The 72089-nt window shown below is 41.9% G+C and overlaps 1 protein-coding gene across 1 annotated transcript; it reads right to left on the bottom strand.

Moving 5' to 3' along the window:
• Positions 1–28171: 28171 nt before the first annotated feature.
• On the bottom strand, positions 28172–69432 carry LOC126282278 (odorant receptor Or2-like). The gene is made up of 5 exons (XM_049981930.1): positions 68588–69432; positions 52241–52340; positions 47746–47850; positions 36127–36282; positions 28172–28228 (listed from the first exon to the last, which is right to left on the bottom strand). Exons 1-5 carry the CDS (start codon positions 69430–69432, stop codon positions 28172–28174), a joined length of 1263 nt encoding a protein of 420 aa, XP_049837887.1.
• Between the last annotated feature and the right edge of the window lie 2657 nt (positions 69433–72089).

Below are 72089 nucleotides of genomic sequence, written 5' to 3'. Positions count from 1 at the left end.
TGATTATCTTTTTTTTCAGTTTACATTAGAGCATAGTTCCCAATGGCATTTCCGCAAGCTCTTCAATGTTTCATAGCCTTCTTGGATTGCCGTCTACAGTTTTCGGGCTATTTGCACACTTCTGCTAATTCTTTTTCAAAATGCACACCTTTTGATATCGTAAATATAAGACTTGAAATATTGAACTATTTCCATAGTGCATTATTTCAACAGTTTATAAATACATTCCATATTTAAACAACTGACACCTTATTAATGTTCTGGAAATTAGTACAGTACTTATCATCGATTGGATGTGTACTAAATGTGCTTACATGTGATAAAGAACGCAGCTAACACACTTTACGTCATGTAGGTGACAAACGGGGTTTGCCATGCTTTCTCATATCTACTTTTGGCTACTTTTCAGGGTCATCCAACTACTCACTTTTTAGCGGTGAAGAGGGAACTTTCTAAAATGCGTGAAAAGCTCCACCCTACATCAGACGACAATATCAGCAAGCCAGCAACAGCGTAGTATGAGGTGGGAGGGGGGTGGGGAGAAGCAGAAGACTTACAAATCTTATTCTAGCGAATTTCCCAGACACTGCCCGCGGATGTGGCCGAGCGGTTCTAGGCGCTTCAGTCTGGAACCGCGCGACCGCTACTGTCGCAGGTTCGAATCCTGCCTCGGACATGGATATGTGTGATGTCGTTAGGTTAGTTAAGTTTAAGTAGTTCTACGTTCTAGGGGACTGATGGCGTCAGATGTTAAGTCCCATAGTGCTCAGATCCATTTGAGCCTCCCAGACACTTCGCGATGTGAAATCTGGAGAAACTCTCTGATCAAAACTATCTGGACATTTACAAATAATATTGCCACTATCTTATTGATCTTAGATGCAGTACATCCCCCTTAATAATCGTCAGGTGCATTGTCTGAGGGTTGGGTTGTTTGGGGGGAAGAGACCAAACAGCGAGGTCATCGGTCTCATCGGATTAGGGGCGGATGGGGAAGGAAGTCGGCCGTGCCCTTTCGAAGGAACCATCCCGGCATATTCCTGGAGCGATTTAGGGAAATCACGGAAAACCTAAATCAGCATGGCCGGACGCGGGATTGAACCGTCGTCCTCCCGAATGCGAGTCCATTGTGCTAACCACTGCGCCACCTCGCTCGGTTCATTGTCTGAGGTGTGTACGATATCCAGCTGCAGTTACTAGAAACAAGTGCTGTTCAGAATGTGTTTAATGCGGGGGGAAGGGTCGTTGGGTCTCCCACTAAAAATGAAATGATCTGAAAGTGGAATTTTTCGTGGATATTCGATAGTTTCTCCCGCTGGATGTCCTATTAATCACACCTGTTAAGGGTTTCTGGCTATAGAGTAACGTCTGACAACCACTTACTTTGTGGATATGATTGCACTCAGCACGAAAACTGTTTTTTCTACAGTTGGGGATACGTAGTCACAGCACTTTCGATTGATTTGGATGCTTATTTTCAGATATTTAACAAGTGCTGCTTTTCTAGTGATATGTAGTCAAAGGTGTAGTAGAACAACAGTGGATCTCTTAGTTTCTTTAGGTGCAACAACTACATTTTTTCCATTCAGTTTTAATGATCAGTCTTCTGAAAATCAGTGGCAGTGATATAATGCCCAACAGCAACCACCTGCAGTGAACTAGAGTGTTAATGGCAAAAAATAAGAAAAGCAGATGCCAGAATGATAGGTATCTTATCCGTGAAAGAAAGGAGAGCGTAATAAGTTGTAATTTATAGCTAGGGTGTTTGACATTGGTCACAAAGAAACATTAATAAAGTTCAAGGAAGTGACAGATGCGATTCCTGCAGCTGACTGACATGGGTTTGGAAACAGTACATACCGTAGCACAGTTGTCTGAGCTGCTGTGGGTGGGGGCTACTAATTACAACGTATCAGAAGGATGTGTGTGCCGATGCCACTGTAGTAACGTAGACCTGTCCTATAGCTTTTGATGAACCACAGTCACCGTATTCTAAGATGGATACGGTGTGCGTATCTTCTGGCATGCGGTGGGGAGGTGGCAAATGACTCTGTAGGCTTGAAGCTGCGTTGAAAATCACTTACAATCGCTGCTACAAGAAACGTTCCTACCGATAGCAGGGCAGTACATTCAGGCTGCTTATCATAACAGATTTGTAAGATGAGGGTTAAACGATGGAAGTTCTCACTGTTTACCAGATAACGTATGATGGCATCTGACTTGTAGCATATACAGTAACATCGTCTCTGACAATAGCGCTGTATCCTCTAATATGCTAAACAGCACATGGCTTGTATGGAGGAAGATGAGACCAACAGATGAACGCTTTGGTGTGTGTAGAAAATGGACAATTTTTACTGATATTGGTGTGATAAATTACACCAAACATGTGTTCCATAGTAAGAAGAATTTAAAGGTACCTACGGCTATTACAGAGCTATTCTGTAACAGTATATAGTTGTTAGAATCTGTGATCATGAAGACAGCGAAATACCTAGGAATCACCGACCTAAAGTGGATTTAAAAGACCTATCACATACACATGCGCACTGCCCATGAAAGAGAAGATACACCAAGATCTTCGAAATCCAACTTCAAATCCATTCCACTTTGAAAAGATACTCTACTATGCTAAGGAATGCATCTATAACTAAAGGTGTAACAACAAAACTTAATTGATGATTACTCTGGAGAACTATTAACCTGCTTTTCCCTTACGAACTCCCAAATAAAAACCTATATGTGGTGTACTGATCATAAATGAGATTGTCATACCTTCAGAGGTATATAGGAGTACATAATCATTTTTTCCTCGGTCAGTCAGTGTCTGGAATCGGATACTAAATCCATAATGTTGTTACATTGTGCTGCTCACCATGACTGTACGGTGGTTTGTGGACTATGAGTTTAAATGTAGGCTGTTGTCTATAGAATGGATTTAACAGGAGTACGGTGTAGGACTACAATTGCAGTTGACTGTAAATAAATGTAAAGATTGCACGTAAATATGTGATGATTCCAATTGCCGTTCTATTACGCTATTGATTATATGTCACTAGAAATAATATCAGTCGTAAAATATCTGAAAGTAATCATCTAGAGCGATGTAAAGTGCAATGACTACGTACGGTAAATACTACGAATAGCCGATTCCTTCCTGAGGGGCACCTCACCCACGAAAAAAGCGACTTAAAAAAACTTACACAACTGGTTTTTAAATAAGTATTGCTCACCTTCCTGGCGCGCTTAAAAAGTCAGAATAAAAGAACATCCAACGGGACCGCTCTAACGAATAACCACGTAATATTCCTCTTTAAATTCGTTTTATCTGTAATGGGAGACACACTGGCACTTTTACCACTTTAGAGACATAGTGTTAAGTTTTTGTTTGTGATGACTGGAGCTATAAACTGCAAACACGTCAGAAAATTCGCTAATATCTATTCCGAGTGTCATTTTGTATTTCAAATCACTAAGATAGTGGTAGCGTTATTGGCGGATGTCCAGATACTTCTGAAAGATAGTTTTCACAGAGTGCACATAGCAAACACATGGGAAATTTGCTAGACTAAGATTTGTAATTCTGCTGCTGCTCCCCCACTACAGCCAGCTTGTTGACACTTGTCTTACAGATACTGGGCATTAGTGGAAAGTGTGACCTCTCGTGATTGTAGGTGTTGCACGAGCGGTGAGGTGATAGCGTGCCTGCAGCTATGTACGCGACACTGCTCGGTGCGTTTCCAGCTTCCACTTCGACGTCACGTGGTCCGTTGCCCCACCCTTCCCTCTTAATTTTTCAGTACAACTCATCGTAACCGATGCATTCCTTCCATATCCTACTACTACTACTCCTGGTGGTACAATGGGACTGAATGAAAGAACGTCATGTAGTGCAGTTATTGTGTATGGTTTTAAGTGTGTGATAATACGCTTCCACTCAACTATAACACAACGTTCAAAGTCACTTAAATCTTGACAACCTGCCACTGTAGCAGCAGTAACCGATCTAACAACTGCCCCAGACACTCATTGTCTTATAAAGGCGTTGCCAACCGCAGCGCCATATTGTGCCTGTTTACTTACCATTTGAATACGTTTGCCTCTAGCAGTTTGTCTGGGGCTTCATTGTATATAATACCATAGAGAGTGAGTTATTGTTGTAACACATCTAACCATCAGGCTGGTACATATCTAACCGACGATGAATTTTAATTTCCAAGATCATAAATAGTTGTCAGCTGTTTAAACTTAGAATATCGGCGTTATTTGTATAAATAACGCAGTATTGTAACTGTTAAAAATTTGCAGTCTTATATTTACCATCTTGAAATGTGTGTATTTTGGGAAATCAGAAAAAGTATAACAAATAGTCCTTGTAGATGGCAATGGAAGATTGCAGTCATTTGCTGACGTGCTTACAGACATGTCACTGGACACAATACTATGGTGAAAAGTTTGTAATAAAACGTAATTGCGTTAAATGTAGAGGGACATGTCTGGTGTGCAGATAGGTTGTACATGAGAGAGGAGTCTTTCTGATGGTTGATCGTAAACCTACCACTTTGATGGACAAAACAAAAGTGACAGGACGCACAGAACAGGTCGTGCGTTTTTGGAAAATTGAGCATTGTATGTGAGTAACAAACCGTGGTGATAAAAGTAAACTATTGTTAAGTGCAGTTTCTGGGTATTAAATTCTGTAAATTAGACAACTGAACAATAAATCATGGCTAGTGATCAATAAAAGTGATACGGAAGCTAGGCAAAGTCTCGGCGTGTAGAAAACTATGGACCCTTTATCCCAGGATGTGCTGGGTTGGGGTAGTGGAGGGGGGAGGGAATAGTGGGTTTTGGAGGGTGAGAGTCGGAGGACATTGACCCCTGAAGTTAAAAGATAAGGAGGTAACATCTGTCTTAAATTATCTTGGTTGTTCCAGAGCCAATTTTGGTTCACAATTAAGGACACTGCGCAACTTGTAGGAGACAAGGGAAACTATGTTAATCGGACACATCCTGGGCTGAATAACCGCAGGAAAAATATTAAGAGGCAGGTACAGAACATCCTTATTACAACGTATTAGCAGTGTAATTAAATGCAAGAACTGTAACTAAGTGGTACACATGGCGTGGGACAAACAAGGATGGCTGTTTCAGTAAGACACACATTGCCTGTTTGATATACTTACCACTATTATTTTAATCTTGTTTATGTACTTTTCGATTATCCATGGCGTCAGACAAAGTTTTTATCATCTACTTCATATACTTTTCAGAGTATGTTAAGTCTACTTTCTGATCAGCAAATCGAATACGAATAGAACGTGTTGGTTTACAGTCAGCTCTTATCCCTTTGGTGCTGCTTTTGTATATTTGTACTACGCTTTCTACAAGTAAATAAAGACAGAGATGACAGCATATTCTTACCCTTATATCTATCTTAGGGCTGTTGATGTCTGTTATTGTCCTCTGTATTTTCTGCAGATTGAGAATAAAACTTTTCTCTCTCCAGCGCATTCCAATTTCATCCAGATTTCTGAACAATGTCTTCTAGCATGCTCTATGAAAAAGCTACTCTAGGTCACTGAATGCAGCGTAACTTTGCCAGACGGTCGTAGAATTTCCTTCCAAGATCACTCGTGGTACTATCAAACCTTCCTTGATTTCTTTCTCTGTTCTCAATCAAAATCTTGGTCTTTTCCTAAACGTTAGTTGATTTTAGCTTTGAGTCTTCTCTTCACAATATTGAGTACAATTTAAAATGCAGTGATCAAATGTTTGAGCAGGCCTACATCTTGCCTGTGTTTGCTTTTGCTAGGTTTTCTTCTTCTGCCTACTTATCTGTCTCGGACGGTAGTAAATTTCTGTGTGACACAAAATTGTTGTGTCGCTTTTGAATTCCTGTGTCGTTCGAAGTCTGTTTAACTCAAATGATTTATTTATTTTATAGTTTCGAGCATTTCTTGCGTCATTTTTGGTATCGGTTTCTTCTTCCTTAGTAAATTCTTCCCGCCTTCAGTGATCATGAAATGGAAAGTAGTAGCTTCCAAGACTGTAAGTGTGACCACATATTATGAGTGAATCATTTCAGGGCAGAACTTTCAGTGCTTTTGGCAGACGAGCCGCTGCAGGAGTATATGATCTCCTGGAACCACCCAGCATACTTTTTTTCAGGAGTGTAGACTCCATTCTCAGCGGAATTATTGCACTAGAACTCAGTTATAATATCAACGGAAATCAGGACCTCTCTAAGGGGCAAACCTAAAATCAGCGATAGGTGTAAAAATTGAGGAGTAAATTCAATGCAGTGAGACTGCGCAAGAGAGGTGATAAAGACATGACAAGTAGCACTCCTGGAAATGGAAAAAAGAACACATTGACACCGGTGTGTCAGACCCACCATACTTGCTCCGGACACTGCGAGAGGGCTGTACAAGCAATGATCACACGCACGGCACAGCGGACACACCAGGAACCGCGGTGTTGGCCGTCGAATGGCGCTAGCTGCACAGCATTTGGGCACCGCCGCCGTCAGTGTCAGCCAGTTTTCATACGGAGCTACATCGCAGTCTTTAACACTGGTAGCATGCCGCGACAGCGTGGACGTGAACCGTATGTGCAGTTGACGGACTTTGAGCAAGGGTGTATAGTGGGCATGCGGGAGGCCGGGTGGACGTACCGCCGAATTGCTCAACACGTGGGGCGTGAGGTCTCCACAGTACATCGATGTTGTCGCCAGTGGTCGGCGGAAGGTGCACGTGCCCGTCGACCTGGGACCGGACCGCAGCGACGCACGGTGCACGCCAAGACCGTAGGATCCTACGCAGTGCCGTAGGGGACCGCACCGCCACTTGCCAGCAAATTAGGGACACTGTTGCTCCTGGGGCATCGGCGAGGACCATTCGCAACCGTCTCCATGAAGCTGGGCTACGGTCCCGCACACCGTTAGGCTGTCTTCCGCTCACGCCCCAACATCGTGCAGCCCGACTCCAGTGGTGTCGCGACAGGCGTGAATGGAGGGACGAATGGAGACGTGTCGTCTTCAGCGATGAGAGTCGCTTCTGCCTTGGTGCCAATGATGGTCGTATGCGTGTTTGGCGCCGTGCAGGTGAGCTCCACAATCAGGACTGCATACGACCGAGGCACACAGGGCCAACACCCGGCATCATGGTGTGGGGAGCAATCTCCTACACTGGCCGTACACCTCTGGTGATCGTCGAGGGGATACTGAATAGTACATCCAAACCGCCATCGAACCCATCGTTCTACCATTCCTAGACCGGCAAGGGAACTTGGTGTTCCAACAGGACAATGCACGTCCGCATGTATCTCGTGCCACCCAACGTGCTGTAGAAGGTGTAAGTCAACTACCTTGGCCAGCAAGATCTCCGGATCTGTCCTCCATTGAGCATGTTTGGGACTGGATGAAGCGTCGTCTCACGTGGTCTGCACGTCCAGCTCGAACGCTGGTCCAACTGAGGCGCCAGGTGGAAATGGCATGGCAAGCCGTTCCACAGGACTACATCTAGCATCTCTACGATCGTGTCCATGGGAGAATAGCAGCCTGCATTGCTGCGAAAGGTGGATATACGCTGTACTAGTGCCGACATTTTGCATGCTCTGTTGCCTGTGTCTATGTGCCTGTGGTTCTGTCAGTGTGATCATGTGATGTATCTGACCCCAAGAATGTGCCAAAAAAGATTCCCCTTCCTGGGACAATGAATTCACGGTGTTCTTATTTCAATTTCCAGGAATATATATATATATATATATATATATATATATATATATTTCGTCAGTACAAAGTATATATATATATATATATATATATATATATATATATATATATATATATATAAAATTCTTTCATAAAGTTTACTGCTTTGGACTGACGAAATATATATATATATATATATATATATATATATATATATTTCGTCAGTCCAAAGCAGTAAACTTTATGAAAGAATTAGAAAGCAAAAGATCAAAACTCTCACAGAAGGAAATCTCTCGGAAGAACAGCAGGATTCTGCGAAGGAATATCAATAACTGATATAGTTGTTGGTCTCTGCCATTTAATGGAAAAATATTTGTACAGAACAGAGTCCTGGAACAGCATAGAAGGTAGATATGAAGAAAGCGTCCGATGCTATTAAGACGGACATGAAAGAAGCGTTTGATGCTGTGAACAAGGAAAAGGCGTAAGAAACACTGAAGAAATTTGTAATACAGGATGGCTTGTACACAGAATCAAGAATGTGTACGATGATAGTCACAGTAATATCAAATCACTCGTAGGAATACCAGCAATGACTACAATCACTGGCATGAACCCTCAGTTAAGGCAAGGTGGAGCTCTGTTTTCTCTTCTTTTCACTACTGTAATGAACAAGGTCCAGGGTAAAATACACCAAGCCAAATCATCAGAGATGAAAAAGTTAAATCCAGTTGTTTTCTGATGATATATGTCAGTGGGGCGACTCTAAAGAAGTCCTTCAAGATCAAGTAAACTTCTGGGCACAAACTGCGAAAGGATATTATCCAGTTTCACCTAGGAGAAAGGGGAGGTGATGGTCACCGAATGGACAACCAATGGAACATGTTGAAATGGAGGGGAGTCAGCTACAGATGGCCCAGAATTTCCGATATCTCTGCAGTTTTGTTTCCCCTGCTGGTTCTATAGATAAGGTAGCCATCCTCAGAATCAAAATCAAATCAGATTGTAATTTCTATCAAATTGTTAAACACCTAATATGGAATAAAAAGTTACCGTCAAAATGTAAGAGGAAAACCTACGCAACCCATTTTGACGTACGGTTGTGAAACATGGAGTATGAGACGTAAAGACAGTATCGTAATTCAGGAATCTGAGACGAGGTTCTCCATAGCATGGTCGGAACGACGCGGTAAAGTAGAATCTGAAATGTAGAAATCCGAAAACAGTCTCAACCTGTAGGACTTCAAGACAAAACAACGTACCAGAGGCTGAGATGGTATAGATCTATGAAACAGATGGATGCTAACAGGTAAAAATAGCTCTAAGCACTATGGGACTTAACATCAGTCCCCTAGACGTAGAACTACGTAATCTCTACTAACCTAAGGACATTACACACAGCCATGCCCTAGGCAGGATTCGAACCTGCGATCGTAGCAGCAGCCCGATTCCGGACTGAAGTGCCTAGAACCGATCGGCTATAGCGGCGGGCATACTAACGGGCTACTAACATTACTGTATGATGTAAATCTCTGAGATTAAAGACCGTGAGGAAGACAAAAGACTCAGGTACAAGAATGTGGTGAAATCTGACACTGAGCAGAGAGAATATACCTGGAACAGCATCTTGGTGAAGAAGCCTCGTTTGCCGACCAATCGAATCAACAGAATGGCCTAGGATGATGATGATGATGATGATGATGATGATGATGATGATAACGATGATGAAGATGATGACTGTCAGTTTTACTGTTCCTATACTTGTAGATTATCGTTGTTGAGTTGGTGTTGGTAAATTAGTCGGCAGAAAACAGTATGAATAGGGAATATGGAACGTGAAAGGAATAAAATGCAAGTCAAACTTTCAGTTACGTTTAACTATTAAAGATACGTCATCTCTTGTGAAGTTCGAAGGCAGAGATCAATTATCATTGCAAACGTAGTAAAAAATTTACAGAATGCGCTTGTGATATCCATCTCCTTCCTACGTAACTTCCCTGTAGGGACTCAGTAAGTGTTTATCAACTTCAGTTATCGAGAAAGCATGTAAGCAGTAATTCCTTTGCATCGCTAATGGATCGGTAGGTACACTCAGTACAGTCCCGTTCGTCCTGAATTCTTTCCCAGAGCAGCTGCAGTTACACAACTGTTGGTGCGCCACTATAGTCTTAAACCGCTGCCAGAATTTTATGATAACAATCGACATGAAGAGACTGCAAAGTGAACTGCTCAGCTATTAAACAAAGTTACCAAGTACGAAAGTAATGCTTCTTCAGCAGTACATACCTGTCAACATATGGCCAATCCACAATCGGGATCCAACTTGTAAAGAAGTACGCTAGTATGGGTACTGAAAACGAAAGTCAAACCGCAATTGCTCTGACGTACTCCGTTCCCGGCCGTTCCACAAAATTGACTGTGCTCCCAAATGTCCGAATCTTGTGCTGGCATTAATTGTGTAGCCGGATGTACGTTTCGAATTAAGCTTCGCAGCAGATAAACTGGTTGTATGGAACTAAATTATTGAATAACGCATTTCATTTAGGAGGTACGTCGTTCAGATAATTAAAAACGCCACCGAAGCGTGAAAAAACAATTTGGAAAATGTAAGTCAAATATATACATTATGTTTCAAGCCCCCAACTCTCTCTCCCCGTCCACCCCACCATCACTCTCTCACCCTCTCTCCCTCTCCCTCTCTCCCTCTCTCTCTGTCTCTCTCTCTCTCTCTCTCTCTCTCTCTCTCTCTCTCTCTCTCTCTCTCTATCTCAATGTGTGATTGTGTCTGTGTGTATGTGTGTGTGTGTGTGTGTGTGCAAACTCGTGTGCAAGCACTCCGCACGGTACACCACGAGAGACTAGAAGAGAAAAAGGAATCGTGCACACACGGTATGCTTCAACATTGATAAGAGAAACACAGGAAGCACGCCGAAACCAATTTAGTACGTCAGTAGCGGATCTGATAGAATATTAATAACAAATCAATGTTCAAACGCTATTTCTGCAATGGAGAACTGCATTATATAGTACATGTACTTGTGTGTAAACCGTGAAACGATGCGTATAGAGTTTTGTGCTTCGTTGAGCGGTCCATTTTGTCTCCTAAGTAAACTAGATTCTTTACCGGTCGTGGCAGAACGGTAATACTCCAGGTATATTGCCGCCACGTGAGAAAATTCTTCTTTAAAGCTCTACCCAATTACTGTTACACCTGAAATGGATAATATTTTAATGCTACACACGAGTTTGCAGCAGAATTAAAAAAATAACATCTGAAAATTTTGAATGGACTAACCATTTTTTGGAACAATTTCACGATTGCAAAAACTGTAACTGTAATTTTTAGTAGTAAAGCGACAATTAGGGCAGCTGTCAAATTGAGTTATTTGTTCTGGAGGGCTTCTCTTGATTAATGTTGTCTTAATAACAGCATCTGCTTCGTCGGGCAATTTCGTGAGACCTGCATCAACAGCATAATTTCCAATTCGAGTGTGAGGTGTGTTCCAGATGGCCTCTTTTGGTTAAAACCACCCTAATAATATCTTCTATTTTGTCGGGCCATTTTTCGGGATCTGTATCAACAACACAACCTGCAGTTTGAGTGTGAGATGTGTTCTAGCTAGATTGAGCTGAAACAGTTTCGCATTCATTAGAGAGCTCTTACACCACGTAATGTTCGAGGCACATCTTCATCTACCGAAGGCTTGCCCTGATTTATGTCTGCATAAATTTAAATTCATGCATGGATTATGTAGATCAAACCTTTTTAACTACTCTTCCAGGTCATTTGCTTCTCTGACAGAATTTCAATGTCGTCGGCGAACCTCAAAGTTTTTATTTCTTCTCCCTGGATTTTCATTCCGACGCAAAGTTTTCTTTTGTGTCCTTTACTGCCTGTCAATATATATGGAGAGAATAACATCGAGGACAGACTACAACCTGGCCTCACTCCCTTCTCTACCACTGCTTACCTTCCGAGACCCTCGACTCTTATAACTGCCATATAGTTTCTGTACAAATTCTAAATAGCCTTTCGCTCACTGTATTTGACGCCAGCCACCTTCAGAATTTGGAAGAGAGTATTTCAGTCAACATTGTCAAAAGATTTCTCAAAGTCTACAAATGCTAGAAAAGTATATTTGCCTTTCATTAATATATCTACTAAGATTAAGTCGTAGGGCCAGTATTGCCTCACGTGTTCCGACATTTCCAGGGAATCCAGACTGATCTTCCCCGAGGTCGGCTTCTACCAGTTTTTCCATTCGTCTGTAAAGATATCGTGTTAGTATTTTGCAGCTGTGACTTATTAAACTGATAGTTCGCTAATTTCCACACTTGTCAATACTCGCTTGCTTTGGGATTCGAATTATTATAGTCTTCTTGAAGTCTGAGTATATTTCGTGCGTCTCATACATCTTGTTCACCAGATGGTAGTGTTTTTCTCAGGCTTGGCTCTCCCAAGGCTATCAGTAGCTCTAATGGAATATTGTCTACTATGGGGCTTTGTTTCGACTTAGGTCTTTCAATGCTCTGTCAAACTCTTCACACAGTATCATGTCTCCCATTTCATCTTCATCTACGTCCTCTGCCATTTGCATAATATTGACCTCAAGTACATGGCCCTTTATAGACCCTCTATATACTACTTACACGTTTCTGCCTTCTCTTCTTTGCTTAAAACTGGTTTTCCATCTGAGCTCTTGATATTCATACAAGTGGTTATCTTTTCTCCAAAGGTCTCTTTAATTTTCATGTAGGCAATATCTATGTATCCCCTATCCCTGAAATGCCTCTACATCCTTACATTTGTCCTCTAGCCACTCCTCCTTTGCCATTTTGCAGTCCATCTCATTTTTGAGACTTTCATATTCCTTTTTGTCTGCTTCATTTACTGCATTTTTATATTTTCTCTTTTGACAATTTAAATTCAATATCTCTTCTGTTACCAAGAATTTCTATTGGTTCTCTTCTATTTACCTACTTGATCCCTTGCTGCCTTTCATCTCTCAAAGCTACCCATTCTTCTTCTACTGTACATCTTTCACCTGTTCTTGTCAGTTGTTCCCTAATGCTCCCTCTGTAACGCTCTACAACCTCTGATTCTTTCAGTGTATCCACCTTTTTGCAGTTTCTTCAGTTTTAATCTACAATTCATAACCAATAGATTGCGGTCAGAGTCAACATCTACCCCTGGAATGTCTTAAAATTTAAAACCTTGTTCCCAAATCTCTGTGTTTCCATTATATAATCTATCTGTAACCTTCCAGTGTCTCCAGGCCTCTTCCACGTACACAGCCATTTTTCACGTTTCCGAAACCAATTGTTAACTATGATTACGTTAAGCTCTGTGCGAAATTCTACCAGGCGGCTACCTCTTTCATTCCTTACCCCATTCCATATTCACCTACTACTTTTCCTTCTCTTCCGTTTCCTACTATCGAATTCCAGTCGCCTATGACCATTAAATATTCGTCTCCCTTCAGTATCTGAATAATTTCTTTTATCCCATCACACATTTCTTCAATCTGTGCGTCATCTGCGGAGCTAGTTAGCATATAACTTGTTCTACTGTCGTAGTCGTGGACTTCGTGTCTAACTTGGCTACAATAATGCGTTCACTATGTTGTTCGTAGTAGCTGACCCCGAGCTCCTATTTTTCATTATTAAACCTATTCCTGCATTACGCCTATTTGAGTTTGTATTTCTAACTTGTATTCGCCTTGCTTTCAGCCGTTCGCAATACCAGCACAGCAAGGCGTTGCGGTTCATTTTACAAGACGAGATCAGTCAATCATCCAGACTGTTGCCCCTGCTGCAACTGCAAAGGCTGCTACCCCGCTTCAGGAACCACACGTTTGTCTGACCTCTCAACTGATTCCCCTCCGTTGTGGTTGCACCTACGGTACGGCTATCTGTATCGCTGAGGCACGCAAGCCTCCCCATCACCAGCAAGGTACATCGTTCATAGGAGGAGGGGCAAATAAAATAAGTCTGTAATAAGTACCGTACGTACAGAGCTATATTAGCTAGACAGATCACAGTTTGGGCAATTTATCACACGTCACTTGCTACTGAACGATTAGGTTTAGTCCATTAACAAATGAAGCAAGCGAACACTCTTTCTCCGCAATAAAAATGCCACCTTCGGGTGCCGGAAACAGGGAAAGGAGAGTTCACATCACCGGCGTGGATGCGGAGTAGCAGAACCATAGACAACTACTGCTCTGCGAGACCAGTAGCAACCTGCACAGATGAAAACCTGCTTTGTCGGCAGCATCGTCGGCAGTTCTGCTGTACAAAGAAAAAGGTCACGGACAGCGAGTAACTTAGAACTAAATGCTTTATTTGTTGTACAGATCGCCTGTGCCCATTTAGCGTTTTCATAATACAGCCTACAAAGAAAAAATGGCTACGGTCGGACACCGACAAAGAGTGCGTTCCGATATGGTACGAATACGATTTGTGGCTAAAAACAAGCGATGGAGAAAGGACCTCCACTTATTGTAGAAAAGAGTAACAGTTAAATCCTAAGTAACGTTGTTGGGACACAAAAAGACAGAAATGTGTCGCAACTGGATAAGAAGTTGGCTCTGGGCTGTTTAGTTACTTCAGCTCCAAATTAAGGTTTGGCAAGTTTTTTCCGTATGATCTCAATATTAAGATTCACTGTTTAAGTCTTTAACAACGAGTAAGAAAAAGAAATGATGAAAAACTTGAAATAGGTTACAGACAAAGCAGAAAACATTCATTTAGGCGACCATGGCAAGAGGAAGATAAAAGGTGTTAATGCAGACCCACAAGAGCGGGAGTCGTGGGAGAAGCATGCCATGTACCTCTTCACATGTAAATGCAGCAAAATCTCGATGTCTGTGTAGAGAAGACTGTGGCACGTGACAGGCATTTCACTTTTGACTTACTCTTTATCTGTTTGTTACAAAGCGTATTCTTAGCAATATAAGTGTTTGAAGTTGCTATATAAGTATTGTTACGACATCATATGCTGATATTTATCTTTATTGCATTATTATTACGTTTTTCGCTTCTGCAGAGGCTTTCAAGCGCATGTAGGAACATTTCAAGTATTGTGTAAGCGCATGGTATAAATTGGGCTTCCAACACTGTGAGTAGTAAGCTTTGCTTCATTGAAAGACGCGCCCATGGTGACCGACTCTAGTCTTTCATCTGTCCTCTTTTTCACAATACCGTAGATAATTTCGAAAAAGGCACTAGATTTTATGAACGATTTGTGTTTCCAACTTACTCTCACACTTTTACATTTATGCAAAACTTCTATTACATTGTTTAACACATCCATCTGGACCCATATTAAAATTTATTTTGCCTCTCCCAAAAACCTGCCGTCTTAGGCGGTGCCACGTTTGATCCTCCCTAACTTACCCAATCCCCTCCAGAGCTGGCACTTGTACAACTACCCCAAGATTTCTATTGTTCGTGATTACCAATTCGTGCACCATAGAAGCATGTAGCCATAATCTATGGACAGTTACAAACGCCTGAAACCTTGTAATAAGCACGAATTGACATCATGATGTAGCAATGGGCGGATGATATTGTACTATTTTTCAGATTGGACCGACTACTAATTTTGATTGTCTTTTGTGCTTGAACATGTCATTATATTCCGACAAACTTCTGTATGTGTGAAATATATTAGTTTTCAGATCTGTGTTATACACGATATTTTAGGCCCTCCCACAACTATTATTTGCTGTCAAATCAGATTTCTCGGGCAAGACATGTGCTATTATACAGCATTATTGGCAACTCAAAATGCCTTTCATGGCTAATGTTACATCATATTACGAAATGCGCCAGTTAATTCGATAAAATCTGACACCGTACTGTGAGACGTAGGAAGGTACACACCGCTCATTGTATTCAGTTAATAGTAAAACAGTTTATCGGTTTCATGAAAGAACTCCTTTCCACTGTGACCACTGGATGTGCCACAAGTCTTCTTTCGTTAATGATCCTTCCCTGATAAGGGACCACAGTCATACTGATGTTTCGGCACTTTGACTCTTAAATGTTCGTTTCTTTACTCAGTCATGATTCCGGCTTTGTAGCCGTTCTCAAGTGCATGCTTAAATGTTGAAATATATCTGACCTGTCTGTGACACGTCATCGTTGAAAAAACATATTTGTGGTCTTACAGACCAGCTGTCGTATTACAGGATGCGAGTCCATATCGAAGATACATAATATGGCGGACACTGTGCACAACGAGAAACCGTTAATGGCGTATTTAACAGCTAATGTATTCCTGTAACCTGAATTCATCATTTCTGTTCCTTAGCTGACGTGGGATACGTCAATGTCAGTAATCCCCCGTGCAAAGATACGCATGTGTTAGTAATTTCATGTTGTAAACCACTTAGTACTTAACGACTACAAACGGTATGTGCCTTAAACAGTGCATTAGTCAGTCGAATCATATGGACTGTCTTGTCCCTCAAACCATTCTCCTTTTTTATGTGAACATGATTAAGACTTCGTGTAGAAATTATACCACTGATTTATGGGAACCAATGGAACACACCGCGCACAACGATCGCTGTCTTGCGAAGGACCTGGTATGCACATAGGACACATTCCTCCCATGGGCCTACATTTGAATCATCGTATGCTATTTCTCACTGTCGTAAACCAAAGAAAACATTGTGGCTGTCGGAAAATTTGTTCCTATTACGTAACACTCCGGTAGGAAACCACACTGAATCACTCATAAAAAGAAAAATGGGGTAATTGAAGACATAATGTCACACCATGAACAATTATCTGAGCTAAAGGATGATGATCTCAGTGACGTATGAGTCCTCAGTTGCTGTGTACTATATTGTTGATACAATTATTCACTTGTCATTCCGATTCAGGAAGTTGATTTACGCATACGTCGTCTTATCATAGGTTTCCGATGTGTAAGAGGCCTGTAATACTTGTTCCCAATACATATGCGTTCGAGAACTCCAAAAAAAAAATTGTGTTCTAGTCTTTCTCTGAATTTTCGCCATTCTGATACTACAGTTATACGTTTAACTGGTGCGTTTTAACACAGCTATTTGAGGTTCTGTGGCCTGCATTCCTTCAACTTAAAATTCACTTAAATACTTAGGTAACTTACCGAAACACTCACACAACAGCAGATGATTCAAACTATCCCTGAACTGACAAACTGTGTGCTGTCAGCACTAGCGTTGTTCACTTTAAGACTGCCGCTACTGTGGTCTACTTTCCCCTGTACGAGTACTATTAGTTCTGCTCGATGATGCGTAGCTAATAATTTTTTTACATATCTTTAGAATTCCACTTTAGCTCTATTATACACTGAATAACCAAAGGAAGCGGTATACCTGCCTAACATTGTGTAGGGCCCCCGCAAGCATGCAGAAGCGCCACAACACGACGTGGCATGGACTCGACTAATGTCTGGAGTAGTGCTGGAAGGAACTGGCACCATAAATTCTACAGGGCTTTCCATAAATCCGTAAGCGTTCGAAGGATTGGATATCTCTTCTGAATAGCACGCTGCAAGGCATCCCAGATATGCTCAATGATGTTCACATCTGCGGAGCTTGGGGCCAATGGAAGTGTTTAAACCCAGAAGAGTGTTCTTAGAATCACTCTGCAGCAATTCTGGACGCGTGCAACGTCGCATTGTCCTGCTGGAATTGCCCAAGTCCGTCAGAATGCACAATGGACATGCATAGATGCAGGTTGTCAGACAGGATACTTACCTACGTATCACATGCCAGAGTCGTATCAAGAGGTATCAGGGGTCCCATATCACTCCAACTGCAGACGCCCTACACTATTACAGAGCCTGCACCATCTTGAACAGTCCCCTGCTGACATGCAGGGTCCATGTATTCATGAGGTTGTCTCCATACCCGTACACGTCCATCCATTCGATACAATTTGAAACGAGACTCGTACGACCAGGCAACATGTATCCAGTCATCAACAGTCCAACGTCGGTGTTGACGGGCCCAGCTGAGGCCTAAAGCTTTGTGTCGTGCAGTCATCAAGGGTACACGGGTGGGCCTTCGTCTCAGACTATAACACCACGTTCAAACTCGCAAAAACTCGATAACCTGTCATTGCAGCAGCAGTAACCGATCTAGCAACTGCGCCAGACAAATCTCTTTATCTGAATACACATGCCTGTACCAGTTTCTTTGGCGCTTCAAAGTAATAGTATAATGTAAGACTTCGTATGTTTTAAAAGGATCTGAAGACCGTCGCTGTGGACCGAAACTGACAGTCTAACGAGAATTTTTGCGATAATCGATTGCCATGAAAGAAAGAAATTCGAGAAATGGTATTTTACAAGTTGCATCTGGCGTATAAGTATAAAGTGGTTTGTGAACATGTTGGTATGAAAGTGGTTTGTGACCATGTTGTTGAATAGATGCTATGAGGCGAAACGAAATCTCACCACCGTATTACTTAAATTATGTTCATTATCTTCATAGAAACAGACATACTTGGTCGCAGTAGAAGTGTTACAAAATGCAGTCCATTATTCAATCGATATCAGATCGCATATTTTGTTGATAGGATTGAACATTTGTCTTTTTAGGACATGTTCGTCGTGAGAGAATACTTAAGTGATATAACTGACTGGCGATCGTGAAAGGACTGTAAGCGACGGTATATAAGGGCAGTCAAAAGAGAACCGAACGCATGGAAAAAAGTAAATAAACATATTAATATTTCAGAAGTTGTCTCCATGTACGTTTTCCCACTGTGAGGCCATATGGTCAACACCTTCGTGGAAAAAGGTTTGCGGTTGCCTACGAACCCATGATTCTAAATAGATGTGCACCTCTTCTTCCGAATCAAATCGATGGTAATTAACGTTTTTCTTCGGGGCTCCAAAAATATGGAAATCGCACGGGGAGAGCTTGGAACTGTATCGCGGATGTGTAAGGTCTTCCCAGAGTAACGTCTGCAGCGGTAGCCGAAATAACCATGGGAACATGTTGCCCAGATTGTTTCTCCTCCTTTCTGCAGTAATTTCGCTGGGAAGCCCTAACACATCGTCCATGCAGTCCCCATCTCTCCCCAAGCGATTTCCTTATTTATGGATGCCTGAAGGAAGACATTCGTGGGTGTCGATTTGCTTCGAACGAAAGGTGTACACCTGGGTTGAATTGTGTTTCCGTAGGCAGCCGGAAACGTTTTTCCATAAAGACGCTGACCACCTTGTCTCACAGTGGTGTATAGGTATCAACAATAAGGCGATTGATTTTGAAATAGTAGTTTACTTACTTTTTTACCGTATATCTTCTTTTCATTTCACAGTCCCTTATACAATCGTGGCAACAGTTTCCAAACTTACCTCGATGTTCTCTTCTGGTTCTTCGTTATTTATTTATTTATTTTAAGGACTGCTATCTCCCACTACAAGTCACTGCATTGTGATACACAATTCCTTCGCGTTTTACACAATCTTAGGCATTACGGACAATCGTTTCGTTATCCAAACAGTAATTACGCTTGTTCTAAACTGGTAATTCGAAGAGCAATTTGAAGTAATACGTGCAGGCAATGTTGGTAGAAACTGTACCAATACTGAAATCCTTCACTTCCATCCCTTCCAAAGTTACTGTTTTCTGCTTTTACTCGTATATTGGGCTGGCATCTAAGTCATCACTGGGGCCGAACGACTGCGAGTATTGCAGTCGTTACTCGGGAGCCCTGCCGGCGAGTAGAGTAGTTGTCACTAATACCATTATGAAAGCTAGAATTACGGACATGCGAAATTCTTCCTCTTGTTTTTCTGTCTTCCATACTAGCAACTGCTTGTAACCAGAAGTAGTAACATAATCGATTAATGACACTGTTGCCAAATATGTGCACGATCACTGTGATAACCATAGGCCAGAGTTGAACACTAACTACTTCTTAATTTTTAGGTACATTTTGATACAGTGAAGATGTATTACAAAAATAATCCATGCAGTTATTGATTCATGCCTTGTAATAGGAATGTGTTGTGACTAATCAACTGAGAAACAGTGCGTTTGAAAGTTCTATGTTGAGCTAGAAAATATTATGAATGCTTTTAGGAATGAATTGCAAATTGACTCTGCATGGACACAAAACATCCCTTGGAAATTTGATACATACTTCCTTAATCTCAACTTCAGGCTGATACATTAGTTTCAGCAATATTTTAATATGAAGATCAGTGAAAACTGTATTCAAGTGTGATGAGAAGGTTATGTTGTGCTCTTCATAATAAGGAAAAACGTCAGGCGGTAACTGAAGCCGTACCCAGCATGTTTAATATTAATCCGAAATGACTGCCTTTTTTCAACAATTATACGTATATCTTAACGAATCATCTAGTAACGTCTAATATCTTATACGTTGGACGTCCATCTTCCCACCACTTATAGTCTATGCGTTCATGAATGCAAATGGCCCCACGCCATCCTCTGGGGCATTCCTCTTACTCTCGCAAAATCTTCAACTGTAGCCAAACAAACCCAGTTCCTATTCAACGGCCTAACCATCCGCTTTTAAGTATTCTAATTAGACAAGCTTACCGGTGCAAGGATCTGAACCTTAATTACTTTCTTCCAACAGCTGTTTCCGCCATGCATTTTGTTGTGTCCTGTTGGAACGGTGCTGGGTTCAGTGTCAGAAAGCAAAGATTGAAAAACACATACACTGGGAGAAGCTTTAATATAACTGTATACTTAATCTGATACAATAATTCCACTGAATATCTTCCAAAGAAAGTAGGTGTTGATAGATATGAAAATTATCGAACTATCAGTTTAATAAGTCACAGCTGCAAAATACTAACACGAATTCTTTACAGACGAATGGAAAAACTGGTAGAAGCCGACTTCGGGGAAGATCAGTTTGGATTCCGTAGAAATGTTGGAACACGTGAGGCAATACTAACCTTACGACTTATCTTAGAAGAAAGATTAAGGAAAGGCAAAACTACGTTTCTAGCATTTGTAGACTTAGAGAAAGCTTTTGAAAATGTTGACTGGAATACTCTCTTTCACATTCTGAAGGTGGTAGGGGTAAAATACAGGTAGCGAAAGGCTATTTACAGTTTGTACAGAAAGCAGATGTCAGTTATAAGAGTCGAGGGACATGAAAGGGAAGCAGTGGTTGGGAAGGGAGTGAGAAGGGTTGTAGCCTATCCCCGAAGTTATTCAATCTGTATATTGAGCAAGCAGTGAAGGAAACAACAGAAAAATTCGAAGTAGGTATTAAAATCCATGGAGAAGAAATAAAAACTTTGAGGTTCGCCGATGACATTGTAATTCAGTCAAAAACAGCAAAGGACCTGGAAGAGCAGCTCAACGAAATGGACAGTGTCTTGAAAGGAGGATATAAGATGAACATCAACAAAAGCAAAACGAGGATAATGGAATGTAGTCGAATTAAGTCGGGCCATGCTGAGGGAATTAGACTAGAAAATGAGACACAAAATAGTAAAGGAGTTTTGCTATTTGGGAAGCAAAATAACTGATGATGGTCGAAGTAGAGAGGACATAAAATGTAGACTGGCAATGGCAAGGAAAGCGTTTCTGAAGAAGAGAAATTTGTTAACATCGATTATAGATTTAAGTGTCAGGAAGCCATTTCGGAAAGCATTTGTATGGAGTGTAGCCATGTATGAAAGTGAAACATTGACGATAAATAGTTTGGACAAGAAGAGAATAGAAACTTTCGAAATGTGGTGCTACAGAATAATGCTGAAGATTAGATAGATCACATGACTAATGAGGAGGTATTGAATAGTATTGAGTAGAAGAGAAATTTGTGGCACAATTTGACCAGAAGAAGGGATCGGTTGGTAGGACATGTTCTGAGGCATCAAGGGATCACCAATTTGGTATTGGAGGGCAGCATGGAGGGTAAAAATAGTATAGGAAGACCAAGAGATGAATACACTAACCAGATTCAGAAGTATGTAGGCTGCAGTAGATACTGGGAGATGAAGAAGCTTGCACAGGATAGAGTAGCATGGAGAGCTGCATCAAACCAGTCTCAGGTCTGAAGACTACAACAACAACAACAACAAGAACTTGACTAATATCCAGATATTAGCCGGAAGTATGTATGGATATTGTTACTGATAACCCTCATCACCATCTGACAACAAGCACAGATATGCCTGTCACACTTCTGCAGAGATATGTCTGTTACACTTCTGCTCTGAACACTAAATCAATTAAGCTGACTTTAGATGTAGCCCAAAAACTTTCTGGATACTCGAACACCGTCACCAGAATGCTGGAGCCCGAACCATGGAGACTGGTGGTGCATTCTTCTCGGCGTGTCCCTCAGGCAGCAAGCGGTGGTAGGGAGCGGTAGCCAGTGGCTGCCTCTCACGGTAACGTGCGTAACCGCTGTTGCCAACTTTATGTAGCGGAATGATGTCTCTCGCGCAGTGTCGATTGCTGATGACACCACTACTCATTTGACACACCATAGTGATTTCGTATACAGCTATGTCTGACGGTCGCTCCTTCCTGAGGCGACTTCGGAGGTAGCTGGAGCAGTACATAAGTCGGCTTGCTTACATTATTGAGTAAGTGTTCCAAATCCCCATCCACCGATCCAGATTTGTATTTTCCGAATAGGCGGCTACCGACAGTACGAAGGATTTCTTTTCATATCGGATGTCGGTGGTTTGTCGGCTTCGTAAAGCAGATCAGGCTGCGATCAGATCTGACGACGGAATATAGTGCCGGCGCAGGTACAAGTGCTCCGGAGCACACTGTTCAGTATCGTTTTCTGAACATGAGTGCCCACATGAGACGACCCAAATGTATTTCCATGTTAAGTGGACGACGAAGTCAATTATGATTGCAGCTGGCTTAGGGTCGTCGAGAATGGACCGAGGATGATCGGAGACATTTCTCCTGGTGGAATGAACCACGTTTCTTGTTAGACTAGGACTGTGGTCGTACACAGAAAGGCTGTCATTCAGCCGAAGGCTGCTGGAAAGATGTACCGTGGCATGCGTCGGTGTGGTACTTTCGCCTGGGATTCCAGCAACGCGTAGCAGTAAGGGAAGGCACAATGATGGTGTGAACTGCATCACTTCACACTTGATAGCTTAGGCGTTGGTCATGGCATCTTCCAGCAGGGGTGAATTCATACCGTGTTATTAGAGTAAATCGGAGAAAGACGAAGGTAATGAGAAGTAGTAGAAATGAGAACAGCGAGAAACTTAACATCAGGATTGATGGTCACGAAGTCAATGAAGTTAAGGAATTCTGCTACCTAGGCAGTAAAATAACCAATGACGGACGGAGCAAGGAAGACATCAAAAGCAGACTCGCTATGGCAGAAAAGGCATTTCTGGCCAAGAGAAGTCTACTAATATCAAATACCGGCCTTAATTTGAGGAAGAAATTTCTGAGGATGTACGTCTGGAGTACATCATTGTATGGTAGTGAAACATGGACTGTGGGAAAACCGGAACAGAAGAGAATCGAAGCGTTTGAGATGTGGTGCTATAGATGAATGTTGAAAATTACGTGGACTGATAAGGTAAGGAATGACGAGGTTCTACGAAGAATCGGAGAGGAAAAGAATATGTGGAAAACACTGAAAAGGAGAAGGGACAGGATGATAGGACATCTGCTAAGACATGAGGGAATGACTTCCATGGTACTAGAGGGAGCTGTAGAGGGCAAAAACTGTAGAGGAAGACAGAGATTGGAATACGTCAAGCAGATAATTGAGGACGTAGGTTGCAAGTGCTACTCTGAGATGAGGAGGTTGGCACAGGACAGGAATTCCTGGCGGGCGCATCAAACCAGTCAGTACACTGATGAACACCGACTCATCACACCTAGCCCTATATTTTCCCTGCTGATTGTCATGTGGAGTTCGCTGTGACAACCGCAATGTCCGAGCAACACCACAGCACGGTAATCATCATCATTGTTAGTATTTGAACCAACACTTCCCACATAAGAATTACGGAACATGGTTAGTTATTCTCCACATCGTCATTCCCGCATCGAAAACAGTAGGGGGCATAAACGTCATGTGTTCTCAGTTATCTACGTCTCTTCTATTCTTGTCACCTTCAAATTTCTAAGAATACTGTGTTATAGGTGCGATGGCGGCAATTCTGCGGTGCATTGCAGCTTTTGATATTATGTTCCAGCATAGAAGTATGAAATAAAAAAATTATATGCTGAATTGTATAGATATTAATGAATTACTTCCATTGAAAATTAATTTCACATCTTCGGAAGCATTCTGAAAAGGTGTGTGGGGGGGTGGGGGGGGTGGGGGGGGGGGGAGAGGTGGTGGTGAGACTGTCGTTGCCTTGTATGTCAAAGCAATTAGAAAAATGGTGTTCGTCAGTTTCCGAACCACTGATTATTTCAATTTCTCGCAATAAGTTGTTCCTGTCAATGTTGCCACGGTATCGTCTCTTGATGTCTTAAAATATTTCTATCGTACAGTTATCATTTACAGTACTGAAATATAAACACCTCTTAGGGGGTAACTAATAAATACAGCATTTGTAATTGTCGTTGACAGACGTCACACAGGGCAATGACAAAAAGCGTTATTCAGTGACGATAAATATTAAACATGAAAACACAAAGCCATGCTTTTCTTGATAATTGGTCTGTACTTGCTAAATCGAACTGGGTGAATAAGTATTGTTGACATGTTACTACATCGTACTGGGTGTTTAAACAATGGACACATGATAGGACAATGTCGGCGAACATAATTTCTGGACTTATTAAATTTCTGTGAGATCTTATTCAGCGTTCGAGTGAGCTTTAATTGTTGTTCTGAATGACTTCTCGACATCTGGATGTGACGTGTCCACAGCTTTTTAGAAACAATAACATTTTTGGCCTTTCTGCTATTAAATTTATTTATTTACGGTCTTTATTCCGGCATGTCTGGCATTCTCAAGTACTACCTCACTCTGAAGTGCATTAACGCATATTTGTTACGGTTAAAGGAAATTGTCATTGTAACAATAAAATTGATACGTAAAACGTCATGCTGATAAGAGAAACAAAGTTCCATCACCTATTTAAAAGTGCAGAGCACCTCAGATAATAAAGAATTCACATAAATCTCCTACGTTTTTAACAATATGCGAGCTGTATGCAGAGTGTTTGGAAATTCCCACTACAATCTTCTAGGAATTTTAGAGGAGCGTAAGTACATAATATTTTGGATAGGGACGCATGCCCGAAAACGAACCATTTCCGTGCGACCGCCATTCGAAAACATGTTTGCTAGGTAGTCTTACAACAGGGTAGTCATGCTGGGGGGTGCTTACATCGGATCATCTGATGTCATTTCACGTCTGTCCTACCTCTCTGACCTGATTCGAGGATCATTCACATCTCTGTGAATGTTAGAGCAACGTGGTTGACGTTTTTCAAGTAACGCCACAAACCCGAACTGGAAGGGACCATATTGCTTTATGTTGAAGAGAATCCGTCGTCGAGTACACCAGCAATTGTGCGTGCAATTGATATTGCTCCCAGCATCGTCTGGTATGTTATGGATGACCAACAAAACTACATCCGTACTACCTCCAACACTCCATACCACCTCTAACACTCACAGATACATGAATGGAGGTCAAAGAGATAGGACAGACGTCAAATGATCCGACGTAAGCAGCCCGCACCATGACCATCCTGTTATAAACCTACCTAGCAAAAATGTTTCCAAATGGCTGTAGCATGGAAACGGTACGAATCCGGACATGGATTCATATTCACAGTATTATATACTCACTCCCCTCTACAAGTCCTAGAAGTTTGTAAAGAGAATGCCGGACACGCTGTGTACGACATTTCAAATGGTAATAAGTGCAAGACTGTGAACGCAATAAAGAGGAAGCAGCTGTGTACCAGTGATTGTGCCTAAGGCCCTGAAAAGATGTGCTTGTTCATCGCCATCTTTCTCGTTGACATCATATAGTGACTTAAGTCTTGATCGCCGCATCGGATGACCAACTGTCGCTGGCGACATGGTGACCATGGCACACATTACGATAGAATTTAAATCCAAAGTGCCAGATGGTACCATATCAAATAATTAACTGCAAGCTCTGCAACGACCATCGATACCTCAAGCCAGGTTTCATTTCGCACTTTAACGTGGAGACGTCAGGTCCTGATGGTGAAGCCAAAGATAGGATCGTAGGCAGAACATATGTTCAGTGATGGTATTACCCTCCACACTGGCTTTGGTAATGAACATACTGGAGCCAATTTTTGACCAAGAGAGCAGCAACTGGTATTGTGTGTCAGGTAGGATTACAAGATACACTCTGTTACTAGTAGTGTGGGGTTCCATAGCCTTCAGTGACTCTGTTCCACTGGAGTAGTGATGTAATACCAAACAGTGCTACATTCTGGTATCCGTATATTCGTTGACAACCATATACATCTGATGTTTCAGTAAGTTTGTCGTCACTCTTCCCGCATCACTAATTGCACTGCCTGACATCTTTTCCAAGTATATGACGTATTATCAGCAGCATCTACTGATCGACTATGACAACTGTTTTATGTCCCATTGAAAACAAAAATACTGTCTCTGTGCTGCTGTGTCTGACTACGGGACTGAACTGTAGCTAGAGAAATAACTTCCTACAGTTTTCATCTGAAGTATGTATCCATTTATCTGCTGAAATACTATTGTTTTTACTCTTATTATTATTGTTAGTGGTGATATCAATAGTGGTCCTGTTCATCCCTGAATCACTTCTGTTCTGGTGCTGGATATGTAGTATTGCAGTATAAAAACTACATATAGTACACAAAATATGTATAAAGAATAAATTGGAAGTCTGTTTTGTCAAGGATAGAACAGTTGACCTTACTATAGTAGACATCCCGAGAATTACCTAAAGTAAGTCAGAAAAATGACGATAATCATAAGTAAGGGTGATGGATGGTTTACCGCTAATGGAGAATGCTGTTACATTTATAACAATCTAGTGCTATGCTATGCAATCATTACTCAACACCAACAGTGCAGACACCAAGTATACTATACACATTATTAGCTGACGTCAGTATCATGACAACAATGTACGATTTACATGTAGTCTACCTAAATTTCCCATTTCACTGTTTGATTATCTGAATCATAATGAGTGTTGTATTCACACAGAGGATAATATGCGTTATCTACTACAGAATAGTGGCGTAAGGTTTCCTAAAAAAATATCATCATTGTGCTAGGGTATGTCGTGAAACGATGGATGTGCTTTATTATCGTTTACTTGTATCACTTTTTTTAATAATCCTCCTCTCTGTGTTATCGAAGGATTCATGTGTTGAAAGTACTGTATAACAAGTGTTTCTTAACTTACTTTTGAAATGAGCTGTATTTTGTAACCTCCGTATGAAATTTATTGTTCTGTTTTACTCCTTAATATAGAATACTGTTTACCATTCTGGTATACGTAAGTTAAGTATAAATCTTGAGGATGAAGTAATTAGCAAACTTTTTTATGTGCCTAACTTGGTGAATGTACACATATAGTGCAGTTAGGTCACAAAAGTCTCTAACTGTTCTTTACAATGAGCCAGATTACTGTTTACTTTTATTCTTGTGACCCTTTTATTACACACCTACGGGGTCTATCACTCATATTATACGTGACTATAGCTTCGTTATCATTGGTTCACTCCACCAGGATGCTAATATTTTATTCTACGATTCTGTTTATCACTTTCACAAATTCCCAAGTTGCAAAACTACTTATTCTCCGTTAGCTTTCTGTACTAACGGGGCAATATGGCAGCTCAAACGCATGAAGTAATATGCCTTGTTACTCCAGATCATTCTCGCGAAAGAGCCAAGCCCATGGTATGATGGGAATTTTTTATCACACTGTGACGTAGATTGGTGTGTTACATGTACTGTTCACTGAACGTTGTGGAGGTGAAAAATATACAAGGAGCAGCATCAACTATACCGCCAGAAGTACACGCTGGTACCTAACAAACATTTTAAGAACTGCTGTTAAACGAAACAGAATATTTAGATGTGTGCGAAACTTGCAAGCTAAAGCAAAGAAAAAATGCGAGGTATAACGCTTTAATCTTATTACTAGGAAAATAATGATATAAGAGTTTTAATTAAAAGCAACCATGTATGCTTGCCACACATACAAGTCTTTATAAGAAAAAAACCAAGCAAAAACATTGTTATATGTATGGCTCGCATTTCATTGACGTAATTTCTTCCGATTCGTAATGTGAAATCCGTTGACAGGTGTTCGTATTGTGTAACACAATGAAATGAAGATTATAAATTTCAGTATGTAACAAATTGTATATATTTATAGTTCGTTGATTCTAAACCACTCAGCTGAAATAAATATAACTTATAACTCCCGTTATTCCTTGGGTGTCTTCCCAGAACCTAAAAGGACGTCGTTCAGCGATCGCTCATTTGCCTCAGCAATGCGTAGTAGGTGTAGGAGGCGTTGATCAACTGAAAAAAAAATATATTGACAGTTAGTTCAGCAGACTGTCGTCTGAAATAGATTAGAGCATAGAATAAAGCAGTCTTGTACTGAGCGCAGAAGAGCTGTAACTTGCAACCTTCCAGAGACGTTTAGTTATATTACTGGGAAAAATAACATAAAACACTGAAGAATGCCTTCACAGTAACTCTAATCCCACAAGTATATTAACCCGCGTTTTCGCCTCGTAAAGCCTACACTAAGCAAAAAATGGCAGTAATGGAATGGTGTTATCCGCCGTTTACACAGGGTGTAAATTTTAAATTGAGAAACCAGAATAACTCGAAAAATAAACTTCACACAAAAAAATGTGTAGAATCCAAAGTTGATTATTTTCGAGGGGGACATCTGCTGGTGCTAAAATTAGCCCGCCAACCCAGCCCCCTGGGGGGGTGGAGCAGTAGGCAAGTTTAAAATTTCAAATGGGAACCCCCATATTTTATTGCAGAATCAGATTCTACATAAAAATAAAATTTATTGTTCGTATTTCTAAGTATTTTATTTTCGGTTTTCCCCGTAATTTATTCTACTCTTTGATAATCAGATCTTTAGTTTTAATGGCTACCTTGCATGCGTCAGATTTATTTTTCTTTCATATTTTACTCGTAGCTATGACATCAGCAATTATCTGCTTAACATTAGTATTATTTAATGGCGGTGCTGGATTATATTTCAGGCCTTCGTCTAATAGAGGCATTGCGGCTGTCGTAAACTGCATTCTGTAAGATACATTGTCCTTTGAAAAAACTGATGCCCATCGTTAACTTTTCCTGAAGGCTAATTTTTTTGTTGGCTCATTTTTCTCTGGTGTCCCTATAATAATTTTTTTACGTAAAAAATCTATATTCTCGTTAACTTTAGCATACTTCGGTATGGCATGTTTGATGATATATATTTTATTAAATTTAATTTTCATACTTAGCTTCAAGATTATTGTTCTAGTTCTTCTAAACGTTTTATAATTTCGAACTGCCTAACAGGACAAACTTTGAACAATTTTAATAAACATTTTATCCTTATAAGCATTTTTTCTCCCCCCCCCCCCCCCCCCACCCATGAACCATGGACTTTGCCGTTTGTGGGGAGGATTGCGTGCCTCAGCGATACAGATAGCCGTACAGTAGGTATAACCACAACGAAAGCGTATCTGTTGAGAGGCCAGCCAATCGTGTGGTTCCTGAAGAGAGGCAGCAGCCTTTTCAGTAGCTGCAAGGGCAACAGTCTGGATGATTGACTGATCTGCCTTGTAACACTAACCAAAACGGCCTTGCTGTGCTGGTAGTGCGAATGGCTAAAAGCAAGGGAAAACTACGGCCGTAATTTTTCCCGAGGTCATGCAGCATTATTGTATGAATTTACTTGATGAAAGGAGAAAATACACTCCTGCAAATGGAAAAAAGACCACATTGACACCGGTGTGTCAGACCCACCATACTTGCTCCGGACACAGTGAGAGGGCTCTACAAGCAATGATCACACGCACGGCACAGCGGACACACCAGGAACCGCGGTGTTGGCCGTCGAATGGCGCTAGCTGCGCAGCATTTGTGCACCGCCGCCGTCAGTGTCAGCCAGTTTCCCGTAGCATACGGAGCTCCATCGCAGTCTTTAACACTGGTAGCATGCCGCGACAGCGTGGACGTGAACCGTATGTGCAGTTGACGGACTTTGAGCGAGGGCGTATAGTGGGCATGCGGGAGGCCGGGTGGACGTACCGCCGAATTGCTCAACACGTGGGGCGTGAGGTCTCCACAGTACATCGATGTTGTCGCCAGTGGTCGGCGGAGGTGCATGTGCCCGTCGACCTGGGACCGGACCGCAGCGACGCAAGGATGCACGCCAAGACCGTAGGATCCTACGCAGTGCCGTAGGGGACAGCACCGCCACTTCCCAGCAAATTAGGGACACTGTTGCTCCTGGGGTATCGGCGAGGACCATTCGCAACCGTCTCCATGAAGCTGGGCTACGGTCCCGCACACCGTTAGGCCGTCTTCCGCTCACGCCCCAACATCGTGCAGCCCGTCTCCAGTGGTGTCGCGACAGGCGTGAATGGAGGGACGAATGGAGACGTGTCGTCTTCAGCGATGAGAGTCGCTTCTGCCTTGGTGCCAATGATGGTCGTCCAGCATCTCTACAAATCGTCTCCATGGGAGAATAGCAGCCTGCATTGCTGCGAAAGGTGGATATACACTGTACTAGTGCGGACATTGTGCATGCTCTGTTGCCTATGTGTATGTGCCTGTGGTTCTGTCGGTGTGATCATGTGATGTATCTGACCCCAGGAATGTGTCAATAAAGTTTCCCCTTCCTGGGACAATGAATTCACGGTGTTCTTATTTCAATTTCCAGGAGTGTATAAAAATGCAGTAAATGAAGCAGGCAACAATGAATACAAACGTCTCAAAAATGAGATCGACAGGAAGTGCAAAATGACTAAGCAGGGATGGCTAGAGGAGAAATGTAAGGATGTAGAGGCTTATCTCACTAGGGATAAGATAGATACTGCCTACAGTAAAATTAAAGAGACCTTTGGAGATAAGAGAACCACTCACACGACCATCAAGAGCTCAGATGGAAACCCAGATCTAAGCAAAAAGGGAAAGCAGAAAGGCCTATGCAAGAGAGATGTAATTGAGAACAATATTATGGAAATGGAAGAGGATGTAGATGAAGATGAAATGGGAGATACGATACTGCGTGAAGAGTTTGATAGAGCACTGAAAGACCTGAGTCGAAACGAAGCCCCCGGAGTAGACAACACTCCATTGGAACTACTGACGGCCTTGGGAGAGCCAGTCCTGACAAAACCCTACCATCTGGTGAGGAAGATGTATGAGACAGGTGAAATACCCTCAGACTTCAAGAAGAACATAATAAATGCAATTCCAAAGAAAGCAGTTGTTGACAGATGTTGAAAATTACCGAACAATCAGTTTAATAAACCACAGCTGCAAAATACTAACACGAATTCTTTACAGACGAACGGAAAAACTAGTAGAACCCGACCTCGGGGAAGATCAGTTTGGATTCCGTAGAAATACTGGAACACGTGAGGCAATACTGACCCTACGACTTATCTTAGAAGAAGGACTAAGGAAAGGCAAACCGACGTTTCTAGCATTTGTACACTTAGAGAAAGCTTTTGAAAATGTTGACTGGAACACTCTCTTTCACATTCTGAAGGTGGTAGGGGTAAAATATAGGTAGCGAAAGGCTATTTCCAATTTGTACAGAAACCAGATGGCAGTTATAAGAGTCGAGGTACATGAAAGGGAAGCAGTGGTTGGGAATGGAGTGAGAAGGGTTGTAGCCTATCCCCGAAGCTATTCAATCTGTATATTGAGCGAGCAGTGAAGGAAACAACAGAAAAATTCGGAGTAGGTATTAAAATCCATGGAGAAGAAATAAAAACTTTGAGGTTCGCCGATGACATTGTAATTCTGTCAAAAACAGCAAAGGACCTTGAAGAGCAGCTCAACGGAATGGACAGTGTCTTGAAAGGAGGATATAAGATGAACATCAACAAAAGAAAAATGAGGATAATGGATTGTAGTCTAATTAAGTCGGGTGATGCTGAGGGAATTAGATTAGGAAATGAGACACTTCAAATAGTGAAGGAGTTTTGCTATTTGGGGAGAAAAATAACTGATGATGGTAGAAGTAGAGAGGATATAAAATGTAGACAGGCAATGGCAAGGAAAGCTTTTCTAAAGAAGAGAAATTTGTTAACATCGAGTATAGATTTAAGTGTCAGGAAGTCATTTCTGAGAGTATTTGTATGGAGTGTAGCCATATATGGAAGTGAAACATTGTCGATAAATAGTTTGGACAAAAAGAGAATAGAAGCTTTCGAAATGCGGTGCTACAGAAGAATGCTGAAGATTAGATAGATCACATAACTAATGAGGAAGTATTGAATAGGATTTGGGGAGAAGAGAAATTTGTGGCACAACGACCAGAAGAATGGATAGGTTGGTAGGACATGTTCTGAGGCATCAAGGGATCACCAATTTAGTATTGGAGGTCAGCGTGGAGGGTAAAAATCGTAGAGGGAGACCAAGAGATGAATACACTAAGCAGATTCAGAAGGATGTAGGCTGCAGTAGGTACTGGGAGATGAAAAAGCTTGCACAGGATAGAGTAGCATGGAGAGCTGCATCAAACCAGTCTCAGGACTGAAGACCACAACAACAACAAGGAGCATTTTGTCATATTTTATTGTCAATATAATAAGGTTTCTATTACTTTCTGAACTTAATTACAGGTCTGCTGATGGTCATGTGATATTAACGAAATTGGTCACCTATGTTCTTGTAGCGTACGTGGTGCGATCAAGACTGATTGTTAAAAAGAAAATTTTTTTTTGTCACTGTTCCAAAAATGTTTATTAAAATTGTTCAAAGTTTGGCTAGCCAGGAAATTGGAAATCATAAAAAGTTTAGAAGTACTAGAACCAAAATCATGAAGCTTATTATGTAAATTAAATTTAATAAATTATGTATCATCAAACACGTCATACTAAAGTATGTCAAAGTTAATATGCAATCTAAATCTAATGTTGCAAAATATGTACAACAAAAGAGTACCATTTTATGGATTAAATCTGAAATTAGAGAAGCTTTTAAGGAGAAAGATCTTGTAAATGTCGAAATGTACAATTTACATTTGTTGTTAAGTAATGAACTTTCGCGTTTAATTTTTCCACGTTATTGGAAAGCACCGACAAGAATATCGATTTTTTACGTAAAAAAATTATTAAGGGACACCAGAGAAACATTGACTCGATTATGAGCCAATAGCGAAATCAGTCTTCAGAAAAAGTTAACAATGTGCATAAGTTTTTTTAAAGGGCAATGAATCTTACAGACAGTTTATGAGAGCTTAAATGTCTCTATTACACGAAGGCCTGAAATATAATTTAATACCGCCATTAAATAATACTAATGTTAAGCATATAATTGCTGATGTCATAGCTATGTGTAAAATATGAAAGATAAATAAATCTGACCCATGCTAGATAGCCCTAAAAACTAAAGATCTGATTATTAAAGAGAAGAATAAATTACGGGGAAAAACCGAAAATAAAATACTTAGAAATATTAACAATAAATTATTAAAATGGTTCAAATGGCTCTGAGCACTATGGGACTTTGGTGCAGTGGTCATCAGTCCCCTACATAAACCTACCTAACCTAAGGACATCACACACATCCATGCCCGAGGCAGGATTCGATCCTGCGACCGTAGCAGTCGCGCGGTTCCGGACTGAGCGCCTAGAACCGCTAGACCACCGCGGCCGGCTAATAAATTATTAGTCAGAACTGTTATTGTGGTGAAAGCCGATGAAGGGAATACACTTGTTATCATTAAAGAAGAAACCTATATTTCTAAGACGCTTTCGTTCTTTAGCGAAAATGAAATCTCGTAAATAACTTAAGATCCCTCCCCTAAGTTCTAGAAGAAGATTAAAAATTATAGATAATAATAACCATCTGTTGACACCTGGGGGAAAAAATTCTATAAAAATAATGAATCCACAACTACCAAATTTAGGGTCCCAGATCAAGTTTCACAAAGAAGAGAAGTCGATATGGCCCATAGTTTATTATAAGAGATTGTCCATCATACAAATTAAATATGAAACTTAATGAAATCTTGAAAGTATTTTATGTATATGAAGTTAAATTTAGCATAAAAAATAGTTGTGAAGTAACTCAACAAATCCGTAATACAGAGAGTCGGGCTAATGCTAATGCTAATTTTGCTTCATCGTACATAAAAAATCTATACTGAAATATAATTATTAATGAGACAATCAGTATAATTAAAGACAATTTATTACAACATAAGGTTATGACTAATGATGAAATAATTAAATTTATAGAATTACTTGAATGTACCCATTAATTACAATCATTTAATACTAAAAACTACTACCAAAAATATGGCTTAGCAATGGGTAACTCTTTAGCTGGCACGGTCGCAGATATTTTTGTTAACCACATTGAAATATTTTTTTTTACTAATCCAGACATTGCAAACAAGATTTTGTATTATAAACGGTACTTTAATACTTTATAATGGTTCAAAAGATGGACTCTGTAGGTTTACTAAAAAAATTGAACTCTGTACATCCAAAACTACAATTTACAGTTGAACATGAAAATCAAAAACGTATTAACTACTTAGATCTCGTTATATCCAATAACCATGCAAATATTGTTCGCCATACACAGAATACCTACAACTAGTGATGTCATAATTAATGCTAGGTCATGTCATCCTGACAAATATAAAAAAGCATTTTTTAAGTCAATGACTCACCGAATGCTAAAATTCTCATTCTGAATAGAAAGTTGGTGATTGAAATTTCGTGAGAAGATTCCGCCGCAACGAAAATCGCCTTTGTTTTATTGATGTCCACCCCAAATCCTGTATCATTTCTGTGACACTTTCTCCCATATTTCGCGATAATACGAAACGTGCTGCCTTTCTTTGAACTTTTTCGATGTATACCGTCATTCCTATCTGGTAAGGATCCCACGCCGCGCAGCAGTATTCTAAACGAGGACGGACAATTACAGTGTAGCCAGTCTCGTTAGTAGATCTGTCACATTTTCCAAGTCTCCTGCTAATAAAACAACATTTTCTGTGTGTTCTTTCCAATTTAAGTTGTTCTTAATGTGCACGAAGACGTCAAGGCATAGCTTACATCATACCTGAAGAAGCTGTAGATGTAAAATCTCTAGGTGAAGACAGATATTGGAAGTTATCCAACTCTAATTGGTGACGTTGGGTGTGTGTTCCGAGATGAAACGTTGGCACAGGAGAGGAATGCCTGGCGGACTAAGTCAAACGACTTAGAAGACTGACGAACCAAAGAGGAGCCCATTAAGGACAACGGCAAAAAGTCATTCTAACGCTGTGGCCCAAGATAGCCCATAAAGAGAACACTTGGAACCGAATCGCGATACGTAGCTTCAGATTATGTTCACTTGTCGAGTACAGAATTTAAGTGGGTTCTGAGGATAGTTAAAGATGGGTATGGAAGCCACCATGTCCGTCGTGAGAATCCACAACGACGGGTTCAGCATGCCAGTGGGCCAGTCTTTTCTTGAGCCCGTAACGAATGGTGGATCCCTGTCAAGGCTATCGTGCGTGTTAAGGTTCTTCAGCGTCAGGACTGTTCTCCAATCCATTGTCCAGATGTGTAGTGAACATTGGACTGATATTCCTCGTCTTTCGAGACGATATTGACGAACACGCTGTGACTGGTTCGTGGAAACCTTCCTCCAGGATGCACAAGGGAAACGAATGGAATGAGCTGAGGCGTCTGTGGAAGTGACCTCTATTGAGCATGCCTGGGACCAGCTGAAACAAGTTCGACCAACAGCGCCACGGCCGACATGTGGAGGCACTCGTGTTCAAATGTAAGAATCGAGCAACACGGTATCTAAATTTTCCTAGTAGAACATTTCCATTTCGTAGACGTATACTTTCAAACAGACTGCATTTACTTTGGGTTTTTAGTTTTGTTTCTGTCTCTGATATGAGCTGTACGTTTCGTATCATTGAGCTTATTGTTTCATTCACTGCTCACCTGCTCATATTGAATCTCAGCCGTCCAAACATTCGCTCGTAAGCAGTAAAAGTTGCGCTACACATTCTTTGAACACTTAATGCAGTACAAGAAAGCATTCTGTGCCACGCACTTAATGGTGCTGCACAAACTGTAGCTGTGGAGAAGGAATGTTGCTATTGGTTTAACTGGAAGTTTCAAGTGCACCCCTAGCCCCAAGTGCCCCGGTTAAGCGTCAAAAAGCGGACTGGATTACCACGCGTGAAAGTGGACAGGTTGGACACGCACCTGTATGAATGTGGCGCGCGACACGTAGTAGAACTTGCCGGCGGTGAGCGCCAGGGGCCGCTGCGCGCGACAGATGACGACCGCCAGAGACCTCTGCAGGGAGGGTGGTGCGTCAGGCCATCCGCAGCAGTAGGCAGACTCCGCGATCCGCGAGCTCTGCACACACACACGTCGACGGTTCTTCAACAGTGGTAGGCAGCGTGAAACATTCTGGCAGTACATTCATCACAAGAATAAACCTCATGTAAACATTGCACTACGTATTCTTGCGCATTTACTGGAAACTCATTTGATTTCGCTTCACTTGGAGCGGAAGCTAAACTGTCAGGAGCGCAGTCAAGTACGTTAATGAGCATACGTTTTATGCTGTGCGTTATGCGTACATCGGCTCAGCGCCGCGCAGGAATATCCGTGCCGTCTTAGGCGCTGCAGTCATGGACTGTGCGGCTGGTCCCGGCGGAGGTTCGAGTCCTCCCTCGGGCGTGGGTGTGTGTGTTTGTCCTTAAGATAATTTAGGTTAAGTAGTGTGTAAGCTTAGGGACTGATGACCTTAGCAGTTAAGTCCCATAAGATTTTAAAAAAAAAAAATCGGATCAGCGATAATACGGTGCAACAGTTTTACAAGCCTATTTAACTTCGACAGCACTGGCCAGGTACGTGATCCAACTAACCTGCTGAGATGTGAACAGTTGCAGTAAAGACGTAAACAGAGCCAATCAGAGAACAATGTGGCTCTGAATGTCATTTAATTTTTAAACAGAAGGAAATAGTACGTGGAAAAACTCGGGCGATACGCTTCTGATGTAACTGGACGGAGAACATAACATGCTCTCGATCTTAGCCAACATAGTATCCTAATTTTAAAAAATGGACTGATGGAAATTCCTGATTTTAACAACGTAGCCGGTGGATTTCGTTACGTAGTTAAATACTGAAATCAATAAAGGCATTACAGTCAGTCGTCTGGTAGTCTCTGAACTCCTTTCATATCGAGCAGCGAGACCGCTACGGGAATGGATATGTGTGGTGTCCTTAGGTCAGTTAGTTTTAAGTAGTTCTAAGTTCTAGGAGACTGATGACCACAGATGTTAAGTCCCATAGTGCTCAGAGCCATTTGAACCATTTGAACCATCCGTTCATATCGGACTCCGAGGAATACATTACAGTATTGTTACGTTGCTAAAGAGGCGATCTGCAACGGAATCCCAAGCCACCAAAAATTCCACATTTCATCTTCCTCTTTTAAGACGTGCTATTCTGCATTTCACCATCGTTCGGCAGTGACGTGTCACGAAGATACGTACATTAGCTCCAGTACGTTTCGCAGCTTAATTGTCTTGTCATTTCTCACGACAGATCCCTTAAGTTGAATTCAGATCAATTCTTTTGTGTTCAAATTGCAGTGTTAACGTGAAAAATTTAAAAATACTGCATTTGTACAGTATGCTGCATTCAATGAAAATTACTGTTTTCTATGTTCCTACGCGGTTTATTACTCTGCTCGTGAGACACCACATCTCTCCTACGAAGCAACGGGCATATTCAAACATGTAGTATTTGATTTTTCATCTTTCTGCAAAAATTGTAACTGTGTAATGTTTCTTAACTTCATCAATGTATTATAAAATATCGATAATTAAGATAGTGTATGTGTCATGGAAACCATAATTTAGCGTGCGAGAACTAATTAGCAGCGAGAAGAGGTGTATTTTTATTCAAATGGTTCAAATGGCTCTGAGTACTATGGGACTTAACATATGAGGTCATCAGTCCCCTAGAGCTTAGAACTACTAAAACCTAACTAACCTAAGAACATCAAACACATCCAACGCGGGGCCGGATTCGAACCTGCAACCGTAGCAGTCGCGCGGTTCCGGACTGAAGCGCCTAGAACCGCTCGTCCACAAGGCCGGCTGCATTTTTGTTGAAAATTATGCTTAAGTGTGAGTTAATTATCATATATTAGGTTTGAACGTCTAAATAATTTAAATATGAAATTCATGAAATGTATGGTAATTATATACAGCGCAACAGCTACCTTATAATTATGTTAATCGGCTTTCATTTTTTTTTTTTTTTTTTTTTTTTGCGCAGTGTTTCTCGAAAAACGTCAAAGCAGATGTTTCTCCGTAATCTTTTGAAAAACACTAACGAGAACTTGTTTCTCACCATTGACTGTGTTCCGCGCGCATGTTTCTTTGCGAAGCAGGAAGCAGTGCTATCCATTTTCACGCTACGTATGAAAGCGAGACAATCAGAGCACAAGTAGCTGTTATGGAGACCGTGACTGTACATGATTTTTGAAATAAAAGCTGCTTAGTTGATGGCTGTCTATACATCAGAATATCTTAAAACTTTACAATGACATAGTAACGACATATCTAATACATACGTTTAACATAGTTCCACCAAGAGCGGAACGTCACCGTTGTACGAGAGTTACGGCTGGTGACTAATCATCGCACTTTTGTTTAATCACTTTTGAATATGTCTTAGGAGCGGACAGTGATCAATGTTATTACTAATAGTTACTATTGAAATCAGTCTTGATCACAAAGCCGACCGGTTGGCCAAGCGGTTCTAGGCACTTCAGTCTGGAACCGCACGACCGTTACGGTCGGAGGTTCGAATTTTGCCTCGGGCGTAGATGTGTGTGTCGTCCTTAGGTTAGTTAGCTTTAAGTAGTTCTAAGTTCTAGGGGACTGATGACCTCAGAAATTAAGTCCCATAGTGCTTAGAGACATTTAAACCATTTTTTATTACAAATTTATTTATTCTGGTAACCGGTTTCCACCACGACTGTGGTCATCTTCAGTCAAAATGCTGTATGAGCAGAGGCCTCCTTCTGGTGGTAAATTACTGCTCACCACCAGTTTTACCACCAGAAAGAGGCTACTGCTCATACAGCATTTTGGTCTGAAGATGACTACAGGCATGGTTGAAAGCGGTTACCAGAATAAATAAATTTGTGATCAGGACTGATTTTAATAGTAACTATTAGCATTTTTGTTTGTTTACATGAGGTTTATTCGTATGTTGAATGAAGTATAGTAGTACATTCCGTTCACAAGGTGAATTTCGGATGCTCAATACACTCCTGGAAATGGAAAAAAGAACACATTGCCACCGGTGTGTCAGACCCACCATACTTGCTCCGGACACTGCGAGAGGGCTGTACAAGCAATGATCACACGCACGGCACAGTGGACACACCAGGAATCGCGGTGTTGGCCGTCGAATGGCGCTAGCTGCGCAGCATTTGTGCACCGCCGCCGTCAGTGTCAGCCAGTTTGCCGTGGCATACGGAGCTCCATCGCAGCCTTTAACACTGGTAGCATGCCGCGACAGCGTGGACGTGAACCGTATGTGCAGTTGACGGACTTTGAGCGAGGGCGTATAGTGGGCATGCGGGAGGCCGGGTGGACGTACCGCCGAATTGCTAAACACGTGGGGCGTGAGGTCTCCACAGTACACCGATGTTGTCGCCAGTGGTCGGCGGAAGGTGCACGTGACTTTCGACCTGGGACCGGACCGCAGCGACGCACGGATGCACGCCAAGACCGTAGGATCCTACGCAGTGCCGTAGGGTACCGCACCGCCACTTCCCAGCAAATTAGGAACACTGTTGCTCCTGGGGTATCGGCGAGGACCATTCGCAACCGTCTCCATGAAGCTGGGCTACGGTCCCGCACACCGTTAGGCCGTCTTCTGCTCACGCCCCAACATCGTGCAGCCCGCCTTCAGTGGTGTCGCGACAGGCGTGAATGGAGGGACGAATGGAGACGTGTCGTCTTCAGCGATGAGAGTCGCTTCTGCCTTGGTGCCAATGATGGCCGTATGCGTGTTTGGCGCCGTGCAGGTGAGCGCCACAATCAGGACTGCATGCGACCGAGGCACACAGGGCCAACACCCAGCATCATGGTGTGGGGAACGATCTACACTGGCCGTACACCTCTGGTGATCGTCGACGGGACACTGAATAGTGCACGGTACATCCAAACCGTCATCGAACCCATCGTTCTACCATTCCTAGACCAGCAAGGCAACTCGCTGTTCCAACAGGACAATGCACGTCCGCATGTATCCCGTGCCACCCAACGTGCTCTAGAAGGTGTAAGTCAACTACCCTGGCCAGCAAGATCTCCGGATCTGTCCCCCATTGAGCATGTTTGTGACTGGATGAAGCGTCGTCTCACGCGGTCTGCACGTCCAGCACGAACGCTGGTCCAACTGAGGCGCCAGGTGGAAATGGCATGGCAAGCCGTTCCACAGGACTACATCCAGCATCTCTACTATCGTCTCCATGGGAGAATAGCAGCCTGCATTGCTGTGAAAGGTGGATAGACACTGTACTAGTGCCGACATTGTGCATGCTCTGTTGCCTGTGTCTATGTGCCTGTGGTTCTGTCAGTGTGATCATGTGATGTATCTCACCCCAAAAACGTGTCAATAAAGTTTCCGCTTCCTGGGACAATGAATTCACGGTGTTCTTATTTCAATTTCCAATAGTGTAGTTAAAGCCACTGGAATGGAAAGAAGATATGGATTTCTGGTCAGATGAATATGGGATAATATCAACAGCAACCGAACGTGGTATAACGAGAGCAGGATTCTTAGAGAGTAGGAAACTACGGTGAACAGTTCAGTGACAGGATTCTTCTCATCAGATTGGACAGAAAACCATTTCCGATAACGTCAGTTCCGGTATACATACTAAAGTCGCAAGATATATGAGATATTGGACGAGAAGTTCAGTGTGTAAAGGGAGATGAACATCTAACAATTATGGAGGACTGTGACGTTGTTGTAGGGGAAGGAATAGAAGGTAGGGCTGCGGGAGAATACGGTCTAGGCAGTAGGAATGAGAGACAACAATGAGTTCTGCAGTAAAAATCACATGGCAATTGCGAATACTTTTTTCTAGAATAATAAGAGTTGGATGTATACGTGGAAAAGACCAGAGGCGCGGGTGGATTCCAAATGGAACACATCACAGTAAGGCAGATATTACGAAGTCAGATAGTTGATTTTAAAGCGTACGCAGGAGCAGATTTAGACTCATACCATAAATTAGTAATAATGAAGAGCAGACTGCAGTTTAAGAGAATCGTACTAAGAACGAATGTGAAAGGAAGTGAGATACTGAAATACTTAGGAACGATAAGAAGCCTTTGAGCCGGCCGTAGTGGCCGAGCGGTTCTAGGCGCTTCAGCCTAGTAATCCTAATTTCTAGGGGACTGATGCCCTCAGAAGAGGGCATAGTGCTCAGAGCAAATTTGAACCATTTTCTTTTTTTTTCTTTTTAGAAAAGTGAAAACAATCTTCTGTTAAATTAAAAGAAAGGGTCGTAACACAGAGTGCAAAGGGAATTCCACTGGTAAACTCAGGAGAAAGAGTGGATAGGTGAAAAGAGTACACTGAAGGCCTGCATGAAGGAAAGAGTTGAAAAAAGAACGGAAACACGTAGGGGACGCGCTATAAGAGTCAGAATTTAAAAGAGCTCTGTAAGATTTGAGATCAAATAAAGCAGGGGGAATAGATAACATTCTATCTGAATTTCATTGGAGTAATTTCCAACTGAACAACTATTCAGGCTGGCGTGTAGAGTCTATGACACTGGTGAAATGCCATCACACTTTTGGAAAGATATCATCCGCAATACCGAATAGCAAGAGCGTATAAGTGTGAAAACAGTCGTACAAGTGCAGTCAACTTAACATGCTTCCAAGTTGTTGATAACAGTAACGTGCTGAAGGATGGAAAAGAAAACTAAAGATCTGTTACCTGACTATCAGTTTGGCTTTAGGACAGGCAAAGGCGCCAGAGAGGCATTTCTGGCTTTGTGTTAAGAACCAACAGGGAACAATAAGACGGAGATCAAAACCGAAGTGCTCGGATTGTACAAGATGTAAGACAGGGGTGCACTCTTTCGCCACTGCTGTTCAATCCACACATCGAGAAGCAGTGACGGAACTAAAAGAAGGGTTCAAGGTTGGGATTAAATTTTGGATGGTGAAGTGATATCAATGATAAGATTATCTGGTGACATTCCAGTCCTCAGTGAAAGTAAAGAAGACTTACAGGATCTACTGAAACGAGTGAACTGATCACAACTAATGAGTACAGAATATGGACTAAGAGTAAAGCGGAACAAGGCAAAGGGGAAATGAGAATAGCGAGAAACGTAAAACCAGATTTGTTAGCCCATAGTAAGCGAAGTTAAGGAATTCTGCTATCTTGGTAGGAAAGTAAGCCATGTTGTTGTTGTTGTCTTCAGTCCTGAGACTGGTTTGATGCAGCTCTCCATGCTACTCTATCCTGTGCAAGTTTCATCTCCCTGTACCTACTGCAGCCTACATCCTTCTGAATCTGCTTAGTGTATTCATCTCTTGGTCTCCCTCTACGATTTTTACCCTCCACGCTGACCTCCAATACTAAATTGGTGATCACTTGATGCCTCAGAACATGTCCTACCAACCGATCCATTCTTCTGGTCGTTGTGCCACAAACTTCTCTTCTCCCCAATCCTATTCAAAACCTCCTCATTAGTTACGTGATCTATCCACCTTATCTTCAGTATTCTTCTGTAGCACCACATTTCGAAAGCTTCTGTTCTCTTCTTGTCCAAACTAGTTATCGTCCATGTTTCACTTCCATACATGGCTACACACCAAACAAATACTTTCAGAAGCGACTTCCTGATACATAAATCTATATTCGATGTTAACAAATTTCTCTTCTTCAGAAACGCTTTCCTTGTCATTGCCAGTCTACATTTTATATCCTCTCTACTTCGACCATCATCAGTTATTTTACTTCCTAAATAGTAAAACTCCTTTACTACTTTAAGTGTCTCATTTCCTAATCTAATTCCCTCAGCATCATCCGATTTAATTTGACTACATTCCATTATCCTCGTTTTGCTTTTGTTGATGTTCATCTTATATCCTCCTTTCAAGACACTGTCCATTCCGTTCAACTGCTCTTCCAAGTCCTTTACCGTCTCTTACAGAATTACAATGTCATCGGCGAACCTCAAAGTTTTTACTTCTTCTCCATGAATTTTAATACCTACTCCAAATTTTTCTTTTGTTTCCTTTACTGCTTGCTCAATATACAGATTGAATAACATCGGGGAGAGACTGCAACCCTGTGTCACTCCTTTCCCAACCACTGCTTCCCCTTCATGCCCCTCGACTCTTATGACTGCCATCTGGTTTCTGTACAAATTGTAAATAGCCTTTCGCTCCCTGTATTTTACCCCGGCCACCTTCAGAATTTGAAAGAGTGTATTCCAGTCAACAATGTCAAAAGCTTTCTCTAAGTCTACAAATGCTAGAAACGTAGGTTTGCCTTTTCATAATCTTTCTTCTAAGATAAGTCGTAAGGTCAGTATTGCCTCACGTGTTGCAACATTTCTACGGAATCCAAACTGATCCTCCCCGAGGTCCGCATCTACCAGTTTTTCCATTCGTCTGTAAAGAATTCGCGTTAGTATTTTGCAGCTGTCACTTATTAAACTGATAGTTCGGTAATTTTCACATCTGTCAGCACCTGCTTTCTTTAGGATTGGAATTATTATATTCTTCTTGAAGCCTGAGGGTATTTCGCCTGTCTCATACATCTTGCTCACCAGCTGGTAAAGTTTTGTCATGACTGCCTCTCCCAAGGCCGTCAGTAGTTCTAATGGAATGTTGTCTACTCCGGGGGCCTTGTTTGACTCAGGTCTTTCAGTGCTCTGTCAAACTCTTCACGCAGTATCGTAACTCCCATTTCGTCTTCATCTACATCCTCTTTCATTTCCATAATATTGTCCTCAAGTACATCGCCCTTGTATAAATCTTCTATATACTCTTTCCACCTTTCTGCCTTCCCTTCTTTGCTTAGAACTGTGTTTCCATCTGACTTCTTGATATTCATACACGTGGTTCTCTTCTCTCCAAAGGTCTCTTTAATTTTCCTGTAGGCAGTATCTATCTTACCCCTAGTGAGATAAGCTTCTACACCCTTACATTTGTCCTCTAGCCATCCCTGCTTAGCCGTTTTGCACTTATTGTCGATCTCATTTTTGAGACCTTTGTATTCCTTTTTGCCTGCTTCATTTACTGCATTTTTATATTTTCTCCTTTCATCAATTAAATTCAATATTTCTTCTGTTACCCAAGGATTTCTAGCAGCCCTCGTCTTTTTACCTACTTCATCCTCTGCTGGCTTCACTACTCCATTCGTCAAAGCTACCCATTCTTCTTCCACCGTATTTCTTTCCCTCATTCCTGTTAATTGCTCTCTTATGCTCTCCCTGAAACTCTGTACAACCTCTGGTTCTTTCAGTTTATCCAGGTCCCATCTCCTTAATAACCCACATTTTTGCAGTTTCTTCAGTTTTAATCTACAGGTCATAACCAATAGATTGTGGTCAGAGTCCACATCTGCCCCTGGAAATGTCTTACAACTTAAAACCTGGTTCCTAAATCTCTGTCTTACCATTATATAATCTATCTGAAACCTGTCAGTTTCTCCAGGGTTCTTCCATGTATACAACCTTCTTTCATGATTCTTCAACTCAGTGTTAGCTATGATTAAGGTGTGCAAAATTCTACCAGGCGGCTTCCTCTTTCATTTCTTAGCCCCAATCCATATTCACCTACTATGTTTCCTTCTCTCCCTTTTCCTACACTCGAATTCCAGTCACCCATTACTACTAAATTTTCATCTCCCTTCACTATCTGAATAATTTCTTTTATTTCATCGTACATTTCTTCAATTTCTTCGTCATCTGCAGAGGTAGTTGGCATATAAACTTGTACTACTGTAGTAGGTGTGTGCTTCGTATCTATCTTGGCCACAATAATGCGTTCACTATGTTTTTTGTAGTAGCTTACCCGCATTCCTATTTTCCTATTCATTATTAAACCTACTCCTGCATTACCCCTATTTGATTTTGTGTTTATAACCCTGTAGTCACCTGACCAGAAGTCTTGTTCCTCCTGCCACCGAAATTCACTACTTCCCACTATATCTAACTTTAACCATCCATTTCCGTTTTTTAAATTTTCTAACCTACCTGCCCGATTAAGGGATCTGACATTCCACGCTCCGATCCGTAGAACGCCAGTTTCCTTTCTCTGACAACTGATAACGACATCCTCTTGAGTAGTCCCCGCCCGGAAATCCGAATGGGGAACTATTTTACCTCCGGAATATTTTACCCAAGAGGACGCCATCATCATTTAATCATACAGTAAAGCTGCATGCCCTCGGGAATAATTACGGCTGTAGTTTCCCCTTGCTTTCAGCCGTTCGCAGTACCAGCACAGCAAGGCCGTTTTGGTTAATGTTGCAAGGCCAGATCAGTCAATCATCCAGACTGTTGCCCCTGCAACTACTGAAAAGGCTGCTGCCCCTCTTCAGGAACCACACGTTTGTCTGGCCTCTCAACAGATACCCCTCCGTTGTGGTTGTACCTACGGTGCGGTCATCTGTATCGATGAGACACGCAAGCCTCTCCACCAACGGTAAGGTCCATGGTTCATGGGGGATGACAGATGAAAAATGGAAGGTACAAAAAGCAAATCAGCGCAGACAGGGAGGGCAATTCTGGCGAAGAGAAGTTCAGGGGCATCAAATATAGACATTAATTTTGGGGAAAAAACTTCTGAGCCTGTCCATTTGGAACATAGAATTGTCTGGTAGTGAAGCATGGATCATGGTAAATCTGGACCAGAAGGGGATCGAAGCATTTGAGATGTGTTGCTAGAGAAGAATACTGAAAATCAAGCAGACTTGTAAGAGAAGGAATGATGAGGTTCTTCGCAGAAACGGCGAAGAACGGAGCACGCAGGAAACTTTTACATGAAGAAGGGCAGGATAATACGAGATTTTGTGGCACTAGGTAATTGTATAGGGTAAAAACTGCAGAGGAAGACAGGGATTGGAATACATACGGCAGATACACTACTGGCCATTAAAATTGTTGCACCAAGAACAAATGCAGATGATTAACGGGTATTATACTGGAACTGACATGTGATGATTATATTTCCACGCAATTAGGGTGCATATATCCTGAGAAATCAGTACCCACAACAACCACTTCTGGCCGTAATAACGGGCATTGTGTCAAACAGAGCTTGGATGGCGTGTACAGGTACAGCTGCCCATGCAGCTTCAACACGATACCACAGTTCATCAAGTGTAGTGACTGGCGCATTGTGACGAGCCAGTTGCTTGGCCACCATTGACCAGACGTTTTCAGTTGAGAGATCTGGAGAATGTGCTGGCCAGGGCAGCAGTCTAATATTTTCTGTATCCAGAAAGGCTCGTACAGGACCTGCCACATCTGATCGTGCTTTATCCTGCTGAAATCTAGGGTTTCGCAGGGATCGAATGAAGGGTAGAGCCACAGGTCTTAACCCATTTGAAACGTGGCGTTCATTGTTCAAAGTGCAGTCAATGCGAACAAGAGGTGACCGAGACATGTAACCAGTGGTACCCCATACCATCACGCCGGGTTATACGCCAGTATGGCGATGACGAATACACACTTCCAACGTGCGTTCACCACGATGTCGCTAACACGGATGCGACCATCATGATGCTGTAAACAGAACCTGTGTTCATTCGAAAAAATGACGTTTTGCCATTCGTGCATCCAGGTTCGTCGTTGAGGCGCTCTTGTCTATGATGCAGCGTCAAGGGTAACCGAAGCCATGGTCTCCGAGCTGATAGTCCATGCTGCTGCAAACGTCGTCGAACTGTTCGTGCAGTTGGTTGTTGTCTTGCAAACGTCCCCATTTGTTGACTCAGGGATCGAGACATAGCTGCACGATCAGTTACAGGCAGATGCATGTCATCTCGACTGCTAGTGATGCGTTCCGTATGACCCTCCTAAACACACCGATTCCATATTCTGCTAACAGTCATTGGATATCGACCAACGCCAGCAGCAATGCCGCAATACGATAAACCTGAATCGCGATAGGCTACAATCTGACCTTTATCAAAGTCGGAAACGTGATGGTACGCATTTCTCATCCTTACACGAGGCATCACAACAAGGTTTCACCAGGCAACGCCGGTGAACTGATGTTGGTGTATGAGAAATCGGTTGGAAATTTTCCTCGTTTAAACACGTTGTAGGTGCCGCAACCGGTGCCAACCTTGTTTGAATTCTCTGAAAAGCTAATCATTTGCATATCATAGCATCTTCTTGCTGTCGATTAAATTTGACGTCTGTAGCACGTCATCTTCGTGGTGTAGCAATTTTAATGGCCAGTAGTGTAATTGAGAACGAAGTTTACAAGTGCTACTCTGAGATGATGACATTGAAGCAGGAGAGGAATTCCGTGAGGGGCCGCATCAAATCAGCCATAAACCTTTTCGCTAATCACAACTTCACTATAGTAATTAGAACTGATAAGTAGCTTAACAATTAGCGGCATCTTACAGCTAACTAGTGTGCAGTACATAACTTAATACTGGCCAAAGACTTCACTTAGCATCGTTTTACGATGTCGCGCAGGATATTCACTGCGGTGTAGCAGTGCTGTTAATTTGTACCTAACTCATACTTTTTCTTCCTTTATTTTGTAAAATGTTATTCGACAGCAACTTACGTACCTGATCGATGATATTGTGCGCGTACCAACAATACATGAACACTTCGTATATCATGAACGACATGTACACTGACACCCGTAGAACTGTTCCGATGTTATCGATATTCTGGAACAGAAAAGGTAACCTTTTATCACACGATCCCATGAGTGAAATTATAAATGTGTTCCATGATGTTTTTGCATGCAGTTTCACACAGATTAATTACATACATAAGAATATAAGTAAAAAATTGGCCATTATACCGCTGCATATTAAATTGATCTATATCACTTTTTAAACCATTATTGTCGTTTTCAATTCAAGCGTACTACTTCCATTTCTTTTTTTTTCACCTCTTCCCTTCCATTGTTACGCTCTCATACATATGTACAGGGTGTCATGCCTTATGATCGTGTACACATTATATTCAAGTGCTGTTGAAGGATGTGAAATGAGATTTCTGCCAGTCTTAAGACTCTATTATTAAGGTGACTATTGTAGTCTGATTAGAATGTGCTGAAATTTTAAATTCTCTTCTGTTCCAGTTTTCCCACAGTCCATGTTTCACTACCATACATGCTCTACTCCAGACGTACATCCTCAGAAATTTCTTCCTCAAATTAAGGCCGGTATTTGATATTAGTAGACTTCTCTTGGCCAGAAATGCCTTTTTTGCCATAGCGAGTCTGCTTTTGATGTCCTCCTTGCTCCGTCCGTCATTGGTTATTTTACTGCCTAGGTAGCAGAATTCCTTAACTTCATTGACTTCGTGACCATCACTCCTGATGTTAAGTTTCTCGCTGTTCTCATTTCTACCACTTCTCATTACCTTCGTCTTTCTCCGATTTACTCTCAAACCATACTGTGTACTCATTAGACTGTTCATTCCGTTCAGCAGATCATTTAATTCTTCTTCACTTTCACTTATGATAGCAATGTAATCAGCGAATCGTATCATTGATATCCTTTCACCTTGTGTTTTAATCCCACTCCTGAACCTTTCTTTTATTTCCATCATTGCTTCCTCGATGTACAGATTGAAGAGTAGGGGCGAAAGGCTACAGCCTTGTCTTTCACCCTTCTTAATACGGGCACTTCGTTCTTGATCGTCCACTTTTATTATTCCCTCTTGGTTGTTGTACATATTGTATATGACCCGTCTCTCCCTATAGCTTACCCCTACATTTTTCAGAATATTGAACAGCTTGCACCATTTAATATTGTCGAACGCTTTTTCCAGGTCGACAAATCATATGAACGTGTCTTGATTTTTCTTTAGCCTTGCTTCCATTATTAGCCGTAACGTCAGAATTGCCTCTCTCGTGCCTTTACTTTTCCTAAAGGCAAACTGACCGTCACCTAGCGCATTCTCAATTTTCTTTTCCATTCTTCTGTATATTATTCTTGTAAGCAGCTTCGATGCATGAGCGATTAAGCTGATTGTGCGATAATTCTCGCACTTGCCAGCTCTTGCCGTCTTCGGAATTGTGTGGATGATGCTTTCCGAAAGTCAGATGGTATGTCGCCAGACTCATACATTCTACACACCAACGTGAATAGTAATTTTGTTGCCACTTCCCGTAATGATTTTAGAAATTCTGATGGAATGTTATCTATCCCTTCTGCCTTATTTGACCGTAAGTCCTCCAAAGCTCTTTTAAATACCGATTCTAATACTGGATCCCCAATCTCTTCTAAATCGACTCCTGTTTCTTCTTCTATCACATCAGACAAATCTTCAGCCTCATAGAGGCTTTCAATGTATTCTTTCCACCTTTTCTCTTACTAATTTCTGATTCCCGTCCTGTAACTGTGCTAGCTCGGTATGAGAGCTTTTCGGTAAACGACGGAACCTCGAATCCATTCAATACACACGGCTCAGTCACAATAAGGTGGCCACCTGTCAAAAGCGTGAATAACGCCCTTTCTCAGCACGGGTGTTCAGGAAGAGAGTCAGTGAGTTTCTGGAGCGTACTGACAGACATGTGGACCTACGCTGACTCCAATGCCGTCACCAGCTGCGCTAGATTTCGCTGTTGATTGTCCATGGCGCGACCCGATCTAGGTGGTCCCACAAGTAATAGATTGGGTTTAAGTCCGGGGAGTTTGGGAGCCAGGGGAGTATGGTAAACTCATACCGGTGCTCTTCGAACCACACACATACTCGTACACTGTGAACTATGACACATTTTGCATTGTCCTGCCTGTAGATTCCATCGTACCGAGGAAAAAACAAACTGTATGTAGGGGTGAACGTGGTCCCTAAGGACTTATGCATACTTGTGTTCATCCAGTGTTCCTTCCAGATTGCCCTCATTACCCAGGAAATTCCACGAAAACATTCCCCAAACTACAAAGCTCCTTCCTCCGGTCTGAACTCTTCAGAAGATAGTTGCACGTTCGCAAACGCCAGCGGCCATTTGGCCGATGGTGCGAAATGTTATTCACGTGAAATGATCGCTTGTCGCCACTCAGTTGATGTCCAGTTCCGATACTGTCTTAAGAATTCTAGGCTTCGTCGCCAACGAACAGCAATCACCTTGGGTTCATGAAGCTGATCCCTGAAGTGGAAGCCCCTACGCATCTATGTTGAACGGCCATTGAGGAGATACTTTCGGTAGCTCCTTAGTTAATCTGGGCAATCAGTTGCTCAATAGCTACATGTCCATACACAAGAACACATTTCGACAGCCGTCGTTCACCCTTGTCGTCAGTGGTGCACCATATTTGCCTCTGTAGCAGTTTTTGATAGCGCAGTGCGGTATATCCTCTGACCACTGCGGGATATGAATAGTTTATACACACAGCTGGTTCAGAAATGCTACCAAATTTAGCCCGAAAGCCGGTAATCATGTTCTTTCAGAGGTCAGGTAATTCACTCCGTGTTCGCATTACGGCAACGACTGCAGTTTTCCACGTCCCCAAGACACGCTTTATATACCGTACACAGCTAGCGCCGCCACAAGCTGTCCGTGGTTGGTTATTGCACATCGATATCGAACATACCCGGTGGTAACGTTAATATGACTTGAGCGTTACTAATATTACTGAAACTTAATAACGTAAAAATACACGAAGAATTGTAGTGATAACATATGACATACAACCTTTTCTTGAAAGACATGAATAGCCTATTGTCATATCAGCAATCGGTACCAACAGACTGTCAGTTCCGACTCGCAAAAATGCAAAAATATCTCGCTTGAGTCATCAGGTCATACTTATTCCATTTCTATGCACGCCATAAATGTAGTTTGTGCCGCTAATTTTGATCGTTTAAACTTGCCCTTTAACTTCAGCCATGCTAAGTTATTCTCGAATAAAAAGAGCACAAACTTATAAAGTCAAATATAGATCACTCGAGTTCATTTGTTCAATGCTTTGTACGCATCCAAGGCATGCCGTTATCGACAATGGTTCTTATTCAGCTATAATAGATCCAAGGAACAATTTAACTGCAGAAACGAGCACTGTATATAGGCGACTTTTCCTCGAGTGTCTAACAGCCGCCTTCACAAATTTCAGGCGAAATTTCATCTTCCGTATATTTTCAGTCCAAAGTATGAGTCAATGATTGACATTCAACGCGTTCTGTGTATAGGAGCAGCCTCTGTAAACCCTTCTGTGGCTGTCAAAGTCTGATGCAAGAGGATGTAGAAAGAGGCACGCACCGCGAAAAAAGGTATGCTCCACTTGCTGGACTCTGTTCACCATAGAGTTCCGTAACGACCAAGCTCATAGAAATACATATTTCCAGAGTAACAACCAACTTTCGCTTTGTTCAGGACTAAAACATTAGAAGCAATTTGCGAACAATATGCCTTGTATATACAAACGGCTCCACGGTATTTTCTTAACGCGATCATTTAACATATGAAATAAAGTGTGACAATTATTGAAATATAATAAATAAATTCGTCATAACTTCTGTGCGGTTTCTTTAGGACATACAAAGTGCACGGCTGGCCGAGGGGCAGAATGGGAATTGGTGTACAGCATTCTGGTTCTGGGGTATCCTAAATCCAATGTGATGGGCCTCGATTGCACGCCGTAACCTGCGGTGTACAGGAATGACCCCAAAACCATTGCTGAGCCAAAAACAGAGATTCAAGAGATCATCGGTAGCATGGATGTTACGACATTTCACCTGGTCATGCAGAATTTCTCTATTCGTCTTCCGTCACGTCATCGACAATGATGGTAGGCCTAGCGAACATGGCATAATCTAAATGTAGTTTATAATTAATTTACGTTCTTTTTCATATAGTTCAGTAACTGTCACATTGAATTTACCTTGCGAGCTTCGTAAAAGTATATGCAGTTTCCGTACGTATTGGTTTGCCTAAAAAGTGGTTCGTATGGTTTCGATTCTTATCGGCTTTATTTCTAAATTTCTATACACATCGAAAAGTCACGTCGTTTACGTGTCAAATATTTATTATGTGGACCATTACTTCAGGACATTCACCTTTAATTTTCAACTAGATAACTTTAGATCCACTCTTCAAACACTTACTGTTGCGAACTGAAATAACGTCACACAGATAATAAGAGTGGCGCCCATAACTTGAGTCAGAATCATAGATGTAAGGAGTTCTTCCACATCCGCAACCAACCTGCAACAGGAAACTAGTAATTTAGAAAGTACACACTGATTTCACAGTTTTAGGCAGAAACTTAATCATCATTACAAAATGGCAGGCCATCGTAAACATATGTGCAAAGAATCTTTCAAAGCTACAGCGTCCAGATCATAAGGACGGTAGAAGATCTTAAACGGAGCAGTTTGGAGCCAGGAACCGATCGTTACAAATGAATATCTCAGGCGCTGCGAGATTTTAATATAATTATGTATATGAGACGCATGTTTCTAAACTGTTTATTTGTCATAAAAGAAAATTTTTCCGGGTCACTGCTGGTGGCGCTAGCTTGAAAAAAAATTCATAATCGGCTTTGATGCGGCAACAGTGAAGTTTGCCGTTGTTTGTAGTTCATTAGAAGATACTGAAGATGCAGCTTATGGAAATAGTGTTGGATAGTATGCGAGAAGATCCATCAAAAAGCAGTAGTTAGACCCCTGTATCACAACAAACACCGGGGCCTGTATCACAAACGCCCCCTCCCTCCCCCCCCCCCCCCCCCGCCCCACCCACCATGAACCATGAACCTTGTCGTTGGTGGGGAGCCTTGCGTGCCTCAGCGATGCAGATAGCCGTACCGTAGATGCAACCACGACGGAGGGGTGTCTGTTGAGAGACCAGACAAACGTGTGGTTCCTGAAGAGGGGCATGAGCCTTTTCAGTAGTTGCAGTGGAAACAGAATGCCTGATTGACTGATCTGGCTTTGTAACGTCAACCAAAACGGTCTTGCTGTGCCGGTATTGCGAACGGCTAAAATCAAGGGGAAAATAAAGCGGTAAATTTTCCAGACGGCATGCAGCTTTATTGTATTGTTAAATGTTGATGGCATTCTCTTGAGTAAAACATTCGTAATGTAAACCAGTCCCCCATTCGGGTCGCCGGGCGGGAGGACGTCATTATCAGGAGATACAAAGCTGGCGTTCTACGGATCGGAGGGTGGAATGTCAGATCCATTAATCGGGCAGGTAAGTTGGAAAATTTACAAAAGGAAGTAGAGAGGTTAAATTTAGATATTATAGGAATTAGTGAAGTTCGGTGGCAGAAGAAACAGGACTCCAGGTCAAGTGAATACAAGGTTATAAATACAAAATCAAACAGGGGTAATGCAGGAGTAGGTTTAATAATGGACCAAAAATAGGAACGCCAATAAGCTATTATGAACAGTACAGTGAACGCATTATTGTTGCTAAGGCAGACACGATGCCCATCCCCACCACAGAAGTACAAGTTCATGTGCCAACTAGCTCCGCAGATGAGGAGGGGACTGAGAAAACGTATGATAAGATAAAACAAATTATTCAGATAATTAAGGGAAACGAAAATTTAATGATCATGGGGCCCCTGGAATTCGATAGCAGGAAAAAGAAGCGAAGGAGAAGTAGTAGGTGAATATCGACTGGGGGAAAGTAATCAAAGAGGAAGCCGCCTTGTAAAATTTTGCGCAGAACATAGTTTGATCATACCTAACAATTGATTTACGAAGCATCGAAGGAGGTTGTATACGTGGAAGAGACCTGGAGACACAAGAAAGTTTTGGATTCTGACGACAATTTGCTGGTTATGCACTGCAGATTAAAACTCCAGAAATTCCAAAAAGCATGAATTTCAGAAAATAGGACTGAGTAAGCTGAAACAACCAGACTTTATAAAGAGAGTTCCAGAGGGAGCATTGACAAGAAAAGTGGAAACATATACAATAGAAGAAGGATGGGTAGCTTTTAGAGATGAAATGGTGAACGCAACAAAGCTCAAGTAGGTAAAAAGTCGAGGGCTTGTAGAAATTCTTAGGTAACAATGGAGATATTGAATTTAATTGATAAAAGGAGAAAATATAAAATGCGGTAAATGAAGCGGGCAAAAATGAGTACAAACGTCTAAAAAGTGACACCGATAGGAAGTGCATAATGGCTAAGCAGAATGGGCTAGGGGACAAATGTAGAAATATAGAAGTAGAGATGACTAGGAAAAGACAGATGCTGCCGACAGGAAGATTAAAGACTTTTGGTGAAAAGAGAACCACTGGTTTGAACATCAAGAGCTCAGATGGAAAACCAGTCCTAAGCAAAGAAGGGAAAGCAGAAAGATGGAAAAGGTATGCAGAGGGACTATACAAGGAAGAAGTTGTTGAGGGCATATTGTCGAAATGAAAGAGGACGTATATGAATATGAGATGGGAGATATGATAATGTGCGAAGAACTTGGCACAGTACTGAAGGACTTAGGTCGAAACAAGGCCCTGGGAGTACACAACATTCCGTCACAGCTACTGATACCCTTGAGAGAGCCTGCCACTCAGACATCAAGAAGATATAATAACGACAATTCCAAAGAAAGCGGGTGCTGGCAGGTGTGGAAATTACGAAACCATCAATTTAATGAGCCACGCTTGGAAAATACTAACACGAATCCTTTACAGAAGAATGGAGAACCGTGGAGGAGCCAAACCCTGGAGGCAGATAAATTTGGATTTCGGCGAAATGTAGAAGACGCGAGGCAAAATTGACCATACGACATATCATAGAACGTTGGTTAAGGAAAGACAAACCTACATTTGTAACATTTGTAGGCTTAGAGAAAGCTTTTGACAGTGTTGACTAAGATATTTTTTTTCAAATTCTAAATCTGACAGAGGGAAAATAGAGTGAGTGAAAGGCTACTTACAATTCGTAAAGGCACCAGATGCTAGTTATAAGAGTTAAGGACACGAAAGGGAAACAGTGGTTGAGAATGGATTGGAGACAGGGTTATAGCCTAACCACGATGTTATTCAATCAGTATATTGAGCAAGCAGTAAAGGAAACAAAAGAAATATTTGACGTGGGAATTTAAAGTCCAGAGAGAAGAAGTAAAAACTTTTAGGTTTGCCGATGACATTCTAATTCTGTCAGAGATGACACAGATCTTGGGAGAGCAGTTGAACGGAATGCACATTGTCTTGAAAGGAGGATACAATATGAGCATCAACAAAAACAAAACGAGGGTAATAGAATGTAGTCGAGTTAAATCAGCTGATGCTGAGGGAATTATATTAGGAAATGAGATACTAATCGTAGTAGATGAATTTTGCTATTTGAGAAGCAAAATAACAGTTCATGGTCGACGCAGGGAGAATATAAAATGTAGACTGGCAACGGCAAGAAAGGCGTTTGAAGAAGAGAAATTTGTCAACATCGAGTAAAGATTTAAGGGTCAGGAAGTCCTTTCAGAAAAGTGTTTATATGGAGTGTGTGGAAATGAAACATAGACGATAAACAGTTTAACCAAGGAGGGAATAGAAGCTTTTGAAATTTGGTGCTACAAAAGATTGCTGAAGATTAGATGGGTCCATCACGTGACTAACGAGGTGATACTGAATTGGGGAGAAGAGAAATTTGTGGCACCACCTGAATAGAAGAAGGGATCGGTTGGTAGGACACATTCTGAAGCATCAAGGGATAACCAATTTAGTACTGGAGGGAAATGTGGCGGGTAATAACAGCAGGTGGAACCTAAGGATTGAAAACAGTAAGCAGATTCGGAAGAATGTAGGTTGCAGTAGTTACTCGGAGATAAAGAGGCTTCCACAGGTTAGAGCTATGCAGTGAGCGGCATCAAACTAGTCTTTAAACTGAAGACCACAGCAACAACAACGTCTAAAATGGCTCAGAGCGCTATGCGACTTAACTTCTGAGGTCATCCGTCGCCTAGGACTTAGAACTAATAAAACCTAACTAACCTAAGGACATCACAAACATCCATGTCCGAGGCAGGATTCGAACCTGCGACCGTAGCGGTCGCTCGGCTCCAGACTGTAGCGCCCAGAACCGCACGGCCACTCCAGCCGGCCAACAACGTCACAAACACCCATACGCTAACAAAGGATCAGATGACTTCGAACCCAGAACTCATTTCTTCACACATATTGTAATATAAAGTGTGCATCAAACACTGTAGTTGTCACTTTAAATAGCTGTTACGATGTTAAGTGGTGTAGGTCTGTATTTAAGTTAAGGGGTACATTTTGTATTAACATCATTATTAGGCTAAAAATAAATTATTATGTACCTCTTACTCAAAACAAACTCATTATTATACATTAATTTCTTGTAGACCTATAAAGTTTCATAACCCCATTGTGACTGTGCACCAGAAATGTAGGCATTGTGTGATATAGACACTAATCTGCTTCCCGTGTACTCCAAAAAACAATGTTGATCACCAAAACAACTTCAATACAACTTTCAAAATAGCCCTGCACGGAACGCCCTTATAGACATCATGAAACACAATAACCTAGATGTGATAAATTCTGTTGATTACTTCGTTCATTTTTCTTAAATTTTGTAAATATCCTTTTTTACTTATTGTACTTTAACTCACATTCTATCTGTATTCGTAACATGTTTTGTACGTTCGTATCCTTAATGTTTACAATTTTTAGTTGTCCCATTCCTGTCTGAAATGGACTTCATACAAAACTCTGCTCTGGGAAGGTGGTAGATATGTTACTGTTAAAAATCTTTGATCTTGTTTGGCACCATCTTTGCCTCTGCGCAGTCTCATACACTATTGGTTGGAGTGTGGTAGATATTATATACGAAGATCATGCGAAGCTTTACTCTTTATTCTAAAATAGTTGCCTGGAATATCATTTCATATGATTAGTTACTCTCCCCATTACAGTGTGTGAAGAAGATTTATCATTACACATTACAACATTGCACTATATGGTATACAGCTATTTGAATATCGTTGGGAATTTTATTTAAAAAAAATAGATATCTAGCTTTCCCTCTTTCTGCTTGCTGTTTGAGTTGTGCTTTTGAGAAAGCTGCAACAATGTTGTCAAGAGGCGAGGTAAGTGGAAATTTTCATTAGGGCCAAAGAACTGTTTTACTTCAGTTGCGCATTTAATATAAAGACAAGTTGTATTCAGACCAATTACAGTTCAATTCAGATTATGTTCTGCTTAGTGAAAGGTGAGTCGAAGTTGGATAATAGTTTGTGGGAACATACTTTTGCTAAATTGTAGATCTTTTATAGAATGGATGTAATTCTGGACTAAATTTCATACAGAAACATATAGTGCATGGCTTACAACTTTACTCTGGTGGCTCCACACATGCATTCATATGACACAGCTATTGCACACATCTCCTTCTCCCTCTAACTCTGTCCATCTCTCCCTCTCCACTCTCTCTACCGATCTCCTCCTCACACTCTCTGTGCTTACCTACGCCACCACACGTCCCAATACTACCTGTACAACACACCAGTCGTAAAAATTAGCCTAAAAATCATGCAGTACCAACATTTTTCTCCCTCTACCACTTCCCTACAGAACAGATTGACAAAAAATGCTTACTATTGTATTACCATCCAGTTCAGAGCTGCGTTTAAAATTTCAAGTTTGTGGCTCATAGGGAAATGAGTTTAAAATCAATTACAAAATTTGTACCCAGCAAGAAAGCGAGTAACTACAAGCGTGGAAAAAATTATGTATTAATATCTGACTACCAACACTTTTCTGGAAGCAGTCACATGAAGAAGCCTTACCACCGGTAGCATGACCCAAAATTAACTTGATCCGAACCTGCAAAGACAGCTTTGCAGGGAAACGGCAGCTGTTGTGTGTGGGGCGGGGGGGGGGGGGGGGGGGGTGGAGGGGAGGGTTATTGCAGGGGTAGCTGAATATCCACAGCTATAAGCTATTTTCAAATGTATATCTTGCGTAATTTGTAAGCTACAGCTAGTGAGAATGAAAACTGAGGTACTAACAGGTTTTGTCTACAAGCTATAACTGTGCACATACACTTTGGGGACAGAAATCATGGGATAGCGATATGCACGGTATACAGATGGCGAAAGTATCGCACGCACAAGTTATAAAGGGACAGTGCACAGTGCATAGGTGATTCATGTAAAAGGTTTTCGACGTGTACTACAGGAATTAACATACTTTGAACGCGGATTGTAGTTGGAGCTAGATCCATGGGGCATACATTTTCGAAAATCGACAGGAAATTTAATATTCCGAGATCCACAGGGACAAGAGTGTGCAAGGATACAAAATTTCTTGCACTATCTCTCACAACGGATAACGCAGGGGTCTAAGAGCTTTACTTTATGGCCGAGAGCAGCGATGTTTGTGTAGAGTTGTCAGTGGTAACAATAAGTGAATCTGCGTGAAATAACCATAGAATCCTATGTGGGACGTTCGGGGAACGCATCCGTTAGATCAGTGCGGAGAAATTTAGTGTTAATGGGCTATGGTAGGAGACGAACGACGTAAGAGCCTTTGCTAACAGCACGATATTGTCTGCAGCGCCTCACCTGTAGTCGTGACCATATCGCTGGGGCCCTGGACAGCTGAAAACCGTATCCTGGAGATATGAGCCCCGATTTCAGCTGGTGAGAGCTGAAGGTAGGGTCCGACTGTGGCGTAGACCCCACGAATCCATAGACCCAAGTTGTCAACTATGCAGCGTGCCTGCTGGTGGTGGATTCATAATAGTGCGGCTGTGTTTACATGGAATGGATTGGGCCCTCTGATCCAACTGAGCCGATCATTGGCTGGAAATGGTTATATTTGGCTGGTTGGACACAATTTGCAGCCATTCAGAAACTTCATGTGCCCAAACCATGGTGGAAATGGATCTTAATGCGCTATGTCACTGGGCCACAACTGTTCGCGGTTAGTTTGAAGAACGTTCAAGCAAATCATTTGGCAACCAGATCGCCCGACATGAATCCCCTATCGAATATTTACGGGACATTGCTGACAGGTCAATTTGCGTACAAAATCCTGCACCAGCAACGCCTTCGCAGTCATCAATGGCTATAGTGGCTGCCTCTCTCGGTATTTCTGCAGGGAACTGAAATGAAATGAGACTGTGGCATTGCCGGCTGGGAGACGCTGTGCAGGGAAGTTCGGCCTCCAAGTGCAAGTCTTATTTCAGTCGACGCCACACTGGGTGACTTGCATCCCGGTGATGAGGGTGGAATGATTATGAAGTCAACACAACACTCAGTCCACGAGCGGAGAAAATCTCCATCCCAGCTGGGAATCGAACCCGGGTCCGCTGCATGGGAGGCTAGCACGTAACCACATCTACATGATTACTCTGAAATTCACATTTAAGTGCTTGGCAGAGGGTTCATCGATCCACAATCATACTATCTCTCTACCATTCCAGTCCCGAACAGCGCGCGGGAAAAACGAACACCTAAACCTTTCTGGTTGAGCTCTAATTTCTCTTATTTTATTTATTTTATTTTGATGGTCATTCCTACCTATGTAGGTTGGGCTCAGCAAAATATGTTCGCATTCGGAAGAGAAAGTTAGTGACAGAAATTTCGTAAATAAATCTCGCCGCGACGAAAAACGTCTTTGCTTTAATGACTTCCATCCCAACTCGCGTATCATATCTGCCACACTCTCTCCCCTATTACGCTATAATACAAAACGAGCTGCCTTTTTTGCACCCTTTCGATGTCCTCCGTCAATCCCACCTGGTAAGGATCCCACACCGCGCAGCAATATTCTAACAGAAGAGGAACGAGTGCAGCGTAAGCTGTCTCTTTAGTGGACTTGTTGCATCTTCTAAGTGTCCTGCCAATGAAACGCAACCTTTTGCTCGCCTTCCCCACAATATTATCTACGTGGTCTTTCCAACTGAAGTTGATCGTAATTTTAACACCCAGGTACTTAGTTGAATTGACAGCCTTGAGAATTGTACTATTTAGCGAGTAATCGAATTCCAACGGATTTCTTTTGGAACTCATATGGATCATCTCACATTTTTCGATATTTAACGTCAATCGCTTTGCAACTGATACTGGTTTTCGGATGACCTTACTAGACAGTACATTACAGCATAATCTGCGAACAACCTAAGAGAACTGCTCAGATTGTCACCCAGGTCATTTATATAGATCAGGAACAGCAGAGGCCCCGGACGCTTCCCTGGGGAACACCTGATATCACTTCAGTTTTACTCGATGATTTGCCGTCCATTACTACGAACTGCGACCTTCCTACCAGGAAATCTCGAATCCAGTCGCACAACTGAGACGATACCCCATAGGCCCGTAGCTTGATTAGAAGTCGCTTGTGAGGAACGGTGTCAAAAGCTTTCCGAAACTCTAGAAATACGGAATCAACTTGAGATCCCCTGTCGATAGCGGCCATTACTTCGCGCGAATAAAGAGCTAGCTGCGTTGTTGTCTGCCATTGTAGTGTTGGGCAGCGGCAGCTGGATGCTAACAGCGCGTAGCGTTGCGCAGTTGGAGGTGAGCCGCCAGCAGTGGTGGACGTGGGGAGAGAGATGGCGGAGTTTTGAAATTTGTAAGAATTGGTGTTATGAACTGCTATATATATTATGACTAATGAGGTAAATACATTGTTTGTTCTCTATTAAAATCTTTCATTTGCTAACTATGCCTATCAGTAGTTAGTGCCTTCAGTAGTTTGAATCTTTTATTTAGCTGGCAGTAGTGGCGCTCGCTGTATTGCAGTAGCTTGAGTAACGAAGATTTTTGTGAGGTAAGTGATTTGTGAAACGTATAGGTTAATGTTAGTCAGGGCCATTCTTTAATAGGGATTTTTGAAAGTCAGATTGCGTTGCGCTAAAAATATTGTGTGTCAGTTTAAGCACAGTCGTGTATAAATTTTTCCAAGGGGACGTTTCAGATAAAAGGAGAAAATATAAAATGCGTAAATGAAGCGGGCAAAAATGAGTACAAACGTCTAATAAGTGAGACCGATAGGAAGTGCGAAATGCTAAGCAGAATGGGCTAGGGGACAAATGCAGAGATATAGAAGTAGCGATGACTAGGGATAAGACAGATGCTGCCGACAGGAAAGAAATTAAAGAGACTTTTGGTGAAAAGAGAACCGCTGGTTTGGACATCAAGAGCTCAGATGGAAAACCAGTCCTAAGCAAAGAAGGGAAAGCAGAAAGATGGAAGAGGTATGCAGAGGGACTATACAAGGAAGAAGTTGTTGAGGGCATATTGTCGAAATGAAAGAGGACGTTTATGAATATGAGATGGGAGATATGATAATGTGCGAAGAACTTGGCACAGCACTGAAGGACTTGGGTCGAAACAAGGCCCTGGGAGTACACAACATTCCGTCACAGCTACTGATACCCTTGGGAGAGCCAGCCACTCAGACATCAAGAAGATATAATAACGACAATTCCAAAGAAATCGGGTGCTGGCAGGTGTGGAAATTACGAAACCATCAGTTGCAGCCACGCTTGCAAAATACTAACACGAATCCTTTACAGAAGAATGGAGAACCGTGGAGGAGCCAAACCCTGGAGGCAGATAAATTTGGATCTCGGAGAAATGTAGAAGACGCGAGGCAAAATTGACCATACGACATATCATAGAACGTTGGTTAAGGAAAGACAAACCTACATTTGTAACATTTGTAGGCTTAGAGAAAGCTTTTGACAGTGTTGACTAAGATATTTTTTTTCAAATTCTAAATCTGACAGAGGGAAAATAGAGTGAGTGAAAGGCTACTTACAGTTCGTACAGGCACCAGATGCTAGTTATAAGAGTTAAGGACACGAAAGGGAAACAGTGGTTGAGAATGGATTGGAGACAGGGTTATAGCCTAACCACTATGTTATTCAATCAGTATATTGAGGAAGCAGTAAAGGAAACAAAAGAAATATTTGGCGTAGGAATTTAAAGTCCAGAGCGAAGAAGTAAAAACTTTTAGGTCTGCCGATGACATTCTAATTCTGTCAGAGATGACACAGATCTTGGGAGAGCAGTTGAACGGAATGCACATTGTCTTGAAAGGAGGATACAATATGAGCATCAACAAAAACAAAACGAGGGTAATAGAATGTAGTCGAGTTAAATCAGCTGATGCTGAGGGAATTATATTAGGAAATGAGATACTAATCGTAGTAGATGAATTTTGCTATTTGAGAAGCAAAATAACAGTTCATGGTCGACGCAGGGAGAATATAAAATGTAGACTGGCAACGGCAAGAAAGGCGTTTGAAGAAGAGAAATTTGTCAACATCGAGTAAAGATTTAAGGGTCAGGAAGTCCTTTCAGAAAAGTGTTTATATGGAGTGTGTGGAAATGAAACATAGACGATAAACAGTTTAACCAAGGAGGGAATAGAAGCTTTTGAAATTTGGTGCTACAAAAGATTGCTGAAGATTAGATGGGTCCATCACGTGACTAACGAGGTGATACTGAATTGGGGAGAAGAGAAATTTGTGGCACCACCTGAATAGAAGAAGGGATCGGTTGGTAGGACACATTCTGAAGCATCAAGGGATAACCAATTTAGTACTGGAGGGAAATGTGGCGGGTAATAACAGCAGGTGGAACCTAAGGATTGAAAACAGTAAGCAGATTCGGAAGAATGTAGGTTGCAGTAGTTACTCGGAGATAAAGAGGCTTCCACAGGTTAGAGCTATGCAGTGAGCGGCATCAAACTAGTCTTTAAACTGAAGACCACAGCAACAACAACGTCTAAAATGGCTCAGAGCGCTATGCGACTTAACTTCTGAGGTCATCCGTCGCCTAGGACTTAGAACTAATAAAACCTAACTAACCTAAGGACATCACAAACATCCATGTCCGAGGCAGGATTCGAACCTGCGACCGTAGCGGTCGCTCGGCTCCAGACTGTAGCGCCCAGAACCGCACGGCCACTCCAGCCGGCCAACAACGTCACAAACACCCATACGCTAACAAAGGATCAGATGACTTCGAACCCAGAACTCATTTCTTCACACATATTGTAATATAAAGTGTGCATCAAACACTGTAGTTGTCACTTTAAATAGCTGTTACGATGTTAAGTGGTGTAGGTCTGTATTTAAGTTAAGGGGTACATTTTGTATTAACATCATTATTAGGCTAAAAATAAATTATTATGTACCTCTTACTCAAAACAAACTCATTATTATACATTAATTTCTTGTAGACCTATAAAGTTTCATAACCCCATTGTGACTGTGCACCAGAAATGTAGGCATTGTGTGATATAGACACTAATCTGCTTCCCGTGTACTCCAAAAAACAATGTTGATCACCAAAACAACTTCAATACAACTTTCAAAATAGCCCTGCACGGAACGCCCTTATAGACATCATGAAACACAATAACCTAGATGTGATAAATTCTGTTGATTACTTCGTTCATTTTTCTTAAATTTTGTAAATATCCTTTTTTACTTATTGTACTTTAACTCACATTCTATCTGTATTCGTAACATGTTTTGTACGTTCGTATCCTTAATGTTTACAATTTTTAGTTGTCCCATTCCTGTCTGAAATGGACTTCATACAAAACTCTGCTCTGGGAAGGTGGTAGATATGTTACTGTTAAAAATCTTTGATCTTGTTTGGCACCATCTTTGCCTCTGCGCAGTCTCATACACTATTGGTTGGAGTGTGGTAGATATTATATACGAAGATCATGCGAAGCTTTACTCTTTATTCTAAAATAGTTGCCTGGAATATCATTTCATATGATTAGTTACTCTCCCCATTACAGTGTGTGAAGAAGATTTATCATTACACATTACAACATTGCACTATATGGTATACAGCTATTTGAATATCGTTGGGAATTTTATTTAAAAAAAATAGATATCTAGCTTTCCCTCTTTCTGCTTGCTGTTTGAGTTGTGCTTTTGAGAAAGCTGCAACAATGTTGTCAAGAGGCGAGGTAAGTGGAAATTTTCATTAGGGCCAAAGAACTGTTTTACTTCAGTTGCGCATTTAATATAAAGACAAGTTGTATTCAGACCAATTACAGTTCAATTCAGATTATGTTCTGCTTAGTCAAAGGTGAGTCTAAGTTGGATAATAGTTTGTGGGAACATACTTTTGCTAAATTGTAGATCTTTTATAGAATGGATGTAATTCTGGACTAAATTTCATACAGAAACATATAGTGCATGGCTTACAACTTTACTCTGGTGGCTCCACACATGCATTCATATGACACAGCTATTGCACACATCTCCTTCTCCCTCTAACTCTGTCCATCTCTCCCTCTCCACTCTCTCTACCGATCTCCTCCTCACACTCTCTGTGCTTACCTACGCCACCACACGTCCCAATACTACCTGTACAACACACCAGTCGTAAAGATTAGCCTAAAAATCATGCAGTACCAACATTTTTCTCCCTCTACCACTTCCCTACAGAACAGATTGATAAAAAATGCTTACTATTGTATTACCATCCAGTTCAGAGCTGCGTTTAAAATTTCAAGTTTGTAGCTCATAGGGAAATGAGTTTAAAATCAATTACAAAATTTGTACCCAGCAAGAAAGCGAGTAACTACAAGCGTGGAAAAAATTATGTATTAATATCTGACTACCAACACTTTTCTGGAAGCAGTCACATGAAGAAGCCTTACCACCGGTAGCATGACCCAAAATTAACTTGATCCGAACCTGCAAAGACAGCTTTGCAGGGAAACGGCAGCTGTTGTGTGTGGGGCGGGGGGGGGGGGGGGGTGGAGGGGAGGGTTATTGCAGGGGTAGCTGAATATCCACAGCTATAAGCTATTATCAAATGTATATCTTGCGTAATTTGTAAGCTACAGCTAGTGAGAATGAAAACTGAGGTACTAACAGGTTTTGTCTACAAGCTATAACTGTGCACATACACTTTGGGGACAGAAATCATGGGATAGCGATATGGACGGTATACAGATGGCGAAAGTATCGCACGCACAAGTTATAAAGGGACAGTGCACAGTGCATAGGTGATTCATGCATCATGCATCCGTTAGAACAGTGCGGAGAAATTTAGTGTTAATGGGCTATGGTAGGAGACGAACGACGTAAGAGCCTTTGCTAACAGCACGATATTGTCTGCAGCGCCTCACCTGTAGTCGTGACCATATCGCTGGGGCCCTGGACAGCTGAAAACCGTATCCTGAAGATATGAGCCCCGATTTCAGCTGGTGAGAGCTGAAGGTAGGGTCCGACTGTGGCGTAGACCCCACGAATCCATAGACCCAAGTTGTCAACTATGCAGCGTGCCTGCTGGTGGTGGATTCATAATAGTGCGGCTGTGTTTACATGGAATGGATTGGGCCCTCTGATCCAACTGAGCCGATCATTGGCTGGAAATGGTTATATTTGGCTGGTTGGACACAATTTGCAGCCATTCAGAAACTTCATGTGCCCAAACCATGGTGGAAATGGATCTTAATGCGCTATGTCACTGGGCCACAACTGTTCGCGGTTAGTTTGAAGAACGTTTAAGCAAATCAAGCAAATCATTTGGCAACCAGATCGCCCGACATGAATCTCCTATCGAATATTTACGGGACATTGCTGACAGGTCAATTTGCGTACAAAATCCTGCACCAGCAACGCCTTCGCAGTCATCAATGGCTATAGTGGCTGCCTCTCTCGGTATTTCTGCAGGGAACTGAAATGAAATGAGACTGTGGCATTGCCGGCTGGGAGACGCTGTGCAGGGAAGTTCGGCCTCCAAGTGCAAGTCTTATTTCAGTCGACGCCACACTGGGTGACTTGCATCCCGGTGATGAGGGTGGAATGATTATGAAGTCAACACAACACTCAGTCCACGAGCGGAGAAAATCTCCATCCCAGCTGGGAATCGAACCCGGGTCCGCTGCATGGGAGGCTAGCACGTAACCACATCTACATGATTACTCTGAAATTCACATGTAAGTGCTTGGCAGAGGGTTCATCGATCCACAATCATACTATCTCTCTACCATTCCATTCCCGAACAGCGCGCGGGAAAAACGAACACCTAAACCTTTCTGTTCGAGCTCTAATTTCTCTTATTTTATTTATTTTATTTTGATGATCATTCCTACCTATGTAGATTGGGCTCAGCAAAATATGTTCGCATTCGGAAGAGAAAGTTAGTGACAGAAATTTCGTAAATAAATCTCGCCGCGACGAAAAACGTCTTTGCTTTAATGACTTCCATCCCAACTCGCGTATCATATCTGCCACACTCTCTCCCCTATTACGCGATAATACAAAACGAGCTGCCTCTTTTGCACCCTTTCGATGTCCTCCGTCAATCCCACCTGGTAAGGATCCCACACCGCGCAGCAATATTCTAACAGAAGAGGAACGAGTGCAGCGTAAGCTGTCTCTTTAGTGGACTTGTTGCATCTTCTAAGTGTCCTGCCAATGAAACGCAACCTTTTGCTCGCCTTCCCCACAGTATTATCTACGTGGTTTTTCCTACTGAAGTTGATCGTAATTTTAACACCCAGGTACTTAGTTGAATTGACAGCCTTGAGAATTGTACTATTTAGCGAGTAATCGAATTCCAACGGATTTCTTTTGGAACTCATATGGATCATCTCACATTTTTCGTTATTTAACGTCAATCGCTTTGCAACTGATACTGGTTTTCGGATGACCTTACTAGACAGTACATTACAGCATAATCTGCGAACAACCTAAGAGAACTGCTCAGATTGTCACCCAGGTCATTTATATAGATCAGGAACAGCAGAGGCCCCGGACGCTTCCCTGGGGAACACCTGATATCACTTCAGTTTTACTCGATGATTTGCCGTCCATTACTACGAACTGCGACCTTCCTACCAGGAAATCTCGAATCCAGTCGCACAACTGAGACGATACCCCATAGGCCCGCAGCTTGATTAGGTCGCTTGTGAGGAACGGTGTCAAAAGCTTTCCGAAAATCTAGAAATACGGAATCAACTTGAGATCCCCTGTCGATAGCGGCCATTACTTCGCGCGAATAAAGAGCTAGCTGCGTTCCACGAGAACGATGTTTTCTGAAACCAAGCTGCTTACGTACCAATAGATCGTTCCCTTCGAGATGATTCATAATGTTTGAATAGAGTGTATGCTCCAAAACCCTACTGCAAACCGACGTCAATGATATAGGTCTGTAGTTCGATGGATTACTCCTACTACTCTTCTTAAACACTGGTGCGATCTGCGCAATTTTACAATCTGTAGGTACAGATCTATCGGTGAGCGAGCGGTTATATATGATTGCTAAGTAGGGAGCTATTGTATCAGCGTAATCTGAAATGAACCTAATCGGTATACAATCTGGACGTGAAGACTTGCCTGTATCAAGCGATTTGAGTTGCTTCGCAACCCCTAAGGTATCTACTTCTAAGAAACTCATGCTAGCAGATTTTCGTGTTTCAAATTCTGGAATATTCCATTCGTCTTCCCTGGTGAAGGAATTTCGGAAAACTACGTTCAATAACTCCGCTTTAGCGGCACAGTCGTCGGTAACAGTACCATCGGCACTGCGCAGCGAAGGTATTGACTGCGTCTTGCCGCTTGTGTACTTTGCATACGACCAGAATTTCTTCGGATTTTCTACCATATTTCGAGACAATGATTCGTTGTGGAACCTATTAAAGGCATCTCGCATTGAAGTCCGTGCGAAATTTCGAGCGTCTGTAAATTTTATACAATCTTCGGGATTTCGCGTTCTTCTGAACTTTGCATGGTTTTTCCGTTGCCTCTGCAACAACGTTCGGACCTGTTTTGTGTACCATGGGGGATCAGTTCCATCTCTTACCAATTTATGAGGTATGAATCTCTCAATTGCTGTTGCTACTGTATCTTTGAATTTGAGCCACATCTCGTCTACATTTGCATAAACAGTTCGGAAGGAATGGAGATTGTCTCTTAGGAAGGCTTCTAGTGACACTTTATCCGCTTTTTTAAATAAACACTGCTAAGCAGGTGGACATTTCTGCATGTGACTTCCAACGACTCGACGAGTCCATGCCACGTCGAGTATCTCCAATGGCCGGGCAACATAAGGTATTAGGAAGCTACCTGAGTGTACAGATGTTCAAAGTACATAGCATCCCACTAGAGTCCCAAAAAAGATATAGACGCATAAACAAAATATGAAACATCTCTCTGGAACAAAGGAGTACACTCCCGATCTTTCATTTCAATAATGTGAATGATCCAGCTTTGTAAGTTTCTGACCATGAGCACTTGAGGATTCTAGGCGCGCAGTCCGGAACCGTGCGATTCCTACGGTAGCAAGCTCGAATCCTGCCTCGGGCATGGATGTGTATGATGACCTTAGGTTAGTTAGGTTTAAGTAGTTCTAAGTTCTAGGGGACTGATGACTACAGCAGTTGAGTTCCATAGTGCTCAGAGCCATTTGAACTTCAGGATTACCATGTTTACTCTGATTACGAAATACTAATGTATGTTACGAGGCTACGTTAACTCACTGTATGACATCCTGGTGGTGTCGGATACAGTCGCGCAGTTGTTTGTAAAACTTCTTCCTCCTCCACGTCTCCGGGCTGTTTACTTGACTTGATATTGCGTAGCTTCCAGAGGCACTCGTACCAGAGCTGTAGATGTCCGCCCGGTAGCTGTTACTGGCACTGACTGACTTGCCGAGTCTGCCAAATACGACGTTCAGCACCTCGAGCTGCGCAGAGGCGTGTACCATGATGCTGACGATGAGCATGTCGACGCCCACGGTGGTGAAGTAGCTGTACTGCATGCTGAAGAACTGCAGCGCCGTCAGACATTCGAAGAGCGGGCTGTCGGTGTCGGCGGCCGTGTAGCGCGCGGCTGCTGGCAGGTTCCTGTGGGACGACCCCGCACCCAGCATGGCCATGATGTAGGGCGAAGCCGTCCACACGGCAGGGGAGGGACAGCCTAACAGCGTCACGTATACCGTCAGCGACCTGGCCGCTTTCCTGGAAGCGTCCAGGATGGAGCACGTCTCCGGATCAGCGGCGTCGTGTTGCCGCGCTGTCAAGTCGTCAAGTTTGTTGGCGATCCGAAAAAAGCTCTCTTTCTTCCGCAGAAAAGTCACGATCTTGATGACGCCCAAAACTACCGCAACCAGCAGGCAGATGTCAAGGGTTATCTTGTCCACGTCGCCCCAGAAGAACCACAGACCTTGTAGCTGGCCCATGATAATGCTGAGTTGCGTGAAGAACATCCATCCCGTGTACAGGAAGTACAGTCTGAACCGAGGGGGAGCGAAGATGCCGGCGATGGCGAGAATACGGGCGTTGAGAGAAAACAGCGATTCTGTCCATGGACTCCTGACGCCCATGCTGTGCCCCACACAGTGAACTGCAAAAGAAATTGAACACATGTCAAATAATATCATTAATTTCATTACCCTCCAGGGTAGCAGAGAGCGCTAATCCGCTGCTTCCTGGACTCGGGGAGGTGCGCCGGCCCCAGATCGAATCCGCCCGGCGAATTAACGACGAAGGGCCGGTGAGCTGGCCAGTCTGGATGTGGTTTTAGGCGGTTTTACCCATCCCCCTAGGTGAATACCGGGCTGGTCCCCATGTTCCGCCACAGTTACTTGACTCGCAGACATTTGCAACACAGTCGCACTATTCCATGGCTTACAGTGGACACAGACAGTTGGGTTACACCAATTCATTCCCGTCAGATCTTATAGAGGAGCCCAGTGTGGATCAGACCACTATCTAGTTAAAATGAAGTCTTTCTGGCCATGGAAGAATGAAAGGAGTGGTACAAGTAACATAAATAAAACGAACCAGAATGAGAAAGATGAAAATTTGCCTTTTAATATTGACAGCCTACAAGACGAAAGTATCAGAACTCTCTTTGCGGCCAGGATGGAAAGGAAACTGGTTGAATCATTTGAAGAAAGTACAGAGGAAATATATGGCTATATAAAAGCTAATGTGAAAATCATAGCAACAGAGGTGTTGGGTACAAAAGATAGCAACCACGACCGTGCAGCAGATTGGTGGTCAGAGGAACTGGATGTCCTCGTTAGAGAAAAACGAAATGCGTTCCTTCAGTCGTTGGATGATAAATCAGAAGAAACAAGATCAATATACAAGGAAAAGAAGAATGAAGTGATGAAAAAAATAAGGATGGCAAAAAATGAAGCATGGGAAAGAACATGTGCCAAGGTGAATAGCACATTAGGATTTGGGAGAGCAAAAGAAGCATGGTCAGTATTGAAAGGGCTTCGACAGGATACAAAAAGCAAAACTAATCTCCAACTGATAACGCAAAAGGAATGGGAAGAGTATTTCCGAAAATTATTAAATGAGGAAAGAGAAGAATATCTAGAAGAAGGAACAGGGAAAGATAAAGGACATGAAGATCATGAGATCCAGATTTTAGAAAGTGAAGTACTTCAGTTGTTGAGAACAGGAAAGAATGGTAAATCACCAGGACCAGGCAATATCAATCTGGAGTGTCTGAAATATGGTGGTGACAAAATGGTGAAACTGATAACACAGCTCTTCAACATAATGATACATGGAGAGTCAATACCCAACGAGATGAAGCTAGGTTACATTAATACAATATTTGAGAAAGGGGATCGCAAAATTTTTTCAAACTGTATTACAAACACATTAATGAGAATTTTTTCGAAAGTAAGTAAAAAAACTGGAAAAAAATTTAGAATCCAAGAACAATGTGGATTCACGGCTGGGAGATCATGTGTAGACCATATTTTCACATTACGACAGATTTTGGAGAAAAAAAATATAGGATTAATTTTCATAGATCTAGAAAAAGCGTATGACACTGTTCCCAGAAAATTACTTTGGAGAGCACTACATATGGCAAACATAAACCTTTCCTTGATTAAAATAATACAACACATGTATAAAGATAACATTTGCCAAGTGAAAGTTGGTAATAAACTTTCACAGAAATTTAGAACAAGCAAAGGCCTTTTACAGGGCTGTCCCATGTCACCATCATTATTTAAAATCTATATAGATATTAGCCTTAGAACATGGTCTCGTAAATGTAATAGTATGGGATTAGAAATAAGAGATGGAGTTTGCCTACACCATTTATTATTTGCTGATGATCAAGTAATCGTAGCACAAGATGGGGAGGATGCTAACTATATGTGCAATCAACTAGCAGTAGCATACAGAACTTGGGGTTTGAAGATTAATTACCAAAAAACAGAATACTTGACTAATGATTCAGATGAGCTATACATTTAAGGAAAGAAAATCAAAAAGATAAACACTTTCTGTTATTTGGGATCCTTTTTAGAAATCGAGGGAAAATCAGAATCAGAAATCAATAAAAGAATTAGTAGCGGACGGAGGGTCATTGGGATGCTTAACTCAGTCTTATGGAGCACGAATGTAATGAGCAGAACTAAAAAATTAATATACAAATCCATATTAGAGAGTGTGGTTCTGTATGGAACGGAGACCTGGACAATTAACATGAAGCACATTGAAAAATTACAAGCTCTAGAGACGGACTTTTGGAGAAGATGGGCAAGAATCTCCAGGATAGAAAAGATAAGGAACACCGAAGTAATAAGGAGAATGGAAATAAAAGAAAGAATATATGGCGTAATGGATAGGAAGAAATTACAGTGGTACGGGCATGTACGAGGAATGGAGAAAACCTGAATACCAGAATTGATACTGGAGTGGGAACCGGAGGGGAGAAGAAGAAGAGGACGCCCTATGACCACCTGCATCCAAAATGTACAGCACACAATGAGGAGAATGGGCGCAGAGGAAGAAGACTCTCAAGATCGAAACACCTGGAGAAATATTTTGAGAATATAGTTTAAGAACGGTTATTGTTCGTATTGTAATTTCCAAGTAAATTATTATGTTGGAGATAAGCCTCTGTAATGAGGAAAAGCTCAAAATAATAATAATAATTCCCGGGGGGTACGGGGTGGCGGCAGGAAGGGCAACTGGCCACCCCTTAATAATAACGTGCCACATC

The sequence above is a fragment of the Schistocerca gregaria genome, chromosome 7, assembly GCF_023897955.1.
Source record: "Schistocerca gregaria isolate iqSchGreg1 chromosome 7, iqSchGreg1.2, whole genome shotgun sequence".
Taxonomy (NCBI): domain Eukaryota; kingdom Metazoa; phylum Arthropoda; class Insecta; order Orthoptera; family Acrididae; genus Schistocerca; species Schistocerca gregaria.
The sequence above is the reverse complement of the archived record's forward strand: the minus strand, read 5'-3'. Positions and strand labels throughout refer to the sequence as shown.

Coding starts and splice junctions, on each gene's coding strand:
- LOC126282278 (XM_049981930.1), bottom strand. CDS start 69,432: ATGGGCGTCAGGAGTCCATGGACAGAATCGCTGTTTTCTCTCAACGCC. Junction 47,851..52,240: donor CGTTATTTCAGTTCGCAACA/GTAAGTGTTTGA, acceptor TTTCTGTTCCAG/AATATCGATAACATCGGAAC. Junction 36,283..47,745: donor CGCACAATATCATCGATCAG/GTACGTAAGTTG, acceptor GTGTGTGTGCAG/AGCTCGCGGATCGCGGAGTC.